Here is a 60,948-nt window from a genome sequence, read left to right as displayed (position 1 = left end):
ACACTTACACAACAAGTTATCTAGCGAACCCGTGCGAACAAGAACAAGAACACGAATCTTCTAAGCTATGGCTTATATACTACTAGTACAGAGGTTACATAAAAATGTACAGTATTGTTGGTTTCTTTTAAATAACATTACTCTTATTACTTTTAATATTATTTTCCTACCTTTTCTCATGTAAACTCTTGAAGTGCTACATTTTCTGTTTGGAATAATACAAAAAATGTCTGTTCTACAAAATTTTGCTTATTGTGTTAGAGGGGCACTGGAGAAATTACATAATGCACGCTGTGCTGACTTTCATCAGAAAATGTCAACAGAACGTGCACTTCTTGATGAAATACATAAATGTGAAAGGTACGGTGACAGTACGGCGGAGCAATTGTAATAAGTCATTTCAGATCAACTGAGTGCATGACGAGAAGATAAACTTCTATGTCCATTAATTTTTGTCAATACAATTTGTGTCCCCTTTTTTCCTTAACTGTCCCAAGTTTTTTCCAAAATTTTTAAAATGTCCCCTTTTTTTAATAGAAGTGAAATGGACATGCTATTCCATCTCACTCTTTCTTCCCACACTCACAGAAATCATTGTCCTTGATGCCTATCCGATGTAAACGGAAAGGAACTGAGCTGTGGTTAGTATGCTTTCGAGCACATGCGTAGTGTGACTTTAACCGCTCAGGATGCAGTCTGTCATGGCGGGCAACAATCGCGTGATCTCCTCGGTGGTCGGCGATATGACTGGGTCACATACAGAGCAATACCTGTGTGAACCATCCAGTCTTGTAGTTTCCCACAGGGAAGGTTCACAGTGGCGTTTTGCACTGGTTAAAGTGTTTTTCAGGTTTTTCTTGGAAAATGAGTAGTTCCAATGAGCTTTTAGCACGACATTATTGGGTGCACGCAATTAATGAAATAAGAGAACAACTTGATGAATACCATCGTCTCTATAGGAAACTTTAGTCACATGAAGACAGATTTTTTTATCTATGCAGAAGAACCATTTAAACTAGAGAAAGATTAGTCGTTCCTTTGAGATAAGCTAATTAAAAATATACTCACGCCTATGTTATATGATCAGTAATCTATTTCAGTATGTCAGGCAACATTACGAACATAATAATAAGTAATATACATTACAAACATTAGTTATTATTTGAAAATACTATTACGTGATGAGACTGAGAATGGGGCCCATAATTGTCATAGAAGTGACGTTCATTTTCACACGAATCATTGATTGATGAGCCAATGGGATTCATACAGTGATAAGCCGGGGGCGTATCTGCTGAGCCAAATGCCGTATTATTATTCGTTGAGGAATAGAAAGAATTATCAGATTGCAATGGAGAGCGGAGCGTGGGTCCTCCAGGTGAATGATCTGGTGTGCCAGGCCCTCTCATTTCTGTTCTTGCGAAGAGTGTCGCTAGCTCTGTCTTCAGCATTGCTTGTGTTGTCGGCTGGAATTTTCTGAATGTGTCAGCATAACTGAGAAGCAAGTGATCTATGCAATGAAAGTCACGTTTATCAGGCTTGCTTTGCAAATAAGCAATGACTTTGTCAACTGCAAAGTTTTGGGATGGATCGACATAGCTCACTTTCACTTTTAGGTTCAGGAATTTCATTAACAAGTGATCTGGAGTCTTACGTTTCGATATTTGGTATATTGCTGTTCGTGGAACGGAATCGAAGTGTATCATTCAAAAATTGCTTGTGTTCACTCCACGGACGGTCGTGATACTTTTTGGCTGTCCCGTTAGAGCTTTTAAGCTTTCCTTGTGTCTCAAATAACTGTCCTGTAAATTTTTCCACTTTGATTTGGCTACATCACCTACAAGAAATTTGAATGTAAATTACATGATTATTATTATTAAACCATTGCATGGCTGGGAACAAGAGACAATGTAAGACTATAATAACAACATTTCAAAAAAAAATGAGTGGATGGAGATTAATGCACAGATTTTACAATCTATCGCGGGTTTTGTTAATCCTGCCTCTTGAGTTAAGTGGTGATATTTCCATAGAACTTTCATCCCCTAACACATATTTCTTCATTTCTAATCGAGAAGTCAAAAACCAGGATTCATAGATTTAATTTTAAAAACTTTTTAATATAACGAAATATTTTCTTCTCAACGTGAGAAATAACGTATATCACATGTATCAACGTATGTAGCTATTTTTTCATCCATTTCTCCCTTTTTCCTTTATTTGTATAGTAGATTGGAACTTTCAGTATCTTTGCAGGTCTTCGGCTGCAGGCGACAGTTTCCAAGCCATCGCTTTCTATTTACGCTTGGGGCGTTCAACTGTTTCTAAGATAGTGAAGTTTGGTTCAAATGGCTCTGAGCACTATGGGACTCAACTGCTGAGGTCATTAGTCCCCTAGAACTTAGAACTAGTTAAACCTAACTAACCTAAGGACATCACAAACATCCATGCCCGAGGCAGGATTCGAACCTGCGACCGTAGCGGCCTTGCGGTTCCAGACTGCAGCGCCTTTAACCGCACGGCCACTTCGGCCGGCTTAGTGAAGTTTGTCGAGACATATGGAATATTTTACAGCAAATCTCTTTGCCTCCTCCCGCGTCACATTTGAAAAAAAGTTGAGGACTGTGTTGGAAGAATAGATGGAAAAAAATCAAATCAAAATGTCCCACGAGTAGTGGACTTGACAACTTTTGCTACAAAAATCATTTTTCACTCGTTCTTTTAGCGTTGCTGGACACACTCTACAAGTTTATGGTCGTTGATATAGGAAGTTATGGACGACATAGCGACAGTGCTATTTTTGACAATTCAGCATTCTACCGACAATATATTGATGGAAAAACAATTTGCCTCCAAAGTCACCACCTGGTGCACATATCCCCGTTCGTCACGTTATCACAGGTGACGAAGGTTTTGCGCTTCCGACGTAGATAATGAGACCGTATCCAAAAGACGGAATGATCTCCGATGCTAGAAAAAAATATTTCAATGCACAGCTCCCTCGAGCACGCCGTGTCGTTGAAAACACTTTCGGTATATTGGCTAAGAAATGGCGTGTATTTCTGAGAACCACAGATACAAAGGTTTTCCCGGCGATTTTAGGATCCGGCAGCAAACCCGAAGAGACTTTCAAAAACCATAGATGCAGATGAATCAACTGCAGACTGCATCGTTAAAGCAACTTCCTGTTCGCATAACCTCTTTATAATGAAGAATGATAGTGAATGCGATATTAAACAGGCAGAATACGGCGTTGCGGTCGGCAACAGCTATAAAAGACAAGTGTCTGGCGCACTTGTTAGATCGATTACCGCTGCTATAATGGCAGGTTAGCAAGATTTGAGTTTGAAAGGGGCGTTATAGTCGGCGCACGAGCGATGGGACACAGCATCTTCGGGGTAGCGATGAAGTGGGGATTTTACCGTACGACCATTTTACGAATGTACCGTGAATTTTAGGAATCCGGCAAAGCATGAGATCTCCGACATCGCTGCGGCCGGGAAGAGAACCTGCAAGAACGGGACGAACGACGACTGAAGAGAATCGTTCATCGTGACTGAAGTGCAACCCTTCTGCAAATTGCTGCAGATTTCAATGCTGGGCCATCAACAAGTGTCAGCGTGCGAACCATTCAACGAAACATCATCGATATGGGCTTTCGGAACCGAAGGCCCACTCGTGTACCCTTGATGACTGCACGAGACAAAGCTTTACGCCTCGCATGGGCCCGTGAACACCGACATTGGACTGTTGATGACTGGAAACATGTTGCCTGGTCAGATTAGTCTCGTTTCAAATTGTATCGAGCGGATGAGCGTGTACGGGTGTGGAGACAGCCTCATGAATCCATGGACCCCGCATGTAGCAGAAGACTGTTCAAGCTGGTGGAGGCTATGTAATGGTGTGGAGCATTTGCAGTTAGAGTGATATGGGCCCCCTGATACATCTAGATACGATTCCGACAGGTGATACATACGTAAGCATTCTGTCCGATCACCTGCATCCATTCATGCTCATTGTGAATTCCAACGGACTTGGGCAATTGCAGCACGACAATGTGACACGCCACATGTCCAGAATTGCTCCAGGGTGGCTCCAGGAACACTCTTCTGAGTTTAAACAGCTCCACAGGCCACCACACTCCCCAGACATGAACATCATATAGCATATCTGGGATGCCTTGCAACGCGCTGTCCAGAAGAGATCTCCAGCCCCTTGTACAGCCCTGTAGGATTCATAGTGTCAGCTCCCTCCAGCACTACTTCAGACATTGGTAGAGTTCATGCCACGTCGTGTTGCGGCACTTCTGAGTGCTCGCCGGGGCCCTATACGATATTAGGCAGGTGTAACAGTTTCTTTGGCTCTTCAGTGTACGTTCGTACTCACTAGTAACATTCAGCTTTTCTGCAATCATGGTCCGTGTTTCTGCTTTCTTCTCCATATTTTTGTAGAACTGATGTAAAGTGTCGAACAAATTCATGTGCTTTCTCGTGGTTTCTATCAAACGTTTCGTTTCATCTCCCATCTTGAAAATGCCTCTCGACGAACTGATGTAGATAGTCTGGTTCGCGCGATACTTTTGTGATTTTGTACAAACGTATCACGTGCCACCGCGGTCAAAACTGTTTCACCGCGACAGACGGCCACGTGTGTGACGCGGCTAATGCAGTGCATAGCGGCGGGCAGAGATTGCTGCCCGCCGCGGCTGACGACGTTCTGAATGTGCTAAAGCCTTTAAGCAAAGCACTTTCCGGTGGGACACTAGTCCGTTCACGAGGAGAACACGGCAAATCTCATAACCTGGTTTCCCAAAAACTTCGCTCAGTGGAGAGGAGTCAAAACAAGCGCTCGATTTATCCGTAAATATTCGACCGTTTCTGAAAAAACGACGGTCAGAGTTTTCGAGGTATTATTCAGGTAGCTTATGTGCCTTTCGCCGCACAGCAGAGTTAGGTGAAATGGTGAGATCGTGGATAGGGTCGTGGTTGTTTTTAATCTTGCGCCCCACGTTCGAAACGAGATTATTACTTTTATTTTTGTGTTTCATTTACTTATCCGTATCTGTAGAAGATTTCTACAAGAATGCTTTCCAGTTATTATTGATATAATGTTGTGCTTATTCGTCTACTAATTGTACGTCAGATAAATGAATAAAAAAATTAGAAAATTATTTGAAATTGTTTTCAGTGAAATTCCTGTAATGCATCTTGATTCATAATCAGTTGCAAGCACCAGTTTTCGGAAAAGTGATGTTAATGAATGGTCTGCGGCGAAATTATTGCCAACGCGCCAAGTCTTCACCATTATTAACGACGTTTCTTTCCCGAGTGAGATTCATACGACGAATTATTACTGTGTCGAAGCTGCCTTCACGCGATGATCTTGGCGTTCGGAATATCTGTGTTCCGAATGTTTCTAAGATCGGTATCATCGAAGGGAAATCACCAACTCTTCCTGAAGAGTAAAGATATAAATAAGATATAATAAATAATGTAAGAGTTGGTATGAGCTAAAATACCAGACTATGAGAATTAAAAACGGTATATAACCTCTCAACGTACCACACACACACACACACACACACACCTTATATAATAAATGGGACATTTATTGTGATACCCAGTTGTAATTTTACAATTAATGTATCGTCCTTGTACCTCCTAATTTGATAAGAAACATTCGTGTAGTAAACTTCTACGGACATGGGTAGATGAATAAAAACAATAAAAATAAAATACGAACAACAATCGGGTTTCAAACACGGAGCGCCACGCTAACCACTGAGACACCATTTCATTTGAGCAAATCATGCGGTAAGATGCACATGAAGTACCTCGAAAACGTTGACCGTCGCTTTTTTTCGGAAACGGTAGAGCCACGCGTTCGCTTATTTTGATTCCTCGTCCACTGAGCGAAGTTCCCGGGAAATCGGGTGATGGCACTTGCCTCGACAGTGTGAAGTGCTCGCTCCCATATGCTGCGCTCAACTAGTGGTGCGGAACCGGAAAGACGACGCGGTTTCCCGCTAGTGCGCAGCTGGGCAGGCGGCAGTTGAAAGGTTTTAGATTGTGAGCGAAGCGCCTGCGGCGGCGATGACGCGGTCTGTGTGTTGGCCGGCTGTTGCGTCACAGGGACGCTCTGTGACCTGCCCGTGGACCCGCGGACTGGCAGCTTATCGTTCATCCGTCTGGGTGACCAACGGAAGGGCAGAAACTCGCGCACAAATAACACTCTCTCCAGATTACAGCCAGACGTTTACGGTCAAGTTTCTTTTGCCGCTGGTTAGTCCGACAAATGCTAGTCTGTCTAACTGTTTCGTCAATGCCAAAGAAGACGAAGTAAATATTCCTAAATTCCAATCAAGAACAACTGCCAAGATGAGAAACATAGAAGTAGAAATCCTCGGTGTAACAAAGCAGCTTAAATCACTTAATAAAGGCAAGGCCTCTGGTCCAAATTGTATACCAGTCAGGTTCCTCTCAGAGTATGCTGATAAAATAGCTCCATATTTAGCAATTATATACAACCACTCGCTCACAGAAAGATACGTACCTAAAGACTGGAAAATTGCTCAAGTTACACCAACACCCACAAAGGAAAGTAAGAATAGGCCTATATCACTAACGTCGATTTGCAGTAAGGTTTTAGAACATATACTGTATTCGAACATTATGAAGTGCCTCGAAGAAAACGATTTGTTGACATATAGTCAGCACGGATTCAGAAAATATCGTTCTTGTGAAACACAACTAGCTCTTTATACTCATGAAGTAATAAGTGCCGGCCGCAGTGGCCGTGCGGTTAAAGGCGCTGCAGTCTGGAACCGCAAGACCGCTACGGTCGCAGGTTCGAATCCTGCCTCGGGCATGGATGTTTGTGATGTCCTTAGGTTAGTTAGGTTTAATTAGTTCTAAGTTCTAGGGGACTAATGACCTCAGCAGTTGAGTCTCATAGTGCTCAGGGCCATTTGAACAATTTGAACCAAGTAATAAGTGCTATAAACAGGGGATGTCAAATTGATTCCATATTTTTAGATTTCCGGAAGGCTTTCGACACCGTTCCTCACAAGCGTCTTCTAATCAAACTGCGTGCCTACGGAGTATCGCCTCAGTTGTGCGACTGGATTCGTGATTTCCTGTCATAAAGGTCACAGTTCGTAGTAATAGACGGAAAGTCATCGAGTAAAACAGAAGTAATATCCGGCGTTCCCCAAGGAAATGTTATAAGCCCTCTATTGTTCCTGATCTATATTAACGACATAGGAGACAATCTGAGTAGCCGTCTTAGATTGTTTGCAGATGATGCTGTCATTTTCAGTCTTGTAAAGTCATCAAATGATCAAAACGATTTAAAAATGGTGCAAATGGCTCTGAGCACTATGGGACTCAACTGCTGAGGTCATTAGTCCCCTAGAACTTAGAACTAGTTAAACCTAACTAACCTAAGGACATCACAAACATCCATGCCCGAGGCAGGATTCGAACCTGCGACCGTAGCGGCCTTGCGGTTCCAGACTGCAGCGCCTTTAACCGCACGGCCACTTCGGCCGGCTAAAATGATTTAGATAAGATATCTGTATGGTGCGAAAAGTCGCAATTGACCCTGAATAAAGAGAAGTGCGAAGTTATTCACATGAGTACTAAAAGAAATCAGCTAATTTTCGATTACGCGATAAGTCACACAAATCTGAGGGCTGTAAATTCAACTAAATACCTAGGGATTACAATTACAAATAACCTAAATTGGAACCATCACATAGATAATATTGTGGGTAGGGCAAACCAAAGACAGCGATTCACTGGCAGGACACTTAGAAGGTGCAACAGGTCTACCAAAGAGACTGCTTACACTACGCTTGTCCGCCCTATTCTGGAGTACTGCAGTGCGGTGTGGGATCCGCATCACGTGGGACTGACGGATGACATCGAAAAAGTACAGAGAAGGCAGCTCGTTTTGTATTATCGCGAAATAGGGGAGATAGTGTCACAGACATGATACGTGAATTCAAGTGGCAATCATTAAAACAAAGGCGTTTTTCGTTGCGACAGCATCTTCTCATGAAATTTCAATCACCAGTTTTCTCCTCCGATTGCGAAAACATTCTGTTGGCACCCACCTACATAGGGAGAAATGATCATCACGATAAAATAAGAGAAAAGCAGGGGTCGCACGGAAAAATTTAAGTGCTCGATTTTCCCGCGTGCCGTTCGAGAGTGGAACGGTAGAGAGGCATGAAGGTGGTTCATTGAACCCTCTGCCATGCACTTTATTGTGAATAGCAGAGTAATCACGTAGATGTAGATGTAGATGTAGAATGCTTGTTTTGATTTATGAAGTAAAAAAGGACGTGTGAGACATACAGTCATGGTAGAAAAGTATTCATACACCGCCGTTCATGTAGATTAACTTTATTTGTTAGAACTAAAGGTCACAACCAGAGATGTTATTTGGTAAAATAACAGTATGGGGCTTCCTTCCTAATCTGTATATGTAAAACGATTAACTAAATTAACCGTCTGCAAAAAGTAAATAAAAACTCTGTACCGGCTGGCATCACACAGTAGGGAAAAAAGCATTCATAACGAACCGTTTGCAACAGGGAACATCTTCAATGGCAACCTGCACCTCGTGTTCTGACACGCGGTAAATGCCGTGCAATAGCAAAATGTGTCGGAAAGAGAAGAAACAACTGTATAGCAAAGACAAATGGTTATCTCCTAATACGAAAAGGGAAAATCATATTCAGAAACAGCTGATGTTATTGGAAGAAGCTGGAGCACTGTGGAGTCCATAATATCGCTATGTACAGAAAGAAATACTCTCATTAATACGGAAAGAAGTGGTCGACCGCAGAAGCTAATGCAAAGAGAACACAAAAAGTTAATTATATATATACTAAGATGGTATCTGTTCTTTCGGACATGTCCGAAAGAACAGATACCATCTTAGTATATATATAGTTAAGACTCACCGGCCACTTGACCATCTTCTTCTTCTGTGCGAATGTACAAACAGTGCCCGAACTCTTACGGGAATCGGCAACGCGCCGCGAGTAATGAGTATAATGGGCGGGTGCACTACGAATGTAGTGCGGGACAATACGTTGAGAATGTGGGTTTCGCGGCAGGCGTGCCAGAGATAAATCCCTGCAGTCGCCCTGTCCTTTGTGTCCCCGGTGGCTCAGATGGATGCCGGCACGGTAACTCAGCGTGTTCGATCAGGGGGTTCGTTGCCCTCTGTAATAAAAAAAAAACTGGGTAAATGGATTAACGACGAACTGAAACGGGTGTCTTCCGCGACGTCCGCCCCGAGCAGATACAACGAACGAAAACGAACAAAATGAAAAAAAAAGATGGATAGAGCGTCTGCCATGTAAGCAGGAGATCCCTGGTTCGAGTCCCGGTCGGGACACACGTTTTCATCTGCCCCCGTTGACGTATGTCAACGCCTGTAAGCAGCTAAGGGTGTTCATTTCATTGTAATTTCACAATAAATTAATGGTCAGCGCATGTTAGTGATGAGTTCCGGAAGGAAAGCACACCAACGGATGTTCGCTATAGTTTATGTTGTTCAGCTTATGCAGCCAGGGTACCTAGAAGAAAATCATACTTTAGCAAGAAGAACAAGAAATTGAGACTTAAATTTGCTCGAGAGCGTATAAGCAATAACACAAGTTTCTGGAACAAGCTACTGTTGACAGATGAAAGCAAACCGCGCGTGATTAGCCGAGCGGTCTGAGGCGCTGCAGTCATGGACTATGCGGCTGGTCCCGGCGGAGGTTCGAGTCCTCCCTTGGGCATGGGTGTGTGTGTGTGTGTGTGTGTGTTTGTCCTTAGGATAATTTAGGTTAAGTAATGTGTAAGCTTAGAGACTGATGACCTTAGCAGTTAAGTCCCATAAGATTTCACACACATTTGAACATTTTTTGAACAGATGAAAGTAAATTTGACATATTTGTAAATGATGGCAGAAATTTGTCGGGGAGACGACCAAATACTGAGCTGGGTCTGAAACGCATTCAGTCCACTGTGAAGCACGGTGGTTGAGGAATTATGGTATTTGAATGTATGGCTACATCTGGTGTTGAGCACTTTTTTTGTTGCGGGTAACGTGGACAGCTTTCAGTATTTAAATACCCTAAAGGAAAATATGAAAAAGTGTTGATAGCTTGGGTTTAAGCTCGAATTACTACTTTCTACAAGACAGTGACCCGAAGAATACAGCGGAAAATGTTCGTTTGTGATTATTTTACCATATTATGCATATTCTCAAGTTTCCAACACAGAGTGCAGAACTTATTGGAGTACACTTGAAAGAATGGCCAGAAAACATTAAATGTGAAGTAACACTATTCTGATACAATATCTACAACTAGAATTGCAAATATTACCTCAGAGATTATCAAAAAACTGGTTCACCCATGCCAAAGAGATTAACAGAAGTGGTAATAGAAAAGGAATGCCTACAAGGTATTAACATTGTCATTATATTTATGTACAGTGTAATTTTCTTTGAATGTATGAGTACTTTTTTCCCCCACTGTGAGAAGCCACCTGGTATAGAAGATTTATTTACTTTTTTCAGAAGGCTAATTTAATTAATTTTTTGTACATACAGATTAGGAAAGAAACCCCATCATAACACATCTGGTTGTGTTTTTTTTTGTTCTAATAAATAAAGTTATTCTACATGAACAGCGGTGAATGAATGCTTTTTTACATGACAATGTGTCCCATACCTTTAGGGTGGGACATTTCGTCAAAGGCTGTACCTGACTTATAAATGAGGAATATTTGTATCAGTAAATACGTCGTCTTCAGTAACAGTATTTTATTTTCCTGTTTCAGTCCAGCTCCCTATTCCAGCAATACATTGCCGTTTTTTGGGCGTTACATCTGCTTAGTTTCTCACCTAGGAGAAATTGAACGATACATTAGTTTACGCGAAAAAACAGCGTTCTTATGAATGAAAAAACATCTGACTCTGATGCAACATCGTACTGTGTTCATTGTTTTGGAAACCAATTTTCGGCAGTTACGTCATCGTCCGGCACAGAGAGAGATGTACACTCCTGGAAATTGAAATAAGAACACCGTGAATTCATTGTCCCAGGAAGGGGAAACTTTATTGACACATTTCTGGGGTCAGATACATCACATGATCACACTGACAGAACCACAGGCACATAGACACAGGCAACAGAGCATGCACAATGTCGGCACTGGTACACTGTATATCCACCTTTCGCAGCAATGCAGGCTGCTATTCTCCCATGGAGACGATCGTAGAGATGCTGGATGTAGTCCTGTGGAACGGCTTGCCATGCCATTTCCACCTGGCGCCTCAGTTGGACCAGCGTTCGTGCTGGACGTGCAGACCGCGTGAGACGACGCTTCATCCAGTCCCAAACATGCTCAATGGGGGACAGATCCGGAGATCTTGCTGGCCAGGGTAGTTGACTTACACCTTCTAGAGCACGTTGGGTGGCACGGGATACATGCGGACGTGCATTGTCCTGTTGGAACAGCAAGTTCTCTTGCCGGTCTAGGAATGGTAGAACGCTGGGTTCGGTGACGGTCTGGATGTACCGAGCACTATTCAGTGTCCCCTCGACGATCACCAGTGGTGTACGGCCAGTGTAGGAGATCGCTCCCCACACCATGATGCCGGGTGTTGGCCCTGTGTGCCTCGGTCGTATGCAGTCCTGATTGTGGCGCTCACCTGCACGGCGCCAAACACGCATACGACCATCATTGGCACCAAGGCAGAAGCGACTCTCATCGCTGAAGACGACACGTCTCCATTCGTCCCTCCATTCACGCCTGTCGCGACACCACTGGAGGCGGGCTGCACGATGTTGGGGCGTGAGCGGAAGACGGCCTAACGGTGTGCGGGACCGTAGCCCAGCTTCATGGAGACGGTTGCGAATGGTCCTCGCCGATACCCCAGGAGCAACAGTGTCCCTAATTTGCTGGGAAGTGGCGGTGCGGTCCCCTACGGCACTGCGTAGGATCCTACGGTCTTGGCGTGCATCCGTGCGTCGCTGCGGTCCGGTCCCAGGTCGACGGGCACGTGCACCTTCCGCCGACCACTGGCGACAACATCGATGTACTGTGGAGACCTCACGCCCCACGTGTTGAGCAATTCGGCGGTACGTCCACCCGGCCTCCCGCATGCCCACTATACGCCCTCGCCCAAAGTCCGTCAACTGCACATACGGTTCACGTCCACGCTGTCGCGGCATGCTACCAGTGTTAAAGACTGCGATGGAGCTCCGTATGCCACGGCAAACTGGCTGACACTGACGGCGGCGGTGCACAAATGCTGCGCAGCTAGCGCCATTCGACGGCCAACACCGCGGTTCCTGGTGCGTCCGCTGTGCCGTGCGTGTGATCATTGCTTGTACAGCCCTCTCGCAGTGTCCGGAGCAAGTATGGTGGGTCTGACACACCGGTGTCAATGTGTTCTTTTTTCCATTTCCAGGAGTGTATTTTGGTTGCGAAATTCTCGTGGTATCAATAGTTATTCAAATGGCTCTGAGCACTATGGGACTCAACTGCTGAGGTCATTAGTCCTCAATAGTTGTTAAACTACGTTCATGTACAGAGCAGATTGTTTCCAAAGAGAGATTTGATTTTGGACTAAAACGAGGGCATTATTTCAGTAAAATGCGAAGTAAAACTATTTAACTGAAATAATTCCTCTCGTTCTAGCCCTAAATCAGACATTAACTGCTGTCATCTCCGAAAACCAGCTGGGATATTCTGTACACGAATCTAGTTTAAAATTTTTGATCGTACAAAAGTTTCACAGCCACGCATACTGTTCTTTATGCCTGAGGATGCATAACAGCCGAAAATCGGTTTGTAAAATTATAAATATCGCAGAATACTACACCAGTATTGTGCATTTTTAGGGTTCCGCGCCTCAATCGGAAAAAAGTTCCCTTATAGGGTCAATTTGTTGTCCGTCAGTCTGTCTGACCGACTGTTAAGATCCAATTTTCTCAGGAATGCGTAGGGGTATGAAGCTGTTCTTTTTTGATGTCCCATGACGTTCCCCCTACGTCAGTAATATAACGTACAAATTTGACGTTCTTCTGGGCAGCGGTTTTCTTTCCACAGCGTTTTGAACCTGGAACTTGTATGAGTACCTTTGCACGCAGTGTGGTTCTTTAGTGGGTACAAGAGCGAGGAACAGACACCCTTCAAGAACAGAGAACTAAGATATTAATATATTTTACATCTAACGTCAAATAATAAAAATAATACATAGCTTTGTTGCTGTAGTGGCACGTCAGCTGCTGATAGTAGCTTTGAATGTAGAAATACAGGGTGTTTCAAAAATGACCGGTAGATTTGAAACGGCAATAAAAACTAAACGAGCAGCGATAGAAATACACCGTTTGTTGCAATATGCTTGGGACAACAGTACATTTTCAGGCAGGCAAACTTTCGAAATTACAGTAGTTACAATTTTCAACAACAGATGGCGCTGCGGTCTGGGAAACTCTATAGTACGATATTTTCCACATATCCACCATGCGTAGCAATAATATGGCGTAGTCTCTGAATGAAATTACCCGAAACCTTTGACAACGTGTCTGGCGGAATGGCTTCACATGCAGATGAGATGACAGATGAGATGTACTGCTTCAGCTGTTCAATTGTTTCTGGATTCTGGCGGTACACCTGGTCTTTCAAGTGTCCCCACAGAAAGAAGTCACAGGGGTTCATGTCTGGCGAATAGGGAGGCCAATCCACGCCGCCTCCTGTATGTTTCGGATAGCCCAAAGCAATCACACGATCATCGAAATATTCATTCAGGAAATCAAAGGCGTCGGCGTGCGATGTGGCCGGGCACCATCTTGCATAAACCACGAGGTGTTCGCAGTGTCATCTAAGGCAGTTTGTACCGCCACAAATTCACGAAAAATGTCCAGATAGCGTGATGCAGTAATCGTTTCGGATCTGAAAAATGGGCCAATGATTCCTTTGGAAGAAATGGCGGCCCAGACCAGTACTTTTTGAGGATGCAGGGACGATGGGACTGCAACATGGGGCTTTTCGGTTCCCCATATGCGCCAGTTCTGTTTATTGACGAAGCCGTCCAGGTAAAAATAAGCTTCGTCAGTAAACCAAATGCTGCCCACATGCATATCGCCGTCATCAATCCTGTGCACTATATCATTAGCGAATGTCTCTCGTGCAGCAATGGTAGCGGCGCTGAGGGGTTGCCGCGTTTGAATTTTGTATGGATAGAGGTGTAAACTCTGGCGCATGAGACGATACGTGGACGTTGGCGTCATTTGGACCGCAGCTGCAACACGGCGAACGGAAACCCGAGGCCGCTGTTCGATCACCTGCTGCACTAGCTGCGCGTTGCCCTCTGTGGTTGCCGTACGCGGTCGCCCTACCTTTCCAGCATGTTCATCCGTCACGTTCCCAGTCCGTTGAAATTTTTCAAACATATCCTTTATTGTATCGCTTTTCGGTCCTTTGGTTACATCAAACCTCCGTTGAAAACTTCGTCTTGTTGCAACAGCACTGTGTTCTAGGCGGTGGAATTCCAACACCAGAAAAATCCTCTGTTCTAAGGAATAAACCATGTTGTCTACAGCACACTTGCACGTTGTGAACAGCACACGCTTACAGCAGAAAGACGACGTACAGAATGGCGCACCCACAGACTGCGTTGTCTTCTATATGTTTCACATCACTTGCAGCGCCATCTGTTGTTGAAAATTGTAACTACTGTAATTTCGAAAGTTTGTCCACCTGAAAATGTACTGTTGTCCCAAGCATATTGCAACAAACGGTGTATTTCTATCGCTGCTCGTTTAGTTTTTATTGCCGTTTCAAATATACCGGTCATTTTTGAAACACCCTGTATGTACAGATGCAAATGATATATACACTGAGGAGCCAAAGAAACTGGTATAGGCATGCGTATTGAATTGCAGAGATATGTGAACAGGTAGAATATGGCCCAGCGGTCGCCAACGCCTATATTAGACAAGTGGCTAGCGCAGTTGTTAGATCGGTTACTGCTGCTGCAATGGCAAGTTATCAAGATTTAAGTGAATTTAAACGTGGTGTTATAGTCGGTGCATGAGCGATGGGACATGGCATCTCCGAGATAGCGATCAAGTGGGGATTTTCCCGTACGACCATTTCACGAGTGTGCCGTGAATATCAGGAACCCCGTAAAACATCAAATCTCCGACATCGCTGAGGCCGGAATAAGATCCTGCAAGAACGGGACCAACGACAATTGAAGAGAATCGTTCAACGTGACAGAAGTGCAACCCTTCCGCAGGCTGCTACAGATTTCAATGCTGGGCCATCAACATGTGTCAGCGTGCGAACCATTCAACGAAACATCATGGGCTTTCGGAGTCGAAGGCCCACTCGTGTACTCTTGATGACTGTACGACACAAAGGTTTATGCCTCGCCTGAGTCCATCAACACTGATCAACATCAGTATGTTGATGACTCGAACATGTTGCGTAGTCGGACGAGTATCGCTTCAAATTCTATAGAGCGGTTGGACGTGTATGGGTATGGACACAACATTACGAATCCATGGACCCTGCATGTCAGCAGGGGACTATTCGGGCTGGTGGAGGTTCTGTAAAGGTGTGGGGCATTTGAAGTGATATGGGACCCCTGATACGTCTAGATACGACTCTGACAGGTGACACGTAGGTAAGCATCCTGTGTGATCACCTGCAGCCATTCAAGTCCATTGTGCATTTCGACGGACATAGGCAATTCCAGCAGGACAGTACAACAACCCAAACGTCCAGAATTGCTACAAAGCACTCTATGTGATCAAAAGTATCCGGACACCCCCCAAAACATACGTTTTTCATATTATGTGCATTGTGCTGCTACCTACTGGTATTCCATATCAGCGATCTCAGTAGTCATTAGACATCGTGAGAGAGCAGAACGGGACCCTCAGCGCAACCGCCGATGGTTGAAGTGGGTCGTAATGTGTAATAAGCAGTCATGTATCCAGACCATCATGCAGGAATTCCAAACTACATTAGGATCCACTGCAAGTACTATGACAGGCGGGAGATGGGAAAACTTGGATTTAATGGTCGAGCGGCTGTTCATTAGCCACGCATCACGCCGATAAATGCGAAACGACGCCTCGCTCGGAGCAAGGAGCGTAAACATTGGACGATTGAACAGTGGTAAAACGTTGTGTGGAGTGACGAATCATGGTACACAATCTGGCGATCCGATGGCAGGGTGTGGGTATGGCTAATGCCCGGTGAACGTCATCTGCCAGCGTGTGTAGTGCCAACAGTAAAATTAGGATGCGGTGGTGTTATGCTGTGGTCGTGTTTTCCATGGAGCGGGCTTGCACACCTTGTTGTTTTGCGTGGCACTATCACAGCACAGGCGTACATTGATGTTTTAAGCACCTTCTTGCTTACCACTGTCGAAGAGCAATTCGGGGATGGCGATCGCATCTTTCAACACTTGTTCATAATGCACGGCCTGTGGCGGATTGGTTACAAGGTAATGGACTGGCCTGCACAGAGTGCTGACCTGAATCCTATAGAACACCTTTGGGATGTTTTGGAACGCCGACTTGGTGCCAGGCCTCACCGACCGACATCAATACCTCTCCTCAGTTCAGCACTCTGAGAAGAATGGCCTGCCGTTCCCCAAGAAACCTTCCAGCACCAGACTGAACGTATATGCCGTGCGGGATTAGCCAAGCGGTCTGAGGCGCTGCAGTCATGGACTGTGCGGCTGGTCCCGGCGGAGGTTCGAGTCCTCCCTCGGGGATGGGTGTGTGTGTCTGTCCTTGGGATACTTTACGTTAAGTAGTGTGTAGGGTTAGGGACTGATGACCTTAGCAGATAAGTCCCATAAGATGTCACACACATTTTGAACTGAACGTATGCCTGCGAGAGTGGAAGCTGTCATCAAGGCAACACCATATTGAATTCCAGCATTACCGATGGAGGGCGCCACGAACTTGTAATTCATTTTCAGTCAGGTGTCCGAATACTTTTGATCACATAGTGTAGATCCAGGAACACTCTTCTGAGTTTAAACACTTCCGCTGGCCACCAGACTCCAAAGACATGAACATTATTGATCTGGGATATCTTGCAACGAGCTATTCAGAAGAGATCTCCAGCCCCTCGTGCTCTTACGGATTTATGAACACCGCTGCAGGATTCATCGTGTCAATTCCCTCCAGCACTACTTCAGGCATTAGTCGAGTCCATGCCACGTCGTGATGCGGCACTTCTGCGTGCTCTCAGGGGCCCTACACGATATTAGGCAGGTGTACCAGTTTCTTCGGTGCTTCAGCGTAAATCTTTCACTCTTCAGTAAAATGTCTATTCAGAAGACGTCGAGTCCTGATCTCTATGAAAGTCTGTAAATGTTGTTCAACTGCCAAACACACACAATGCGGCCAGTATATGAATGTTCGAACTTACGTACTCCCGCCGCTGAAGCATCTCATTGGCAGCGGCGTAATAGTTCGCTGCGTCGCTATAGAAACTTGGCGGCGTAACTGTCATCGCGCGTATTTGAAAGTAGGGCCGACGGGATAGCGGCCGATACAGCAGAACTTTTATAATGAACACCTCGTACATAATTAAGTTTGTACGGAACCCTCAGAATGAGAGTCCTACTCGCTCAAGTCCGGTTTTTTTCATGCACAATGTATTAACATATTCCTCCAAGAACGACCGAAAAAGTCAGTTTATGGAAAAACATGTCCGAAAGGAAAGTGAAATAAATAAGTATTAACGATTAACTTCGTTTTGCTACGAAATATCTGTCGTATACCTTCCACATCTGCACTTACACTCTAGATAATGTAACATGGCTCTGAGCACTATGGGACTTAACTTCTGAGGTCATCAGTCCCCTAGAACTTAGAACTACTTAAACCTAACTAACCTAAGGTCATCACACACATCCATGCCCGAGGCAGGATTCGAACCTGCGACCGCAACAGTCGCGCGGTTCCGGACTGACGTGCCTAGAACCGCTCCGTCACCGCGGCCGGCAGATAATGTAACATGATTACGACTGTACTACGGTGTTCAAACGACACACTTTAATGTGTGATTCTAGGATGTATTACAGCATCAAAAACCATATTACAATTGTTTGCAAAACAGGTAAAATAAAATAAAATGATTGATGGTAGTGGCAACTAAATATTACTTTTACATTGTTGCATCGCTATTTCGGCCACGTTTTCGATAGTACACTGCTCTACACAACTTAAAGACGAGACAAATAAAGTAACATAACATACTAACTACTCGGTGGAAATGAATGAAAGTATGGGGCGATGTTGCTAGAGGTCTCTGAGTCGCGAACAGACATTTAGACGTCAGGTCGAGGCCCACGAGAAAGACCGGACGCGGAGCGTACGTCACGAAGGTAGTCCTGAACTCGCTCGCTCGCTCGCTAAGCTCAGCTTACAAAATGCGTTTCTAAACCTGTTAACTCGCAGCTGGGCGTGTAAGTACTAACGGGAATTGCATCTTCCACTGGAATCTGCTATTATGAAGTCTTCCTGATTAACAGCACTACAGCAAAATTTAGTTTAAGATTAATACTCGATATAAATGGTATAACGGCTTCTTTATAGCATTTAGTCTCTTGTGCTTAACGGTACTCATTACGTACTGGAAGTGGTGCCTTATGCAACTGATAATCATTTTAGTATGATTTTATTTTATTGTACGCCAGTACAGCCGTAACAAATTATAAGCAGGCCCATGGACTTCTCATCATTACAGGACTGATAACAGTAAGATTCCACAATAGCGGATTCCAGCAGAAGATTCAGTATTCGTTTGTACGGACACGCCTAGTTACGAGTTAACACGTGTAGAAACATACTTTGTCTACTGAGTAGAGCAAGCGAGCGAGCGCAGGACTACCTTCGTGACGTACGCGCCGCGGCCTGTGTACGTGTCAAGGTGGTGCGAGGTAGGCGTGACTACAGCGCCAAAGGCGGATGGCCCGCAATACGAGGCACTTCTAGGAATGGGAAAAGATAGTGTGTGCCAATCAGTGAGCGGTTACGGTGCATTGTGGTGGTGGTCTTCATTGTAACGTGTTCCGGATGTAATGCCTCTTGCAGAAATTTTATCTCTTCTTATCTTACCGATTCCTAAACTTTAATATACGATGATCAGCAATGTAAAGTAGTTTCAAGCCCTATTATTCCTCGGAGTGTGCATTTACTCCATGGAATAACTTCTCTGCTATATATGTTTTCTCTTATGAAAAGAATGATTCAGAGCTTGCCGATTAGCCGTGAAAAGAACGAAGATGTGTATGTATGTATTGTTGAGCTAGTCGCCATCTTGATGAGATTCTGTATGAGAAGGAATTTAATACATGAACTAAACTAAAGTAAGTGTGTTCGCGTATTATTTAACTGATTACTACGCTGCTTACTACGCTGTCTTGCACGGGATCAGTGGGGAACATCTGATTTACACTGGACGAACCTGCCGTTTTGCACGCTCAAGATATCCAGTTTATTACTTTCAATAAATGGGCTAACACGGTCTTACCAGCAGATCTCCGGTCTTCCCCATGTGATCACCGAAAGTTAATAGCTATTACAAATGTTTTCAGGAGATCGACTGACAATTTTCGTCGCACCGAGACTTCGAAATTGCTTCACTGCCTTATGGAATTGAAGTTAAGCTCAATTTAATCAGGATAGAACAGTATTGAACTGTGTGAATGTGATAAGCCTGCTTTGTGAATGAAAATTCCCTTAATATACGCATGTTTTTTTACTATCCTGATCAGTGAAGCTAAATCAGGCCGGTGTGTGAGAGGTTTTTTTAATTTCAGATCCCACAAAAATATTAAACGGAGACATCATTTGGAGGACTTCAAGTGGGAAAGAATCATAGGGAAACTGAAAGAAGGTCGCAATGTGTCGGGTGTAACTCAGGAGTGTGATTGTGCTTACAATATTGTTTCGCGTTCATGGGCAGCGTTCCGAACCAAAGGCTCTACTGCCCACTACAGCAGCGGCCCACTACAGCAGCGCTTCCAGCAGTTTGACAGCTGGGTAATGGGGGAAAGGGGGGGGGGGAGGGGGAAACAACAACAGCGCTTCCTTCATTCAGTGCTGGTACTGCACCTGTGCTAACTGGTTTCGCATGGCACAAGGCGACAATCACTTTGTAACGCTTACGGTACGCACGAGTAGTATACTACTGTTCAATCACCAATGTTGGCAGCGACCGGACATAAAACATATTAGCGGTCTGAGGTGTGGGGTTGATCTGTTATTCTGTTATTCTGCGCAACAGATTAATCTGAGATGTACCCTTTACCCTGTGGCTTCTGCAAGATGCAATTTCCACCCCCACACTACTACAGAAGTCAGACAGACGCTCCTAACGTTCTAAAGAGAAATGCCTGAAAAACTTTCAGCAATAAATATCTTCTGGAGTCGTCCGCTGTATGGAAATGAGACAAAAGATCACAAAATTTCTTACGTAACTAGTGGGATACTTGGGTGACTGGAGTAGTGCTAGTTAGTGTAAGAAAAACATGAAACTAACGATAGTTATTATTTATTTTGCAAAAATTCTGAGAAATCACAATGGCACTTTTAGTTATGAATTGAACAAGTTATATCCTGGTTCTTTTCAGAATGTGAAGTTACCTCTCAAGGATTGGATTCGCTAATGAAATTTCTATACAAAGTTTAAGATGTTTGTTGGATTGGCAGAATGGCTGAGAGGCGCGCCTACTCAACTTGAATAATTGTCCTTTAGAATGTTGCTAGGCACGGTCGAGGCTGTCGCATGTGAAATGCAGTGAAGTGCACTGTTGTGGAGGAAATATGGGGCTCGCAGTAGCTGTAGCGCACAATACCGTAAGCTGCGATGACTGCTGTCTGCGCCGCTCGCTGCTGACAAATAAGATAACTCTCGTTCTATCTGGATTGACCTTCGCCAACCAAACTCTCCCTATGCCTTGATGAAGTCAAGGATTCCTATTCGCCCCTAGTCTAACTATTGGCGTGGTACACCGGTCAATTAACCAGTCCACCGCGATGCCACTCAAAATTCGCTCGCAGGCGTTTAATTATAACTCTGTCTGTTCACACCGCACAATAACTGTGTCGGCCAACACAGTGAACAACGCTTAATCGCAAGGACTCAATATAGAGTAGCACTTCGATTTGCTCTTGATAGAGGTGCTCTCCCAGTGAAGTACTGAGGAGAGACTTGTTCCTCGCTCCAAGAGCGAGCGACAACGGAACGGTGCCTCTCCACACCAGACGTGAAGGGGTATATCTTTCGGTCTCTTCCATTATCCCTTCAGCTCAAGGCGTCGGAAATATCGTCTGCCAATCAGCATTGCTCTTCTAAATCGGGAGAATGACGTTTCGTTTAAGGCGACCAATCCAGAAACCTGTAGCATTGGTGCTTGGCGTTTGCTGTCTCCCTGTGAAAATCTCTGAAACTGCGTGCTATGTGTAAATAATGCGTAGGCTGGCCGCTCCCACACAATGTAGCGGAATTTGCTTTTAAGCCGAACACGGGGTCGTTCCCCCCTTTCACTTGGGCCCACACTGTCCGCTACATGGGCGGTCACTGGCCGACATAGGCTAGGTCGTCCTCTGAAGGGACCAGCGTCCCGTTGTGCGGTTTCTCTCCCAAACTAAAAGCTTCTGTGACCGTCGTGTCTGGAATGTATGTGTGTGCGCCAGCCTCGAGTATTTCAACCATGGTGTGCTTACTAGTTAATTGCATATCGTTTACATGAATTCATACAACATTGACTTTATCTTATCGAGTTTGGGTTCGAATGAAGCGTCTTGATGTGCGGAATATGATTGTGAGGGCGGAATATGTAAGCAATGAAGGTCAGGAGACCACGACGTCTTACAGCGGTAGAAAGTCAACAGACTCCTTCCAATCCAGAAATATGTCCGCCCCGGTAGCTGAGTGGTCAGCGTGACAGACTGTCAATCCTAAGGGCCCGGGTTCGATTCCCGGCTGGGTCGGAGATTTTATCCGCTCAGGGACTGGGTGTTGTGTTGTCCTAATCATCATCATTTCATCCCCATCAACGCGCAGGTCGCCGAAGTGGCGTCAAATCGAAAGACCTGCACCAGGCGAACGGTCTACCCGACGGGAGGCACTAGCCACACGACATTTCCATTATCCAGAAATATTGCGCCCTGGTCCAGGACGTTGTGAACAAGCAGTACATGGAATTGTCGATGTATGTCACTCCAACAGAATGAGAATAAATAAGAACAGTAACTGGTTAATAGGATCCAGTGCTTGTCGCACTGCGCAATGGGCAAAGTTGACACTTGTGAGAGTGCTGTAAATTATAGGTGGTATCGTAACCGACATAGTGAGACTGGCGAAAGTACGAGGGCTATCAGTAAACAAAAGACGTTTTGGACCATCGCTGCGGTGGGAGGGGCTACAGTCGCCATCTCGGTGCCAAGCGTTTCCACACTCAGTACACACCCAACGGTGGTAGCGCGTGGTCTGTGTCCCTGTACTTTGCTTTATCTGACGTGATGTCCGCCCCGATAGCTGAGTGGACGTCGTCACGATAGCTCAGTGTGTTCGGTCAGAGAGCTGGTTAGCCTCTGTATTAAGAAAACTGAGTGGATCAACAAACGAACTTTAACGGATGTCATGTGACGTCCGCAACGACCAAACCCAACGATAAAAAAAAAAAAAAATTGTGGTGAGGGTGACGGATTGCCGTCCTACGGACCCAGGCTCGATTCCTGGCTGGGTCGCGGATTTTCTCAGCTCACGGACAGGGTGTTGTGTTGTCTACATCATCATTTTATCCCCATCCGGCGCGCAGGTCGCCCAATGTGGCGTCGAATGTAAGACCTGACCTGCACTAAGGCGGCCGGACCTGCCCCTTCAGGGGCCTCCCGGCCAATGACGCCCGACCCTCATTTCCATTTTTTTGTGACGTGATAAAATGTACGCTGCAATAGAAATTCCCGCCACTTGCGAGGTACGTTCTGTGATAATTTTGTTGGCAAACAACTGCAAACCAGGTGAAATTTGTCGCGACCTTCGCGGTGTGTAACAGAAACGCAATGATAAGTGAAAGCCGAGTAAGGCAGTGGTACACTGATTTTAAAAACGGGCGTACCAATGTTCACGATACGGACTGCTGTGAGAGACCTAGCTTTGTGGCTGAGGAACTGGCGAAGAAAATCAACAACAGAATTCTTGAAAATAGTCGTTTCAGGATTAGGGAAGGTTAGCAAAGTTTTCCCCAAATTTCACGGAGTCTGGTACACGAAACTGTGGCGGAGGAGCTTGGTTACCACAAATTTTATGCTTTGTAGGCTCCCAAAGCCTCACGGAAGATCACAAATAAGAGAGACTGGCTGTGGCGCTGACCTTTCTCGAAGATTACGAGAAAAATGATAACAGAGTTACCGATCGTATCGTGAGTGGAGACGAGACTTGGGTGAAGCACGTTAATTGCGAAACAAAATGGCAATCGCTGGAATGGGGACACACAAATTCTCCCAAGAAACCAAGGAAGGGTCGTAAACGTTGTCAGCAAGGAACATCATGGTACTGTGAAAGGGTACAGTACCGCCCAACATTGAAAATAGGTACGAAATTCTTGTCAGAACAACACATTTTTGTGTAAAAGTAACTCAAGTTCAATTAACACAGCGAAGCCGGATACCAGTGTGGGAAAGAATGACAATTTATTTATTTAATTGATCACATGTGCACTCCCTCAAAAATAAATCCCTACATCCAGTTTGGTGAGATCTGTGAAAGGAATGAATGTATGGTCGTCTGCTAACCACAGATAGTGAATCGGAATATATGATCATCTTTGAGTCGATCCTTTGGCTACCTTTGGTGAGACCAAAGAGATGGAAGTTACCAGAGCTTTGAGCGTCTGAAATGTGGCTGACCAATAAGGTAGCAGGGTGCTTCTCCCACTTCGAGAGAGGTGCGAGAGAATCGGAATACGGCCATGTTTCAGGTACTCTGCCGCTGAACCTTCTGCTGTAAAGACCTGTTTTTTTGTTGTGCTCCGTAATCAAAGAGTGGGGGCATGGTATGGATGTGGAATATTTAAGAGTAGTTAGAATTAATAATTTCTCTTTCACAGGACCTTTTGTGGGGAAAATTACAAAGTGAGGCAGGGGATTGTAGTAAACCAACGGTCACAATGAGCCAACGTGTAGTTATAAGTTGAGATACTTCCGTGAGCTTAAGCTGAAATATTTAAGAATTAATAGCGTGTGTACAATAAGCTGAAATATTTAAGAAATAGCGTGTGTATCATAAGTTGAAGTATTTAAGAAATATCATTCCGTGTGACGCTAAATTTAAACTCTGAGAGAGAATCAAGGTGAGTCGGCCGTTTTTCCAGCAACGCCACTTGGCTTGCATTGCACAGAAAGACGTGCGTTTATCTCCAGAGTTCACAGTAGGAAAGTAGAAATTACAAAGTGGGGCAGTGTCGTATGAAACTGGGATAAATATTGATTGAAGTGGGAAAGCGGAAAGTGATGAAGTTGTAACCGTTCTTCGTGTAATATTTCATATTGTTGTGTTGTGTATGTCTTGTAATTTGGGTATGTGTGTTTTGCATGGGAGTAGCAAGGTAGTTTCGAAAGATTTGTGGGTATGCCTGTTCCTTCTGTATCGCTCGATCTGGAGGAAAGTTTCGTGAGGATTATTGTGAGAGGCGAAGTGTGAGGTATAATAAAAGATCCACCATCCGATCCAGGGAGTGCACTGTTGCGGTAAATAGATTACGAGACCATAGTATAGAGATTCACTAACGTAAAGCCATGCCCACTGGGCGGAATTTCTCATGTGATTTTGTTGTAGGTTGTAGAATTTGTGTGTTTAGGAATAAATCAAATAGTGAAAAGAAAGAGATTAGTGGCCTTTTTCATTAAATTGTATGTTATCGTTATGTCCCGAATTTATATAAAAGCCGTTGAATCAAAGACAAAAGGTAAATGTGGTATTGCCAGTGCGTAGTGTAGTCAGAGTTCTATAAATCACTGATAGTCAGATGCGTGTTTCCGTTGCGTATTATTCATACAGGAGGATAATTTGTAACTAAATAGTAAGATACGAGAATTCATGTTGCTCGATAAATTAAGGAAGAATCCACTCGCTTGGCAAACCACTCATCTTGCAGGCCTGACTGCTTGATACCACAGTATGAGAAAGGCAAGTGGGTGCCTCTCAACTGATTCTCGTTGATTCACGTGAACATGACTCAACAGTTAACTCAGAGAGGTATTGTCAAACACCGACAAAGTTAAGGCGAGCGGTACAAAACAAGCGTCGGAGAAAACTTTGCGCAAAAGGTTTGTTTTTTCATGACAATGCAAGTCCACACACGGCCATTCGTATCCGAGAGCTCCTGTGGGGTTTTGGATGTGAGGTGTTCGGTTATTCACCGTACAACCCGGGTTTGGCACTGAGTGACTACCACCTCTTTCCAGCAATGAAGACATGGATCGCCACACAACACTTTGATACTGATGCCGCACTTCGTGCCGGTATAAACCTGTGGTTGCAACCGCAGGTGGCAGATTTCTACAGAAACAGAGATTGTGTAGCAAAATAACGTAAGAGTGCACCTTTATATTGTATGTAATAAAATATGGTTTTACCAATTTGCTAATTTTTTATTTCAAAACGTCCGCTACTTTCTGGGTAGCCTTCGTACTTTTTGTTGTGTCTAGGCAAGACAGCCTAGACACAATGAGAGGAAGCCGAAAGGCACGCGCTTATACTCACGCAGGCTGGCGTGAGGTCTGAAACAGGATACGTAATGAATGCTATAAAGTAAAGTACGTAGCTGCTGGAATACTTAACTTTAATCCACAATTGGTGAACATTGGTCTTGTTGATACAGTATTATCATCTCAATATAACTTGGTGATGGCGCCTTGCTAGGTCGTAGCAATTGACTTAGCTGAAGGCTATGCTAACTATCGTCTCGGCAAATGAGAGCGTATTTGTCAGTGTGGCGTTGCTAGCAAAGTCGGCTGTACAACTGGGGCGAGTGCTAGTACGTCTCTCTAGACCTGCCGTGTGGTGGCGCTCGGTCTGCGATCACTGACAGTGGCGACACGCGGGTCCGACGTATACTACCGGACCACGGCCGATTTAAAAGCTACCACCTAGCAAGTGTGGTGTCTGGCGGTGACACCACATTTTTAACAGTTGCTATCAGCAAAAGTTGTTGCTACAAAGTGTGCTTTGTTTATTTCAGCAAAAACTAAGTATTAATTTTCGATTATCTCAGCGTACTTCGCCCAGGATCCTCTACTATGCAGCTACTACAGGCAGCAGTAGCCGACCGCGACAGACGCAGCAACAGATAAGTAAACCGCTTTTGTGACATTTACGAGTTCCGAACCAGGGGCGAATTTTATTATATCTGTGTGGTTTAATAGTTTAGTTTCTTGAGTCTCTGCGTGTAAATTTAAAATCTAATAGCCACAGTTCTAGCTTTTTCGTTTGCGTCAGAAAGTAAACCGATTTTGTGACATATTACAAGTTTCTTGTCAGGGGCTAATTATTTAGTTCACCTGAGTGCTCCGGTAGTTAGGTTTTTGAATATCTGCGTATTACTAGACACAGTTCGTGCGTTTTCGTCAGGTTTTACGGTAGATTTCCGTAGCGCGATTCGATAGTCCGCTTATCTGCATAGCTTAGTTTCCCACGGCCTTTAGTACGGACAGGGACTGCGATTGTTGTGTGCAGATGCGAGCCGAGTTGGTGACACTTCGCTCTCAGCTTCAGGCTGTGATGGCTTCGGTTAGACAGCTTGAGGCTGCAGTGGATGGGCACCACTGTTGTGGGCCGGCCGTGAGGATCCAACGGACGTCCTGCACGTCAGAGTCCTCCGATCGGTCCTCACCGGTGGCCAACCCAGTTACTGCTGGCACTGAGGCTGACCCCTCACACAGTGAGGGCCTGTTCCAATCACCAACTTTCTCCTCCGAATGCGAAAATATTTTGTTGAAACTGACCTACGTAGGGAGGAACGATCATCACGATAAAATATGGAAAATAAGAGCTCGTACGGAAAGATATAGGTGTTCATTCTTTTCGCGAGCTATACGAGATTGGAATAATAGAGAATTGTGAAGGTGGTTCGAAGAAGCCTCTGCCAGGCACTTAAATGTGATTTGCAGAGTATCCCTGTGGATGTAGATGTAGGTGTAGATGTCTCTGATTTTGACGCTAGAAATTCGTGACATTTTGTCAAAAACAGTCTGAAAAGCTTGCAGGGATGTTGCAGGGAAGGTTGTGCTGAGAAATAATTGTTAACAGAAACATTCGATACGGTGCGCCGTTTCCGACTTAGGTAGCACTGAAGTTAGCCAATCACACCGTTGCGTGCGCTGATTCAAGCGGCCCGCCAGGTACAGTTAGTGTCAGTTGCTCTCATAGCGTAGATGATAACACACGATCCTTACTACCGTTGTATATTCAATTTTTGTATGACTATTTGTACGGTTTTAGGAAATCAAACGAAGAACACGTTTGATGACGCTGTCTATGGCGGGCCACTTGAATTTGCGCGTGCAACTGCCTGATTGGCTAACTTCAATGCTAACTCGGAAACGGGACTACGTATAGATTTTTTAACAACTATTTCTCAGGAGAGCCTACCTTGCAACACCCTTACAAGCTATTCAGACTGTTTATGACTACCCTGTATACGGGACAATCAAATGAAAAACGGACAGATGGAAAAAAGTAAGTAAAATGTCCATTACTTCAAAAGTAATCGCCATAACCGTTAATAAAGGTATTCCACTGTGAGGCAAGATGATCAGTGCCTTCATAACAAAATGTTTGTGCCCAGGTGTGCACCTCTTCACCCGAAGCGAATCGACAGCCACGAATGTTTTTCTTTCCCAAAAATACGGAAATCACATGGGGAGAGTTCACGATTATGAATGGTGTGTGTGAGGTTCCCAGCATATAGCTGAAGCAAGCTTGGCAACATGTGGACGGGAATTTTATTGGCAAGTTGTTTTGACTACCATGTAGAAGTTTCGCTGGAAAGCCCTTACAGATCTTCCATACACTCCTGATCTCTCCCCATGCGATTTACACATTTTTGGAGCCCTGAAGAAAGACATTAGTGGCTGTCGATTTACTTCAGACGAAGAGGTACAATAATAGTTCCATAGGCAACCACAAGCTTTTTCCATGTCTCACAGTGGGATAAATAATGTCAGAACAACACATTTTTGTGTAAAAGTAACTCAAGTTCAATTAACACAGCGAAGCCGGATACCAGTGTGGGAAAGAATGACAATTTATTTATTTAATTGATCACATGTGCACTCCCTCAAAAATAAATCCCTACATCCAGTTTGGTGAGATCTGTGAAAGGAATGAATGTATGGTCGTCTGCTAACCACAGATAGTGAATCGGAATATATGATCATCTTTGAGTCGATCCTTTGGCTACCTTTGGTGAGACCAAAGAGATGGAAGTTACCAGAGCTTTGAGCGTCTGAAATGTGGCTGACCAATAAGGTAGCAGGGTGCTTCTCCCACTTCGAGAGAGGTGCGAGAGAATCGGAATACGGCCATGTTTCAGGTACTCTGCCGCTGAACCTTCTGCTGTAAAGACCTGTTTTTTTGTTGTGCTCCGTAATCAAAGAGTGGGGGCATGGTATGGATGTGGAATATTTAAGAGTAGTTAGAATTAATAATTTCTCTTTCACAGGACCTTTTGTGGGGAAAATTACAAAGTGAGGCAGGGGATTGTAGTAAACCAACGGTCACAATGAGCCAACGTGTAGTTATAAGTTGAGATACTTCCGTGAGCTTAAGCTGAAATATTTAAGAATTAATAGCGTGTGTACAATAAGCTGAAATATTTAAGAAATAGCGTGTGTATCATAAGTTGAAGTATTTAAGAAATATCATTCCGTGTGACGCTAAATTTAAACTCTGAGAGAGAATCAAGGTGAGTCGGCCGTTTTTCCAGCAACGCCACTTGGCTTGCATTGCACAGAAAGACGTGCGTTTATCTCCAGAGTTCACAGTAGGAAAGTAGAAATTACAAAGTGGGGCAGTGTCGTGTGAAACTGGGATAAATATTGATTGAAGTGGGAAAGCGGAAAGTGATGAAGTTGTAACCGTTCTTCGTGTAATATTTCATATTGTTGTGTTGTGTATGTCTTGTAATTTGGGTATGTGTGTTTTGCATGGGAGTAGCAAGGTAGTTTCGAAAGATTTGTGGGTATGCCTGTTCCTTCTGTATCGCTCGATCTGGAGGAAAGTTTCGTGAGGATTATTGTGAGAGGCGAAGTGTGAGGTATAATAAAAGATCCACCATCCGATCCAGGGAGTGCACTGTTGCGGTAAATAGATTACGAGACCATAGTATAGAGATTCACTAACGTAAAGCCATGCCCACTGGGCGGAATTTCTCATGTGATTTTGTTGTAGGTTGTAGAATTTGTATGTTTAGGAATAAATCAAATAGTGAAAAGAAAGAGATTAGTGGCCTTTTTCATTAAATTGTATGTTATCGTTATGTCCCGAATTTATATAAAAGCCGTTGAATCAAAGACAAAAGGTAAATGTGGTATTGCCAGTGCGTAGTGTAGTCAGAGTTCTATAAATCACTGATAGTCAGATGCGTGTTTCCGTTGCGTATTATTCATACAGGAGGATAATTTGTAACTAAATAGTAAGATACGAGAATTCATGTTGCTCGATAAATTAAGGAAGAATCCACTCGCTTGGCAAACCACTCATCTTGCAGGCCTGACTGCTTGATACCACAGTATGAGAAAGGCAAGTGGGTGCCTCTCAACTGATTCTCGTTGATTCACGTGAACATGACTCAACAGTTAACTCAGAGAGGTATTGTCAAACACCGACAAAGTTAAGGCGAGCGGTACAAAACAAGCGTCGGAGAAAACTTTGCGCAAAAGGTTTGTTTTTTCATGACAATGCAAGTCCACACACGGCCATTCGTATCCGAGAGCTCCTGTGGGGTTTTGGATGTGAGGTGTTCGGTTATTCACCGTACAACCCGGGTTTGGCACTGAGTGACTACCACCTCTTTCCAGCAATGAAGACATGGATCGCCACACAACACTTTGATACTGATGCCGCACTTCGTGCCGGTATAAACCTGTGGTTGCAACCGCAGGTGGCAGATTTCTACAGAAACAGAGATTGTGTAGCAAAATAACGTAAGAGTGCACCTTTATATTGTATGTAATAAAATATGGTTTTACCAATTTGCTAATTTTTTATTTCAAAACGTCCGCTACTTTCTGGGTAGCCTTCGTACTTTTTGTTGTGTCTAGGCAAGACAGCCTAGACACAATGAGAGGAAGCCGAAAGGCACGCGCTTATACTCACGCAGGCTGGCGTGAGGTCTGAAACAGGATACGTAATGAATGCTATAAAGTAAAGTACGTAGCTGCTGGAATACTTAACTTTAATCCACAATTGGTGAACATTGGTCTTGTTGATACAGTATTATCATCTCAATATAACTTGGTGATGGCGCCTTGCTAGGTCGTAGCAATTGACTTAGCTGAAGGCTATGCTAACTATCGTCTCGGCAAATGAGAGCGTATTTGTCAGTGTGGCGTTGCTAGCAAAGTCGGCTGTACAACTGGGGCGAGTGCTAGTACGTCTCTCTAGACCTGCCGTGTGGTGGCGCTCGGTCTGCGATCACTGACAGTGGCGACACGCGGGTCCGACGTATACTACCGGACCACGGCCGATTTAAAAGCTACCACCTAGCAAGTGTGGTGTCTGGCGGTGACACCACATTTTTAACAGTTGCTATCAGCAAAAGTTGTTGCTACAAAGTGTGCTTTGTTTATTTCAGCAAAAACTAAGTATTAATTTTCGATTATCTCAGCGTACTTCGCCCAGGATCCTCTACTATGCAGCTACTACAGGCAGCAGTAGCCGACCGCGACAGACGCAGCAACAGATAAGTAAACCGCTTTTGTGACATTTACGAGTTCCGAACCAGGGGCGAATTTTATTATATCTGTGTGGTTTAATAGTTTAGTTTCTTGAGTCTCTGCGTGTAAATTTAAAATCTAATAGCCACAGTTCTAGCTTTTTCGTTTGCGTCAGAAAGTAAACCGATTTTGTGACATATTACAAGTTTCTTGTCAGGGGCTAATTATTTAGTTCACCTGAGTGCTCCGGTAGTTAGGTTTTTGAATATCTGCGTATTACTAGACACAGTTCGTGCGTTTTCGTCAGGTTTTACGGTAGATTTCCGTAGCGCGATTCGATAGTCCGCTTATCTGCATAGCTTAGTTTCCCACGGCCTTTAGTACGGACAGGGACTGCGATTGTTGTGTGCAGATGCGAGCCGAGTTGGTGACACTTCGCTCTCAGCTTCAGGCTGCTATGGCTTCGGTTAGACAGCTTGAGGCTGCAGTGGATGGGCACCACTGTTGTGGGCCGGCCGTGAGGATCCAACGGACGTCCTGCACGTCAGAGTCCTCCGATCGGTCCTCACCGGTGGCCAACCCAGTTACTGCTGGCACTGAGGCTGACCCCTCACACAGTGAGGGCCTGTTCCAATCACCAACTTTCTCCTCCGAATGCGAAAATATTTTGTTGAAACTGACCTACGTAGGGAGGAACGATCATCACGATAAAATATGGAAAATAAGAGCTCGTACGGAAAGATATAGGTGTTCATTCTTTTCGCGAGCTATACGAGATTGGAATAATAGAGAATTGTGAAGGTGGTTCGAAGAAGCCTCTGCCAGGCACTTAAATGTGATTTGCAGAGTATCCCTGTGGATGTAGATGTAGGTGTAGATGTCTCTGATTTTGACGCTAGAAATTCGTGACATTTTGTTCACATATAGATTGTAAAGGCGTAGGTACGGCTGGTCAAAAACAGTCTGAAAAGCTTGCAGGGATGTTGCAGGGAAGGTTGTGCTGAGAAATAATTGTTAACAGAAACATTCGATACGGTGCGCCGTTTCCGACTTAGGTAGCACTGAAGTTAGCCAGTCACACCGTTGCGTGCGCTGATTCAAGCGGCCCGCCAGGTACAGTTAGTGTCAGTTGCTCTCATAGCGTAGATGATAACACACGATCCTTACTACCGTTGTATATTCAATTTTTGTATGACTATTTGTACGGTTTTAGGAAATCAAACGAAGAACACGTTTGATGACGCTGTCTATGGCGGGCCACTTGAATTTGCGCGTGCAACTGCCTGATTGGCTAACTTCAATGCTAACTCGGAAACGGGACTACGTATAGATTTTTTAACAACTATTTCTCAGGAGAGCCTACCTTGCAACACCCTTACAAGCTATTCAGACTGTTTATGACTACCCTGTATATGGGACAATCAAATGAAAAACGGACAGATGGAAAAAAGTAAGTAAAATGTCCATTACTTCAAAAGTAATCGCCATAACCGTTAATAAAGGTATTCCACTGTGAGGCAAGATGATCAGTGCCTTCATAACAAAATGTTTGTGCCCAGGTGTGCACCTCTTCACCCGAAGCGAATCGACAGCCACGAATGTTTTTCTTTCCCAAAAATACGGAAATCACATGGGGAGAGTTCACGATTATGAATGGTGTGTGTGAGGTTCCCAGCATATAGCTGAAGCAAGCTTGGCAACATGTGGACGGGAATTTTATTGGCAAGTTGTTTTGACTACCATGTAGAAGTTTCGCTGGAAAGCCCTTACAGATCTTCCATACACTCCTGATCTCTCCCCATGCGATTTACACATTTTTGGAGCCCTGAAGAAAGACATTAGTGGCTGTCGATTTACTTCAGACGAAGAGGTACAATAATAGTTCCATAGGCAACCACAAGCTTTTTCCATGTCTCACAGTGGGATAAATATGTTAACAGTTATAGCTGTTAGTTTTGAAATAATAAATAGTTTACTTACTTCTTTCCATCTGTCTTGTTTTCATTTTACTGCCCATTATAGTTGCAGTGCTGGGCGACAAGCATCTTGGTAGTGGGCTCGGTAGCTTAGCAGCAGACATTCTGACCTTTATTATTGAACTAAAGTGTGGGAAGCGTACAATGATCACGGCCCAGAGGGAATACACTGATGAGCCAAAACATCATGATTACATGCTGGACAGCATGTCATTCCACCTTTGGAATGCAACACAGAAGTGATTCTTGAGTGGCGTGGATTCAGTAAGTCCTTTGTAGGTTTCCAGTGCTACGTGGTACCCCACGTCTACGGGTAGATCACGTAATTACCGTAAATAGTGGGCTGGTGCTTTGCAGACTCGGAACTGGCGCCCTATAGTTTCCCAGATGTGTTCCACCGGGTTCAGATCAGGCGAATTTTATGACCAAGACACCAACCTGAGTGCACTATCACGCTCCCTAATCCACCGCAGCACGATTCTAGCCTTGTGACATGGATCTTGCTGGATGACACCAGCGCCATCCAGGAAGAAGCGAAGTAATGTTTACGTGCTCCTCAGTTGTTATGGTATCCCTGATTAGCATGACAGGTCCCATGAAATCCAGGTGAATGTCCCTCAAAATCATAATACTGGCCTCTCCCTCCTTCCCAGCCTGCATCCGTGTCACAATGCATGTTTCGAGCAGTGATTCTCTTGGATGACTACGATCCTGTTATGGCTATTGATCTAGTAAAACAAGAAACTGATTCATCCGACCAAGTGTCAGGTTTCCATTGATCCACAGTTCCATTTCGATGCTCCCATGCCCAATGAAAACATAACTGGTGATGTTGTTAGGTCATTATGGGAACACGTAAGGGTCGTCTGGTATGGAGCCCTACGTTCAACAACGTGCACTTTACAGAATGGGCAGTCTCTAACCTCCATATTCTATGGAGCTTGGTTGGTTGGTTGATTTAAGGAAATCACGGATAGCCTAAGTCAGGGTGGCCGGATGCGGGTTCAAATAGTTGTCCACCCGAATCCATTGTGTTAACCACTGCGCTACCTCGCTCAGTTTCTATGGAGAGGCGTCAGGTCACATATGGTTTCACCATCGTTCAACCACTTTCGATAGATGCTCATGATGTACTAAATGAACTGCCATCTGCCCTTTGTCAAAGTCGCTTACATCAGAAGATTTGCCCATTTGCTGCCCATATCGTCAATAGAATGGTTTCCCATTCTTATAAGCTTTCCATACCCCTTCATGTATCCACAGCGCCACCAGGTGACATTCAGTCTTGCGGGTGGTTGTTGTGATCATCTTTTGGATCTCGAGTGTGTTATCTTCTCCAGAGGACACCGCCTGAACGAAGTACGTAAGAATACTGTACTAACAGCCGTTATTTTGATAATTTTTTATTAGGCAACCAGTTTCGACGTCGCAAGATCCCCTCGCTTCTAAACATACTGTTATTACTCAGCTGAGCCGCGAGTCTGTAGAGGGTGGTATATGTGACGTACAGTATGACTGGTCAGCATTTCCACCCGGAATTTGCGAGTGTAAGTCGGACCTTCCTTCATCCGCCTTGGTGGGTCGTGTCGTCGGATTTCCTCCTACCTGTGCGCGGTGCAGCTCTCGTAAATGTCGTCCCGTGCAGATTCTTCATTGCCGCATTGGATGTCTCTGTCGGTGGAAGCTAATTATCTGAAATTGCTGTCGATCAACTTTGGGGCATCTATTTACTCTAAATTAACATTCAGAATGCCGTAATATCACTTTTATTCCTATTAGATCAATAATGAAACACTCATGTCACAAACTACTCGTGACCGAGAGCATGGCTACCATCGAACAAGGCAGGAAGAGCTCTTAACGCCGACTGCCGACTTTGGCAGTTACTAGTTTCGTCACAGTTCGTGGATTTCCGACCAAGTTCGTACTTACTAAGATATGCATTTGTTAATGAACGGGTGTGAATTTTAACGAGGCAAAATTATGATAAATAGCTTTAAACATCCAGAGGCTCCTCCTAGTATTCATGTTGTCATAAATGACTTTAATTATTAAATATAAATAAACAAAATCGGTGACTTTGGCGCCAAGGTGGCAGTACTTCCCGTCATGTATATTACCCAGGCTAACGCTTGTTGTTAAGGTCCAGCGCCGAGCCCCACCACACTACGCGTGACATATGGTCGCTTCGTCACCTAGCCAGCCAGCCAGCGTGGGAAATACTCTCCGATTCATGGCCGGCTACGGACTACAGCACTTCCTAACTATTGTGAATACATCAATGAGAGACAATAATTTATTGAAACTGGTAAAATTGTCTTCCTCACGTAAGAGGCACCTTACAACGTTCCAGTCATGGTGGTTGGTACAGCATTATTACATATCATCCACCAGCCGCTGTCCCATGCTCCTCAACAGGGGATGGAGTTACGTGTAATGAACGAAATACTGTCTGCGCAAGCGAGGGGTTCAAAATGGTTCAAATGGCTCTGAGCACTATGGGACTTAACATCTTAAGTCATCAGTCCCCTAGAAATTAGAACTACTTAAACCTACCTAATCTAAGGACATTACACACATCCATGCCCGAGGCAGGATTCGAACCTGCGACCGTAGCAGTCCCGCGGTTCCAGACTGAAGCGCCTAGAACCGCAAGGCCACCGCGGCCGGCCAAGCGAGGGGGTTTGCATGCTCCGATGAGGCTGGGAGCTACGGCGCTGATAGATTAGCTACAGGTAGAGTCAGCCATGCCGAACAGGCCCTGGCTGAGGAGTCAGATCAAGTGTGTGGTGCGAGATGCAGTTCCCTTTCCTTTCCTTACCAGCAAGAGACGATGGCCGAACCAAGTAATTCAGAGTCTCTTACTATCCTTAGTTATCCTTTCTCATCTTCTTCTTTGTAGGGTAGGAAGAACGCTGATGCACGGTGACGTTAATCATCCTAGAGGAAGAGAAACTGAAACGCGCCAGTGATGGATGAGATGTCTCGAATAACATTACTTTTGATTCATCTTATCGGCATCCATATCATATTCCTCCCAATCGATGACTATTTGGAACTGCTAATATGGATAATTGCAAACATCAAGCTGCTAACACATCTCTTAATTTCCCTCTGTCTCTGTAGTTGAATCTATGACCTATACTTCTTGTGCTGTATGACTTTGACAAAGTTCTGGTTGGGTCCTTACAAAAGGTGGAAACAAAAAGGTACTGCTGGCCAGCCCGCAGAGTTTTCTAGGGAGAATAGGCACATTATTAGAACTGAGCCATTGGTAACAGGGGCAGTGGCCCAGATGATAGACGTCACATAGGCAGTTGTGAGATCTTGTGTTGCCCGAACCGGCGCTGCCATGGCGACATCAGTCAAGATTGGGTTGTATGTAGCCAGTCACTGTGGGGTACTAGACTCTGTCTAAAACAAGCTGATGTAATGAGCTGTGTCGCATGTCCAGTCACTGCAGAGCAGATTATTTCTACAAGCCAGTCTCTCTGCTCAAAGAGCATCCGGGTGGAGTTTTGTTTTTCGCTGGTAACGCCTTTCATAGAAAAACGGAAGGCCCCAGACTGGTCGAGGTATTTTCATCCCCGTTTTCTCACGGGAAGTTCAGCGGCTGTTTATTGTTAACATTTCTCCTTCTCCCCTTATGACAGAGGAAACGCAACAACCCGACGCCATTCCATGTGATGTAAAGACTTCTGTTTCTCACAAGTGGGAAGAAAACCCTTTGGCTGTTCTTTAAAATGATATCTGTAAATCGGCGTTCAGACTGCCATTTTCTAGAAATTCTGTATGCCGGAAAACAGACCAGAGATAAACATATCCGATAAGTGGGAATTTGGTGTTCGCATTTCTCAGACTTGCATGTCCCGGAAGGAAGCCCATTGGAGAACTTATAAAATATTTCCTAGGTGGGATGTCGGCTCGTTGTTTCAAAAAAATACCTCATTGGCCAATGTTTAATAAAGCATTCTGATTGCTAAAGTATTCATTTGTGCGGATGTTGTGCAGAGCAGAGAGGAAAAATGGAAGTTTTTGGACACTCTAGAAGAGAACACGAAAGTAGAACTCTTGATGAAGACGCAGAAGCAGACGCCTGCAGACATGGAGAAGCGGCTATACTCGCTTCAGAAGTACAGCGGAGGCCACACATGTATTTCTGATGGTCAGCCAATAACACAGAGGCTGAAAGATTACCAGACGCCTGGAGACTCTGCCGTATGCAGGTCTCGAAGCTCCGACTCACCAACTATTGTGGTATTACCTGGTAGTGTAGGCCAACTGGGAATGAAGGCAGTTAGGCGTTTTTTTCGGTCCGTTGCATCTAAACATCATTACTTTCCATGATTTAACAACTGATCAAAGATTTTAAAGGATATTCATGACTCTCTGACACGATGGGACTGATCACTGCGTACCCATCCGCGGTAATATATTTAGATTATTAGGCATGACGCATCTTGACTCAAGCTTCTTCTAATAGGTCCAACTTTATAGAACCCAGTACGTTGTCCTCGATGGTGAGTGTTCATCGGAGGTGAGGGTATCATCTGGAGTGCCCCAGGGAAGTGTGGTAGGTACGCTGTTGTTTTATATCTACATAAATGATCTCTTGGATAGGGTGGATAGCAATGTGCGGCTGTTTGCTGATGATGCTATGGAGTACGTGAAGGTGTCGTCGTTGAGTGACTGTAGGAGGATACAAGATGACTTGGACAGGATTTGTGATTGGTGTAAAGAGTGGCAGCTAACTCTAAATATAGATAAATGTAAATTAATGCAGATGAATAGGAAAAAGAATCCTGTAATGTCTGAATACTCCATTAGTAGTGTAGCGCTTGACACAGTCACGTCGACTAAATATTTGGGCGTAACATTGCAGAGCGATATGAAGTGGGACAAGCATGTAATGGCAGTTGTGGGGAAGGTGGATAGTCGTCTTCGGTTCATTGGTAGAGTTTTGGGAAGATGTGGTTCATCTGTAAAGGAGGCCGCTTATAAAACACTAATACGACTTATCCTTGAGAACTGCTCGAGCGTTTGGGATCCCTATCAGGTCGGATTGAGGGAGTATATAGAAGCAATTCAGAGGTGGGCTGCTAGATTTGTTACTGGTAGGTTTGATCATCACTCGAGTGTTACGGTAATGCTTCAGGAACTCGGGTGGGAGTCTCTAGAGGAAAGGAGGCGTTCTTTTCGTGAATCGCTACTGAGGAAATTTAGAGAACCAGCATTTGAGGCTGACTGCAGTACAATTTTACTGCCGCCAACTTACATTTCGCGGAAAGACCACAAAGATAAGAGAGATTAGGGCTCGTACAGAGGCATATAGGCAGTCATTTTTCCCTCGTTCTGTTTGGGAGTGGAACAGGGAGAGAAGATGCTAGTTGTGGTACGAGGTACCCTCCACCACGCACCGTATGGTGGATTGCGGAGTATGTGTGTAGATGTAGATGTAGATGAACGTCACCTCAGCTGAAAGAAGTGCTTTACGGGGATTGAGAGAAGACCAAGACATCGTCATCTTACCTGTTGACAGTGCTTCTCTCACGAACAGAATATAATAGCAAGATATACAATCTGCTCGACGATCCTGCATATAGTAAATTAAAAAGTGATCCGACGGGTAAGATCCAGAGAAAGACTATGGATCTCATCAGGAAGCGCTCGATTCCAGCGAAAGTCGCTAAGGGATTGCGTCTAAAGGCTGCAGTTTCTCCTAGACTCTACAGCCAAGCCAAGATCCGTAAGAATGGGATGCTTCTCTGTCCCATTGTAAGTAACATAGGACCATCTACTTATTTTGTTGCCAAATACCTGACATCACTATTGGGAATTCTCGCAGGCAAATGCGACCCTCACAATCGAAACTCTGAAGATTTCACAGGTCAAATGAAAACTCTTAGACTGCAATCATCGGATCTGTTAGTAAATTTCGATGTTGTGTCTTTATTTACAAAGGTGCCCTAGGAGGATTCTTTGGAGCCCATTAGCAACACGTTTGAGGATGACATAGTAGCATTATTTAAACACGTGCTTATTTCAACATACTTCTTATTTCATGTCCAATATTTTGAACAAGTGGACGGTGTGTCAGGGTTTTTTCCGATCTATCCAGCGTGCCTACTTCAGCTACAGGACCATCCAGAGAGGGACCAGAAGCAAAGCACGCTGGAGGCAGCAGCGTTGCAGGAAAGCATCAGTATGAGTGCAGCCAGCCGTCATGAGTATTTAAAAAGAATTTCATATAACAGCATTCAGGAACTGAAAGATACAGTTAATGTAATATCTTTACAGGAGAATTGTATGAAAATAGTGAAAGAAGAGTGAATTTTTTTGTGTGTTTCGCTCTATCTATGCAGTCCCATTACTTAGTTTATATTGTGATCAATAATCATTTGAAAGAGGAGGTCAGTCCAAAAGGGGTTTCATTACTCAAAATTCATGTTACTGAATTTGTTCTTGCTGTTGTACAGGCAACAGAAAACTGTGTGAATACAACCGACCATGAAGTACATGCCTCAGTGTTATTATATGATAATACTGTTGGGGGATGTGTGAATATTTTACTGAACAATTACTATAGGCTACATTTAAAAATGTCCCAGATGTTCCTCGCAGTTCATATGCTAACGCATTTTGCAGAGACGTCAGCAGCTTTGGCTTTGTGTACAAATTTTCTATTCATGTTGTATGTACTACGCACGAAATTAGTCCCAGTTATGGGTTCTTAATTGCTTTTCGTGTCGTTTCCAGATAAAAAACTGTACGTGTTTTCTCTTTTAACTAACATCATTCAAGTATGAACTCAAAAATCGCCAGTTTTAGAAGCCACACAATTGTTTTGGTGTATATCGCTTAACGAAAGGAGAGATGGGGTCCTCCACCGACAAATAGGTAAAATTTGGTGTTGCTTAAAGTAGTGTTTGGTAACTGTTTTGGAGTTCAGGGTAAAAGCGTCTCTACAGGATTTGTGTGCCCAGGACAATAATACGATTTGACCCAGATGTCCGGCGATTTCCAAGTTTTTGTCTGAGGTAAGCAATTTGAGTGTCGATATGCATACCGGCATATTTAGCTTTCTTGATTATTGCAAGTGGTGCTCGTACATTTATATACATCCAGTGTATATCAATAAATAATAAGACGGCCATTTTAAGTTAAATGATATTTCCAGAATGAGATTTTCACTCTGCAGCGGAGTGTGCGCTGATATGAAACTTCCTGGCAGATTAAAACTGTGTGCCCGACCGAGACTGATTATGATATTTATTAGATAGTAAGCTATTTGCCGCTCTTATTCTTTTGTTAAAATGTGTTTCAAATACATAGCAACCTATATTACTACATAATTATTTAAAAAATGATTGAATCTGTTGAAGTAATATATTCGCTGATTTCTGAAGTCATTTTGTCCAGTGTAATATGATACTCCTTCACCACTGCCCCTGGTCGACCGATTTCAGTGTCTGTGTCCGACTAGAGTGACTAAATTTTCAAATAACTTCTGTGTGATGTACGTAATTTTGGCGTGCAACTTTCTGTGCTGTCAAACTTTCTTGCCGTAAAGCGACAATGTGCGAACTGTCTAAGAGGCATGTTAACAGACTAGGACGGTTGACGTTTTAAAAATATCAGGAATCAGATATATCGATATTTAAAATCTATCATTATCGGTTCTCGATATACCGAGAAGATGTCGACATATCGACGGAAAAATTATCGACGTTTCAGCCCGTAAAAATGTCAGCTTCACATTGTACATATACTGTCGGTTTTAGAGCTGTAGATTAAAGCACTGGTTAATTATTAGATATTCTGTACACAAACTAGAAACCTGCTTATCCTTCTTAGGCCCGCATCTCGTGGTCGTGCGGTAGCGTTCTCGCTTCCCCCGCCCGGGTTCCCGGGTTCGATTCCCGACGGGGTCAGGGATTTTCTCTGCCTCGTGATGGCTGGGTGTTGTGTGCTGTCCTTAGGTTAGTTAGGTTTAAGTAGTTCTAAGTTCTAGGGGCCTGATGACCATAGATGTTAAGTCCCATAGTGCTCAGAGCCATTTGAACCATTTTTATCCTCCTTAGGGCAAGAATTGAAAGGGAAACGATGCACGTTCACGCTTGGCGATAGCCACTGTGCTGACAGTGGTAACTGCATGTAAGTCGCACAATGAAAGGTGTCCTTGCTTTTTCATTTCTGTCAACTCCAGCGACTTAGCAGTTGTAGTGTCACTTTTGCTTGGAGGATGTACATGTTGAAGTTTCTGTTGGTAGCGCCAAGCGCCGATTACGTCAGTATTTCCCCTCACACGTCTCTGCCCACCGCAAAGACCAATCTTGTCGTTTAGATTTTTGTTTATCATTTTCGGCAACTGTTTTTGAAGAACGCCGATGTGAAGAAATAATTTCTTCACATCGGAAATCTTGTTATACCACTCACAGCGTCACCATCCCCCCCCCCTCCCCCCCTCCCACCCACCCATTGCAATCGGACTTCTTCTTTTGTGCCACATATACTTGCTTCACACGGTCAAAGTGAAAGATTCGATGTGATGAAATCTCAAAAAGTAGTAAGACGCCTTCATACAGAACAAGTAAAATTATGTTCTACTACAGTTTCAAAAGAATAGCTTAAAACATGTACCGAAAATTGTGAAAAAATATAAAATAAGAATATCGGTACTCGATATGATCATTTTGATATCGGGTGATAAAATGTCGCCGACACTTATCATCGATATCTTTTTGGAAAATGACATATCAATGTATCGATATTTTCTCAACAGCCCTATAACAGACTGAGTTCTGTGTCAGAATGTCCATCGTGTACCCAGTCCTCAACTCAACCAGCTCCCTTCCCTGCTCTGTAGGAGTGAACGTGTATTAGGTCCTGATCCGGCCAGTAATTGAATATTCACGACCTGTCTGGGGATACGCGGCGAAGCAGCACCTGGACAAACTCCAGAGGCTGCAAATCCGAGCCCTCAGGAGGGCCGCATCTATCCCTCGGATTCCCTACCGATGATCTGCAGGCAGCAGCTGAAAATCCACTCCTGAGAGAGCGTTTCCAAAATCTGGCAAGAGCTTTCTACGAGAGCTCTTCCAGATCAGGAAACGTCCTCATCCACCCTCTAGGTCGGTAGGACATGTCCCGCGATAAGCACAAACGCCCAATGACGATCTTCGAAGATTAAGTCGAAGATAAAATACCTATATCCAATCCCTAATTGTTTTCCTTCCCACATACTACCAATCATCTCGCCAACCTCAGGCAAGTACCAGACACATACAGAACATTCCTCACATTTCACAGACACTCAAAAATCACAGACAAAATCACACACAAACAAGTACACAGAGGAGTAAAAGCCGAAAGGCTACAAACTGCCCCACACACTTCGCCAAAGAGGGGAAAGTATAAGATGAGAGTGAGTGAGTAACAGACTGAGCAGAGTACACAGGCCGCCGTGTCTCGTTCACAGGACACTGCGCATACTACTGAACTGCTCTGAGGATGCAGGTTTAGTTTTACCTCCACTGCACCGAGTCTCTGTTGCAAACAGTATTGAAAAAGAGATTTCTCTTTTAAAAAATGCTACGAAAGACTTAAATTAGTTGCAAACTACTTTAGATTTTATTTCACTCACTTTCGTGAATTCCATCCCACAACGAAATTAAGAGACCTACTATATAGTATTCCTTCAGGAATTTGCTACAAGAAAAGCCTTCAGTTTTGTTTTGAAACCTACCATTTGTGGCTATCAGCCGTCACCAATTGTGTAAGTGAATCGAAAATGTATGTTGTGGAGAATAATTGAATATGTACATGCAACATAATGATCTTTTCTCCGTATTCCTTTCCTTTTAAACATGTTCCTTTCCGTTACAAATCTTAAAAAATGAGTATGTGTATTGCGATATCAGTATAAGAATCACCAGCTCGTTAACTGATGCCCTACGTGGGCTTTGTGATTTAACGTCGTGTTGATCCAGAAGGCTCGATTTTGGCCCAAAAATATTATTTCTCTCTGAAATGAGTTGCACTGTATATTGTTCTATACGATATCAGGGAACTGAAAGTGTGTGAAGTAATCGTCATGCACTGTAACCTAACATCTGATGGGAAATTTCGCTTCCATAGTGTTTTCCATTTTCAGAGAGGAGAAGAAATGGGCGGGGGAAGATTCATCAGACCTCTGTTACTGCGTGCTATGTAGCAATCGAGGTGGCACTTGGGTTAAAACACTAGCCTCACATTCTGGTCATTCAGATTTAGGTTTCCCTGAATCGTTTTAGGTAAATTCCGGAGTGAGGTCCCTTTCAAACCGACACTGTCGATTTATTTCCCTTATCCGAGATGGTGCTGCATATTTAATGACTGTCGTCCATGGTATCTTAAACGCTGATCTCACTTTTACTTCCTAGATTCTGTATTTGACAACACTGCCCTCTTCGTGATAACATGATGACGTTATTGGCCAATGGCAGCAGAACTACAGAATTGGGTTGGGTTGTTTTGGGGGGAAGAGACCAAACTGCGAGGTCATCGGTCTCATCGGTTTAGGGATGGACGGGGAAGGAGGTCGGCCGTGCCCTTTCAAAGGAACCATCCCGGCATTTGCCTGGAGCGATTTAGGGAAATCACGGAAAACCTAAATCAGGATGGCCGGACACGGGACTGAACCGTCGTCCTCCCGAATGCGAGTCCAGTTTGCTAACCACTGCCCCACCTCGCTCGGTGAACTACAGAATAAACCATACTCTATACTCTGTTTGTATGTGATGTTGTCGGTGATGTGTTACCTAAAGCGATCAGGGAAATCGCAGTCATGACGTGACGTTCCTAAATGTACCTGCGCCAGTCGCAGACAGTTTAATAGCTCGATCAATAGCACTGACTGAACAATGTACTGGTGTGGACGTCTACAGTAATTTATCAAAAAGGGACAAAATTCTAAGCTAACCATTTCTTATGTGACTATGAGTTTGGAAATACTCAAAATGCATATTTATGTCATTGGTTTATAAATTTAAAGAAACACGGGCATCACCTCTGGGGGATTACTGATCAACTAGTTGGGCATCAACTGATTCATTTTCACTGGTGGCAGTCATCGAATGCAAGTATCCTCAGATATTTATTGTCTTAGTATCAACAAACTGCAAGTTAAAAGTAGTACCGTTATCAACACACTTCGTGCTAACGCGAGTATCCATTGGTGCTTTTAGTACACTTTGTGTTGAAGACTGTGTCAAACGGTACTTTAAACACACTTTGTGTTCTCGGGTATCCAGTGATGATTTTAACACACTCTGTGTTGCAGGTGGTGTTGACTGATTCATTCAACACACTCGTGTTGATAGTATCGAGCTGTAAACACATTTTGCGCTGATAATCGAATGGTGCTTTTAACATACTTTATGTTAAAGGTGGTGTCGACCAGAGCTTTTAACGCACTTTGTATTGAAGATAGTGATGTTCTTAACGCACTCTTTGTTGAAGACGGCACTTTTAACTTTTGTGCTCATGATGGTGTCGAGCTCTTAGCACACTTTGTATTGACAATGATGTAGAGAACTGCTTTTAACATATTTTGCCTTGATGATGGTGTGGAGTTTTTAACACAATTTATGTTGATGATGTCGCTGAACAGGGCTTTTAACAAACTTTGTGTTGACAGTGGCGTCGAGGAGTACTTTTAACACACTCTGTGCTGAAGATCGTGTCAAGCTGTATTTGTAACACATATTGTGTTGACAGTGATGTCGAGATTAAGTGGACCACACCCTGCCTATCTAACCCATGTTAATTTAGACAAGTATTTGACCCATGACCCATTTCTGAAAAAAACTATCTGATGCAGGACCTTAAAATTTTTACTGTGTGTTACATGACGCTAATAGAGTCAACTGTACTAAAATATACTTTATCCATTTTATAGTTTTTAAGAAATACTTTTTTAAATTTATTAACAAAAAATATTATGTTTTTCTGCAGAAAATATTTTTTGTGAACTTCCTAATGGGGGAATATTAATGAATGTGGTACCAGAGGTGGATTTTTATGTTTTGCAGAGTCTCTGAAAATTTCATTTCTGATATAATGGGACATATGTACCGAATATTTTAGTTTGTGGGAAATTGACTTTAAGGAAAAAGCTTTTGAAATTTGTTACTTACAGTTAATTAAAACACTCCTGCTGCATAAGATGGCCCTTCTTTGGCCTCTGTCAGGTCATCCAGCTTATTTTTCACCTTCCTGCATGTTTGTCTGGACATGGCTTATCATCAGCAGAGGACTTATGGAAGAATATGGTCCAAACATCTCTCTTCATTGCCTCCAGATTTTCTTTATTTCTCCTTATTGCCTGCCCATAGTATACCCGCAAGTTTTCTATAACAACTACTCGCAATCACACTTGAACAAAACTAACCGCGTGTTTGAAAGCGTGTTGTTTACAAACAGCAGAAACAAAAGAATACCGACCGTTGCATTCCAAGGATAGGCAACATACTCGGGAGTAAAAAAAAAATCACTAACGTGCAATGTAGGGGATATAAAGATCTAAAATACATGCAAAAAAGTGGGTGACAGAAAAGTGGGCGTGGCACTTAAGCACACGTGGTGGGAAAATGCTCTTTAATTGTTCGAAAAAAATTTTTTCAGCAAAATCCTTTTTCAGAGTACTTAAATAAAACCTTAATCTATCGAAATATGATGAAAACCGAAAATTGATTTTTTTCGACCTAAACCACGGTGTGGTCCCCTTAACAGACTTTGTATTGACGATGGTGTTGATTAGTGCTTTTAACGCACCTTGTGTTGATGATGGTGTCAAGCAGAGCACTTAACATGCTTCGTGTTGACGAAGAAGTGGAACGGTGCTTTCAACACACTCTGTGTTGAGCGTTGTGTCAAGTGGTGTTTTTCACCAAGTTTGTCTTGATGATGGTGTGAGTGCTGCATTTAACACTTTGTATCGACAGTGCTGTCAAGTGATGCTTTTAACATAGTTTGGGTTGACGATGGTGGCTTTTAATATGTACAAGTTCCCACTAGGGCAATGAGTATCTAAGGACGCTCACGTCTGGCTAAAAAATTGGACAAAATAATTAAAACAGCCTATGACTTGTGACTCTGTTCTGTATGTTAATTTATTTTTTACTTTGTATATTTTTATTTTTGATTATGCAATCTTATATTACATGCTCATATTATTATATTCACAATATCCAATGACTTACACAACAGAGCTGAACTTTACCCTTATATACCAAAAACGTTAGGGTGACACTAAAAATGAAAAATCTGAAATATGGTACTTAAACAAAAGTGTGTTGGCTCATGAGTGTACGATGCATTACAACATGTGTCCCAACATTTGGTCATGCAAATTAAATTATCAGTAATAGCTGCCATGTTCATAAGAAAAACGCACAGGGTATTACATAGTGGTAGTATGCTTTGCTTGTTACAACATTTCCAGCTATTTCTTGTGAAACTAATTCATCTCTTATTTTACCCAAAATTTCAGTGATTGCCATTATATACAGGTTGTCCCATTTATCTCGACCAACCTAAACAACATTTTGTCCAGAAGCAAAATAAAAATATGTCAAGCAAATGTTGTTTAACTAGCAGGCAGAGATTAACTGGTGTGACTGCCTTTCTTGCAACTTTTTTCGTTATGGAGATATGAACAGCATTTCGCCATTTTTGAGCAGCACCTTGCATTTTTTATTTCGTAATCCACTTACTCTCCTCAAGACTTGTTAGCAACATCATAGTATGTAATACCAAACTGACTTTCCTGTACACAGAGCCGATGTACACTAGGGCAGTCGACTTTCTTCAGTGGAAGATTAGTATGAGTGCAATGTATACTACAGCAGATAAAGTAGAAATGTTACATGTGGTACAAAAGTACTACAGTACTGTACTATGTATATCTGTATTGTAAATAAGAAAACATCATTGCAAGTACTTTCCTGCTTTCTGCTGAGACCGCGTCATATCCAATAAAACTGCTAACGTCTGCTGCTATCGCAAGCAACCTTCATCAGGTTCAAATGGTTCAAAGGGCTCTGAGCACTATGGGACTCAACTGCTGAGGTCATTAGTCCCCTAGAACTTAGAACTAGTTTAACCTAACTAACCTAAGGACACCACAAACATCCATGCCCGAGGCAGGATTCGAACCTGCGACCGTAGCGGTCTTGCGGTTCCAGACTGCAGCGCCTTTAACCGCACGGCCACTTCGGCCGGCCCTTCATCAGGGAAAGTCATCCTATTGAAGACTGTCTTCAATAGCAGCCGAAACAACGTTAGTAGTTTTATCACATCACTACACAGTCACACAGCCAGAAGGATTTCACTGAAATTGACACCAGCCGCAAAAGCCTACGCCCTTACAATAAATTAATACTACCCGAAGGTTCCCTTCCTTCCTTTTCCACACTTATCCATAACAACCTGAACACCCGTACGACACAGAACTTACTGGCAAGTAACGTTTCTTTCTTCCTCTGTGACTGTTGACCAATGAAGAAGCTATATTGGATTTACACGTCAGATTAGGGTTCTGCAACCGATCATCGTGGTAGCAGAGCTATTCGAAGGTCGTACAGTGTAGCTGGGATACTTCATTACGTGAGCCTGCTGCAGGAACCGCGTCGCAGCTTCACTTGCCAGAACCGCCTCCTCTTCTTGGATATGGCTGGCGCTGCTTTGCATATTAACGGCGTGCGCTGCAGGGCGGATGAGATGTGCTGCGCGATCTGAGGCTGTGCATGTGAGTACAGCTCGCACCAACAAACCTGCAAGCTTCATGTCCCAGTACTATTTACGCGACAAAACGTCACAGAAACCGCATACGCAGACCAATGACGCACAACGGACAGCTGCTAATGACCAGATAAACACTAGAAATAAAGACGCTGAACGTACATAATCTATGTAAATAAACATGTAAATGTTCATTTGTTCAAAATCTTAAAGCTTTGAAAGTTCTTCACCGATTGCTTTCAAATTTCGACACAACGTTGCATTCGAATACGTGCGCGTTTTCATACAACTACTGCAGCGCCACATTTCACATACAAATATATATGTAATGATTACAGGGGAAATCTATGTAAAAATGTAAATGTTCGTTTGCTCAGAATCTTAAATCTACGGAAGTTCTTCACCCGCTGCTTCGAAATTTTGACACAAATACGCGTGTGTTTATATAACCGTTTTTTTAAAGATATGTAATATATAAATAAATATGTGACGTAATCTCGAAGGGCTATTGACCGATTTACTTCAAATTTTACTCAATACTCTAATGAACATTCGGACGTACAAATGCTATATATCTTTAACAAATGTAATATATAAATATGTACGTAATATATGAAGGAGAAACATTGTTACCAAAAATCACAAAAAGTACTCGACCGAATTACTTCAAGTTTTTACACGGTACCGTACATAACGTTTGGACATACACAGACTGTATATTTTTAACATATGTAATAAAAGGTTTTGCATCATCTTGGTTCGGAGAGTTCCGGAACAGAGATCAACATAAACATCATTTCCGCCATTTTTATTGCTCATGAAAACCACACACTGCATGTTGTACCACCATACAGCGAGACCTCCAGAGATTGTTTTCCAGACTGCTGTACACAGCGGTACCTCTAATACCCAGCAGCACGTTCTCTTGCATTGATGCATGCCTGTATTCGTCGTGGCACACTATCCACAAGATCATCAAGGCACGGTTGGTCCAGATAGTCCCACTCCTCAACGGCGATTCGGCGTAGATCCCTCAGAGTGGTTGGTGGGTCACGTCGTCCATAAACAGCCCTCTTCAGTCCATCCCAGGCATGTTCGATAGGGTTCATGTCTGGAGAACATGGTGGCCACTCTAGTCGAGCGATGTCGTTCTTGAAGAAAGTCATTCACAACATGAGCACGCTGGGTGTGCGAGTTGTCCTCCATGAAGACGAATGCCTCGCCAATAAGCTGCCGATATGGTTACACTATCGGTCGGAGGATGGCGTTCACGTATCGTACAGCTGTTACGGCGCCTTCCGTGACCACCAGCGTCGTACGTCGGCCCCACATAATGCCACCCCAAAACAGCAGGGAACATCCACCTTGCTCTTCTCGTCCTAAAGAAGAATTTAAGCCTTTTGACTCAAAAGTTAAATTTAAAAATTTGTTAAGAGACAGGCACTCGCTGGACAGTGTGTCCAAGGCGTTCTGCCTGACCAGGTTGCCTCCAAACACGATTGTCTGGTTGACGGCATATGCGACACTCATCGGCGAAGAGAATGTGATGTCAATCCTGAGCGGTCCATTCAGCATGTTGTTGGGTCCATCTGTGCCGCGCTGCATGGTGTCGTGGTTGCAGAGATGTGCCTCGCCATGGACGTCGGGAGTAAATTTGCGCATCATGCAGCCTACTGCGCACAGTTTGAGTCGTAACACGACGTCCTGTGGCTGCACGAAAAGCAATATTCAACATGGTGTCGTTGCTGTCAGTGTTCCTCCGAGCCATAATTCGTAAGTAGCTGTCATCCACTGCAGTAGTAGCCCTTGGGCGGCTTGAGGGAGGCATGTCATCGACAGTTCCTATCTCTCTGTATCTCCTCCTCGTTCGAACAACATAGTTTTGGTTCACTCCGAGACGCCTGGACACTTCCCATGTTGAGAGTCGTTCCTGGCACAAAGTAACAATGCGGACGCAATCGAACCGCGGTAGTGACCGTCTAGACGAAATTGAACTATTGAAAACAGGAACCGTGTACCTCCTTCCTGGTGCAATGACTGGAACTGAGGTCAGGGATTTTCTGTGCCTCGTGATGACTGGGTGTTGTGTGATGCCCTTAGGTCAGTTAGGTTTAAGTAGTTCTAAGTTCTAGGGGACTGATGACCGTGATGTTAAGTCTCATAGTGCTCAGAGCCATTTGAACTGGAACTGATCAGCTGTCGGATCCCCTCCGTCTAATAGGCGCTGCTCATGCACGGTTCTTTACATCATTGGGCGGGTTTAGTGACATCTCTGAACAGTCAAAGGGACTGTGTCTGTGATACAATATCCACAGTCATCGTCTATCTTGAGGAGTTCTGGGAACCGGGGTGATGCAAAACTTTTTTTGACGTGCGTATATAATAGTAAAACTTTGTTAACAAACAGGAAATTTGTATTTCGGGCTTTTTGGCTTATGATCAGAATACTGCTACTTCTACTACTACCACTACCACTACTTTATCTGAATTTGCAATAACAATAAACAAAGCTCAAGGAGAGAGAGAAGGAGGAAGAGAAGATGGACAGAGAGGTGGGAAGAAATGGATATAAAAAGTGGAAAGGGGGAGACGGACAGAGGGAGGGGGCAGGAGGAGATGGCGAGAGGGGGGGGGGGGAGAGAGAGAGAGAGGGAGCAGGAGGAGAAGATGGACAGAGAGAGATGGTGGGAGGTGATGGACAGAGCGAGGGTGGGAGGAGAAATGGACAGACACAGGGGAGAAGGAGATCAGGTTGGATGTCCAATTCCCACATATATTGGAAACATGTGAATTCTCTTCCCTTTCTTTCCATTTAATCAGAATGGGCCACAGCAACGTATGATTGGGAACAGCTAGTTTAAAATAAACGCGCTTATGCAGTATCGTACACAGATGAACAAACACACACATACGCAATAGGATGTAGATTGGAGGCGATAAGGGAAGACACGGTGATACAGGGCGGGTGCAGAGCGGGAAGGCCTAGTGTCGCATTTCACATACCATCACTAAGGAAAGGAAATATCCAACGAAAAAGCTAGACACTAAACACAAACCAACCTCCCAAAGAAGTTGTGAATGTGCAAGAACCTGTGTTACAAAGTATGCTCCAACAACTGGCGGCATGTGTAGTTCTGACAGAAAGAATGGGCTGCAGGCAACAGGTGTATCTCAAAATGGGAGTAGTCAGAGAACTTATACCCTGCAGTCGCTAAAAGGCTCACATTCCGACAGTACGTAACGCAACTTTTTTGACACTCCCGGCAAACAGAAATGTATAAAAAATGATGAATCTCCGAATTAAAAAGGTTGTAGCATATCCTCCATGTCATTCATTCTATTCCTTGAGAACAAAACAATGGAAAACAAAGAAAAATTTATAAAGTGAATTAAAGTTAAGGAAAAGAAATAAAATATTTAAAGACTGCCGATGATATTGTAATTATGATAGAGACAGAAAAGGACTTGGAAGAGCAATCGTAAGGACTAGATACTGTCTTAAAAAGATAAAAGAAGAGTAAAACGAGGGGTAACGTAGTGTAGGCCAATTAAATCAAGCGATGTCGAGTGAATCAGATTCGGAAATACAGTAGTAGTTTAGTATTGTTATTTGGACAATAAAACGATGTAAGGTGGCCAAAGTAGAGAGGATATAAAACGCAGATTGGTAATAGCAAAAAAAAAAAAAAAAAAAAAAAAGCGTTTCTGATAAAGAGAAATATGTTGCGAGTGTAATCGAATATAAATTAAAATGTTTGGTAGTATTTTCTGAAGGTTTTTGTCTAGAGTGTAACTTTTCACAGAAGCGAAACGTGAACGGCGAAGTTACTATGGCAGTACAGTAATAGCTTTGAAATGTGATGTTACAGGAGAAGATTAGATTCACAGAGCGCATAAATAGTTAAAACACAGTGAATCAAACTGAGAAACAAAAGAAATCTCTGGCACGACTTCACTAAAAGAAGGGATCATTTGATAGGACATACCCTGTGCTCAAGAAGTCGTCTATAAGATAATGAGGGTAAGCGTGGGTAGAGGGAGAGCAAGGATCGAATTGTAGTAAGCAGATTCAGATGGATGTAGGTACCTTTTAAATCTTTAGCTGAAACGTCTCATTTTTTTGTAGGTTCCGATTCTGTGGGAAATACTACGTAACTTTTGTATGTAACACTTTTATCGTTGTGCAACAGTCAGCGTTGTAACCGACAAGTGGCACAATACTGAGTTCCAAAACGGCATTATCTCAAGAAAAATGCATTGGGCCGGCCGCGGTGGTCTAGCGGTTCTAGGCGCTCGGTCCGGAACCGCGCGACTGTTACGGTCGCAGGTTCGAATCCTGCCTCGGGCATGGATGTGTGTGATGTCCTTAGGTTAGTTAGGTTTAAATACTTCTAAGTTCTAGGGGACTGATGACCACAGATGTTAAGTCCCATAGTGCTCAGAGCCATTTGAACCATTTTGAAAAATGCATTGGATCAAAAAAGAAAACTGGACGTGTTCAGTAATTGAGAAAAAAAGTTTGTTGAGGTGCGTTCTCTTAAATTTTATCAACAGGGTTCTAATTTACAAGAATTATTTCGCAGTAAGTGCTCAACCTACGCATTCCTATCCATCAAAGTGGCTTCCGTCCAAATTTCTCCTCCGGTGACCAATTCTTGTACCTCATTCATCTCCTACACCACCAACTCAACTCATTTTTTTCTCCCTTGATCTCGAAAAAGCATATGATCGTGTATAGCATTCCGGCTTGCTCTTTAAGCTCCAGATCTATGCACTTCCCATAAATTATGTGCGCCTTATCGCGTCCTTTATCTCTAACCGCCCGTCTTATTTCACTGTCACCATCAACAACACAAATCCCCGTATCTTTCATCCCACTCCAGGTGTGCCACAAGGATCCGTCTTCTTTCTCTTCTCTCCTCTCCCGTATGTCCTGTACACTGCCAATATGACAAAGCTACTTCCTCCTGTTCATCTATTTCAGTATGTCAATGATACCACCTTCCTCAACCTTTGACCTATTCTCTAGAAATCCCAAAAATCCCTCCAGGTCCATCTCGATAAAAAAAAGTTCAAATGTGTTTGAAATGTCATGGGACTTAACTGCTAAGGTCACCAGTCCCTAAGCATACACACTACTTAACTTAAATTATCCTAAGGACAAACACACACACCCATGCCCGAGGGAGGACTCGAATCTCCGCCAGGACCAGCCGCACAGTCCATGACTGCAGCGCCTCAGACAGCTCGGCTAATCACGCGCGGCCCATCTCGATCAGTTTACCTCCGGATGTAACCAGTGGCTCCTCAAAATCAACCCTATCAGAACCCGGGCAATGATTATAGGCCAAACCACTCTCAGCTTTCTCCCTCACAACTTTTACCTGACCATGTGCGATCATCCTATCCAGTTAACTTACACACTAAAATACCTCGGACTAACACTTGATCCCCGAGTAACATGAAAAAGCCCTACTACTAACCATTCAACAGAACGCCCACAGCAGACTAAAATTACTAAAACTACTGGCCGAATATGGGGATTGGATTCTCCCACGATCCTCCACACTAATAAATCTCTGATTTGATCCGTCCTCTGCTATGCAAATGTTGTTTGGATTTCACCTCCTCCCTCCTTTTATGACGCCCTACAGATTCTCGAACGCCATGCATTCCACCTAGCCCTACAGATCTTCTTACCATCCCCCACTGTACCAACTTATTCCCCATCCCGCTCTTCCATCTTCAACACCTCCGAGTGTCCTACGTTACCCATAAACTCGACACTAACCACCGCTAGTTTGCCCCCTGCTCACTCATCCTGGTACTCTACTGTCCAACACTACACCTCCACACTCTCCCAACGAAACTTCAAATCGACTTCCCTTAGCCAAACATGAACTCTGCCCTGATACACGGGGTGGTCCATTGATCGTGACCGGGCCAAATATCTCACGAAATAAGCGTCAAACGAAAAAGCTACAAAGAACGAAACTTGTCTAGCTTGAAGGGGGAAACCAGATGGCGCTATGGTTGGCCCGCTAGATGGCGCTGCCATACGTCATACGGGTATCAACTGCGTTTTTAAAAATAGGAACCCACATTTTTATTACATATTCGTGTAGTACATAAAGAAATATGAATGTTTTAGTTGGACCACTTTATTCGCTTTGTGATAGATGCCGCTGTAATAGTCACAAACATATGGCTCACAATTTTAGACGAACAGTTGGTAACAGGCAGGTTTTTTAAATTAAAATACAGACCGCAGGTACATTTGAACATTTTATTTCGGTTGTTCCAGTGTGATACATTTACCTTTGTGAACTTATCATTTCTGAGAGCACATGCTGTTACAGTATGCTTACCTGTAAATATCACATTAATGCAATAAATGCTCAAAATGATGTCCGTCAACTTCAGTGCATTTGGAGATACTTGTAACTACATTCCTCTCGACAGCGAATAGTTCACCTTCCGTAATGTTCACACAAGCATTGACAATGCGCTGACGCATTATGTCAGGCGTTGTCGGTGGATCCCTTCCGTCCGACCAAAGGAGCAACGATGGAAAATATCGACCGTGGACGAGGATACAAACAGCACTACGTCTTCAGAAATTGGCGTTTAAAAACAGCCACTCTAAGCAATATGAAGCAAACAACTTAAAGGGTTGTCGAACTACACGCCGTACCGGACAGCATCAACACGATGAGGAAAGGCACACTACCAGAAAACTACACTTACGACCAGGGCAGGTAACTGGGGCGTTAACGGCCACAGGGCAGAAAATACCGCTGATGCACTACACTGGTAAGTAACAGTCAGTTTAAAAATTAATCACCCTATAGGATGCCGGCTTTCGCGGGATAGTGAACATCATTCTTCATCTGCCAGTTCAGGCTTATTAGCATATCAGCGACACTCTCCCGCGAGTGACACAAACCTGTTACCAGTTGCACTTTTCTTTTTAAACGTTCCATGCCTTTGTCAGTTCTGTCTGATATAGCTGTCACAGGCTTGAGAAATATTCCACGATGGAATATACCAGCGTTTTTTAAACAGCAGACTGATCCTATTTCCTCGGTGTCCAACCAGTGGGCTGGACTTGTTTTACCTAGTATTGAGCCTGTGCAATCATTCCATTACATATCTCCGCAAATTCTTACACTGAGGCATATGTATGTGTCGATTTGGCCAGTTGTGACTCACTGATATTGTAGTAACAGGATAATTATTTCTGCTTCAATACAAGCGGGAGGTCTGTTTTAAAATTAGCAAGATGACGACATATTGAAAGTAATATTTGGGGGCAAAAGTACGTCTCGTTGGTGTGTACAATGGTCAATCATTAGGCTCTGAGCCTGTGAAGTGGAGAAAATGAAAAAAACTGTCCATAGCACCTAATGGAGTTAAGTATAAGGGGCGATCAAAAAGTTTCTGATCGAAGGCCGTACAGTTCAGAATCGGTATGCCAATCAGGCGAAATCGCCGTGAGAGCTGATGCAATCATCCCATTGAAGCGCCAGGTTGAAGATACCGGTCTGGAAAAATACCGAGTCCTGCTGCGTGAAGAAGTCTTGTAACTACCTGCTGCACATTCTCGTCCGACAGGAACCATCCACCATTCAAGGCCTTTGATAAGTGGCCGAGGGCGTAATAATCACATGGGGAGAGAGCACGTCAGTAGGCCGGGTGCTGAAGTGTCTCCCACACCTAAGTTGACTTCAGCTTTACCACATTTGTGATACGGGAACATGCGTTATCATGAAGCAGCACCGCCCCTTGTCACAGTGGTGTCAACATGGTTTTCGACAGACATGCTGCCCCCCACACGTTATTCATTCTCTGACAGTCGTCTAATGGTGAAAAAGAAAAGAATAATAGCAGCTTAGTCCTTGAGGACGCATTTGGTAATAACATCGCCATTGTTCATTGCCACCCCCTCCTCCCACCCTAGGCAGAGAAAAAAACCTTCCAGCAGTCATTTGGACATAAGTGTACCATTCACTAACTATGTGTACCATTCACTAACTTATCTTTGTACTAATAATAATAGTAATAATAGTGTGAGCCGTGTGCGGCTCGCGTTCATGCCGTTTGTTCTTTGGCATTTTGTCACGTCGAATGGCGTCTTGCTTCTTCCTTAATTACTGGCCTAACAAAGTTGTTGGCTTGTGTTGGTTTGCCTCCTTGAGTGGCAGCAGCAGCGCTTATTGATACTAGTGCTGTCGTACTATCTTTGGTGTGACGGCTAGTATTCCTGGGTGGTGGTAGTGTGTGTGGCAGTCAGTCGGTTGGGATGGAGCAACGAGGAACTCTCCGCGACGAGAGGCCAGGCCAGGACCACTGGGGCGTGCACGCGCTGTCGGGTTGTGTGCAAGAGCGACAAAATTCGTTGCCCACCGAACCTGGACGCTGAAGTTGAATGACCAGTTAACCTGTTATGAAGTCTCAACTATTGTGACATCTCTTCGCTCATTTGCAGGTTGTTGCTCCCCAGGCTGTTTGGGCTGGCAGCAACGTATGACGTGTTGGGTTCGTCGAAATCTTGCAGCTGTCTTCCTATATTGTGGTTAATTATTAAATTGACTGTTACTTACCAGTGAAGTGCACCAGCGGTATTTTCTGCCCTGGTCATAAGTGTGCCTTTCCTCATCATGTTGATGCTATCGAGTACGACATGTAGTTTGACAGCCCTTTAAGTTGTTTGGTCCATTTTGCTTAGAGTGGTTATTGTTCCCTTGGCTGTTTTTAAATGCCAATTTCTTAAGACGTAGTGCTGTTTGTATCCTCGTCCTCGGCCGATATTTTCCATCGTTGTGTTGTTGGTCGGATTTAAGGGAATTGGTTAAATTGTTGGTCGGTTCTTGGGCTGTCCCTAGTTTGGGTTGCCATCCGATTATTTAACTTCAACTCCTGGCTGCCTGTCTCACCTCACCTTACGTTTGAGCTACCTTCTCAGGCCGACCCTTAAAACACTTCTGAGCACCACTTGTCTGTTTGTTCTAGATTGTGATATTCATTTTAGTTTGAAGTATTGGGCGAGGCCTTTGGCCGTGTATTAAGTCAGTTCATTTTAAATTTTACATGAAGGCCTTCAACCATGTTAAATTAAAATTTTTACGATTGATTTTATTTTAAAAAAGAAAAAAAAATTTTCCTTAAAATTGGTTCTGTCTGAAGTTGTTTGTAATCCAGGATCTAAGCTGTTAGTTGTTTGATGAGTTATTTGTGGTCTTCAGCCGAGGATTTACGTGAACCTCTTCTAATAAGGCCTTCAGCCATGTGTATTCTTTAAAGGAAAATTTTTTATAAGAAGCAAGGGGTTTATTTTAAATTGTTTGTCTGACTTATTGTTTAGGCCTTAAGCCATTATTTCAAATTTGTTGTGGCCTTCAGCCATGCAATAAGTTAACATCTATTTAATTAGGCTCTCGGACGTTCTGTTGTAAGTTTAAAAGGAATTTCTTGGTTGGAAAATTTGTTTATTAATGTGTTTTAATTATAGTTCTCCTTCAGACGTGTAGTGTATGCCTTCAGCCGCTAATTGTTTTCAGTTGCATTTTTTTCAAATGAAAAAGAAATAATTCTTACCTTCTATTTTTAATTGCTTTTGATTTCTAGGCCAGGCCTTCAGCTGTTCTTGTTTAGGCTGTGGTTTTGGGCCTTCAGCCCAGAAAGCATCTGAAGTTCTTTAACTAGGCCTTCAGCCGTATTTTTTAATAGTGATCTTTCAAAGCAATGTGTAAATGAGTGGTTTGTAGAAAAATAAAATTGTGTGTTTGATTGTGCAGCTCACTGTTTACGGCCCCATTCACAATCATAACCTTATCTTGTGCGCTCTCTGAGTACCTACCAACCTGGTTTCATAGTGAGAATAATGACACATACATGCATACTGAACTCATTACACTCAAGTCAGGCAAAGCTGTTTACGGCGTGTTTTATTTGCAGCAAATTCGTCGATGACATGTTCGTAGTCTACTTGCTGTGAAACGTCAGAATTCGTGGAGAGAACGGTACGATTGTTAACTCGATCGTGCGAGATGTATGACACAAATAATTCCTGAGTCTTTTGAGGAGGGAGAAAGAGCGCTCGGCCGAACAAAAATTTGGTTGCAGCGGTTGATAAAAAAATGTTCATTGTGCAATTTTAAGATCACGTACGCTGTAATATGAGTAACCTCATCACTCACAGTTTCTTCCAAGACGTCTTTGTAATGCTGTTGCAGTTTTCTAGCACACTTCAGTTGTTTAATATGTGTTCGTCCAAGAAAATTACTTAAGAAATCAAAATTTCTATAAAACTCTTCCAAAGACTTTTTTTTTCTTTTCTCTGATTCAGATATCTAACAGTCTATAATAAACAGAAATGCATTCACCCGAAAGTCTTCCTTTCTTTCAAATGTAGACCACTTTCACTTTCACTTTCCTTGAGCTCTTCCTTTTTGTTGCTGTTTTGTACATATTTATCTTACTCTTTTCCATGCCAGCGTTTTCTTAATGTGCCGTACATAGGACGATTATCTCGAACGTATTCAAGTAAAGAATCGTATGACTTTATTACCGTCCCAATGCCCTTATTAATCTTTTTTAACAGTTTGTTTATAGCATTACATCTCTTCAGTATTGCTGAGCAAAACGTTGTCCTTGTCGCAGTTTCCAGACTCAGTAGATTGCTCAGCAATAAATTTGCCTCGCATCTTTATTACGTCTTTTGAGTTTTAGCATCCCGAATAACTTCCAAAGCTGATATTGTTTCTAACATCGTGACGCCCAGATCAGCGTGTTTTTCAAGGTCATTTTACGGAGACCGGACTTTTTAAATTTGGCTACAAAATTTTTCAACGGCTCGTCGAAGCAGAGAAAGAAGTGTAAATTTGTTGCAACAAACGGCAAAATGAAAGCGCCTGAGGACGACAATCTGCTGCATACATCCTATTAATTTTCGAGAGTGAGTTGCACACGCAACATACAGAGCAAGAGGGCTGATTTGTTTAATTCAAGCTTGGAGACAAGAGTATAAGTACCAGCCGTACTGCTTGCATTGACATATGACTGACCCCTACATATGTGAATGCCTAAATCATATTTACATAGTAAATTTATTAACGAATCAGCTAATTCTTCTGATTTGTGGCCAGAATTTGGGGTAAAACAGATAAATCTTTGAACAGGAAATTCATCTTTTGATAAATACACTGTCACAAAAGTCAGCTGGTCAACATGTGCAATATCGAGGGTGGATCCTAATATGGTGGAAAAATATGTAGTTTCCTTCACTTAATCTACAGTATATTACTTACAACCTTTATGCTAGATTTGATACAAACTCTTCACACGTTTCAAAAGAAAGGTTTGATGCACTACATTTTCCTTTGTTTCCATTAAGTTCTGCATGTTTAGCTAGAAAAGGGTAAAATTCTGCTGTTAGCTGTCGTGTCATCTCGAAATTTCCGCAATGTGTTGACCAAAAACCATAGTTGTGACCCCTGAACCATAGGACTTTATAGAAAAGTTTTTGACCACAGCGACAATTAGTGTTAGTGTTAACACGTTCCTCCAGTATTTTATTTCTGTCTCAGTCTGAGATCTTAGTTGCTTATCTGTTCTCCCCATGATTTATGTCCTCTAATTTTTAGTGTTAACACACATTTCCTATGCTCAGTTGAATTTTCGTAGGTAGTCAATCGGGACTGACCGTTTTTCCAGTCATTAAAGCCCTCATGACGTTTTGCGAACTGTAATGTTCCATTAAACGATAAGCATGGGACACAAAATACACTACTCTTGTTTTGAGAGTGTATTAAAAATAGTATTTGTTGTTTCCCGCCATTCCTCACGGCTCTGGAAAACAAATGTTTATTTAAGTGTCTCGAAAAGTAAGTAATTACCTGCATGATCGCAATCCACCCTCGTGATACGATCGCGAAGGAATTCATTTATTATCCAGTTCGCAGGATCGTTAGAAACTGAATCACTTTCATCAGTCGCTTTATATGCTTCATTTGAATCAACTGAAATGATTGTTCATACAATGTAGGCTTTCACGGCTGGTATTGTCTTCACTTAAAACTTCCGGGCTGATAGGCCGGGGTCGAAGTATAAAATTGTCCCCTGAAATGATAGTTTTCGCGCCATTAGTATTGTTTTTAATATCGAAAATGCATGACTCAGATAAACCACACGCTGCTCTATATTCGATACTCTTCACCAAATTATTACACTCTGATGTATCTAGCCCTTAACTGATGTATCTAGCCCTTCAATCACGAGGTGTGGTTTCAAAGAACGCGCGAAATTGTTCGAATTCCCTCTCCAGGGTCAGACCTAGCGGAATGCTCTATTCCCCCCTCCCCCCCCTTCCCTCTTTAAATCACCAATCCTATAATGCTTTTTTCGATTGCATTATCGCCTTTTTTGCTTGATGTTGACACATGTTACTGACACGTGTTGGGGTTTCCTAGACCGCGCCTCGTGAACTACGTACCTGTTTTGTCCAGTATAGTACAAAGTGTGTTCTCAGGAACATGTCAGTTTTAACGATCTCACATTTGATGAAACTGTTAGTGGATGGAAAAAGATGTCAGTGTCATAAATCAAGAAACAGACGTGAAAGTCAAAAATTTTATAATTGCTAGTGATCACAGTTCTGCTAGCAAATACTTCAGGACAATTGTGATGGAGACCTTTCTGTTTCACCAATACAGCGCTTAGAGTGTTACCTAAAATCAAATGTGTTGTGGATGGATATAAAGAAATGTAGGCACCAACTCTGAATGTCAGTTTTGCAAGAATTTCTTTTTTTACCTATTGAATGCAATTTTTATGTGCCACTTTAATGTAATTTAGTTTTATGTCGTTTATGTGTACCATTAAAAAAAAAGGAAGAGCAGAAAATTATGTGGTCTTGTGTGATAAAAAGTGAAATAAAACAGGCATTAGTACAATAAAATCAGCAAGGAGTATTTAAACAACATTTAAATAATTATAAAAATAATTTTATATAACGTAAATAAAAAATTTCAAATGTCTTGCTCCTTAAATCTTGGTTAAAACATAGTGGTCCCAGAGACCCCACCACGTTGTATACGTTCCAGAATAGTCACCTTGTGTGTTAAGGGTTAGACTTGAGTTGGAACTAACAGTCTGTGTTTAATTTTTAAATAACGTTTGCATTTTTGCGCTCTT

The 60,948-nt window shown here is 43.3% G+C and overlaps 1 pseudogene; it reads right to left on the bottom strand.

Annotated features, from left to right (window-relative positions):
• Window positions 1-1,151: 1,151 nt before the first annotated feature.
• Window positions 1,152-47,799, bottom strand: LOC124773094 (annotated as a pseudogene).
• Between the last annotated feature and the right edge of the window lie 13,149 nt (window positions 47,800-60,948).

The sequence above is a fragment of the Schistocerca piceifrons genome, chromosome 1, assembly GCF_021461385.2.
Source record: "Schistocerca piceifrons isolate TAMUIC-IGC-003096 chromosome 1, iqSchPice1.1, whole genome shotgun sequence".
Lineage (NCBI taxonomy): Eukaryota > Metazoa > Arthropoda > Insecta > Orthoptera > Acrididae > Schistocerca > Schistocerca piceifrons.
The sequence above is the reverse complement of the archived record's forward strand: the minus strand, read 5'-3'. Positions and strand labels throughout refer to the sequence as shown.